This window comes from Mustela lutreola, chromosome X (assembly GCF_030435805.1).
Source record: "Mustela lutreola isolate mMusLut2 chromosome X, mMusLut2.pri, whole genome shotgun sequence".
Lineage (NCBI taxonomy): Eukaryota > Metazoa > Chordata > Mammalia > Carnivora > Mustelidae > Mustela > Mustela lutreola.
The window spans coordinates 46,115,998-46,176,945 of NC_081308.1; the positions used below are offsets into that span (position 1 = coordinate 46,115,998).

Here is a 60,948-nt window from a genome sequence, read left to right on the forward strand (position 1 = left end):
TAAAATTGTGGGGCGCCTGAGTGCCTCAGTCGTTAAGTGTCTGCCCTCGGCTCAGGTCATGATCCCAGGGTCCTGGGATAGAGCCCCATGTTGGGTTCCCTGCTTTGGCAGAAAGCCTGCTTTCCCTCTCCCACTTGCCCTGCTTGTGTTCCTGCTCTCACTGTCTCTCTCTCTCTCTCTCTCTCTGTCCAATAAATAAATAAAATCTTTTTAAAAATAAATAAAATAAAATTGCGGGGCGCCTGGCTAGCTCGGTCTTTAAGCGTCTGCCTTGGGCTCAGGTCATGATCCCCAAATCCTGGGATCAAGCCCCGTGGGGGTCTCCCTGCTCAATAGGAAGCCTGCCTCTCCCTCTCCCACACCCCCTGCTTGTCCCCCCACACACACCCCTGTCAAATAAATAAATAAAATCTTTTAAAAAAAATTTTTAAAATATTGTTAGATTCACTCTGTTCTTTTTACCATTTTTTTTTTCATGTAACACAGAAGTTATGTAAGTTACATCTTTGTTATCAGAGTCATGAGCATCTACTGTTCAGTGCTGCTAAAAGGAGCACAGGTGATTTTGCTTATTTTCTCAGTTGTTATTTCCCCCATTTTTTTTCTGCTTCCTCCCTCCCGCCCTCCATTTCTCCTTCTCTCCCTCCCTTCTTGCCTGCCAGCCTCCCTGCCTTCCTTCCTTCAGAATCTTTTTTCTTCTCTCTCTACTTTCTCTTTGTAATTCTCTCTCCCCAATTTCTCTTTCTTCCCCGTCTTTCTGTATTACTGGATTTTGATGTTAGCAACTAGCCACATGCTGATTTTTGATAGAAATTCATTCTGAATTATTTCCTCTAAAAATATGAAAAGATAATATTGGAATTATTTAATTAGGTCAATTCATTAGAGTGTGCTGGCTATAACCCTTTGCAGCTTCAAAAAAAATCTGTTACTGAAAATATATTCATACATGAGTATAAGTAACCTTTATTTTGATATTTAGAATTTTTCGAGTTTTCAATTAGGAAATTAATCAACAATTAATATTTCATTTACCACATGTGGAGTTTTTTAATTTTCAATGAAATTTATTTTAAAACATTCTAAATGCATCCTGATATTAAAAATCATTTTTGAGAATCTAACATACAAATAGGTGTAATTTATACAAATATTTATTTCTAAATCCGTATTAAGAGTTCTCCAGAGAAATAGAGCCTATATCCATGTATATGGAGAGGGAGGGAGAGAGAGAGAAAGGGAGAGAGAAAAAGGAAGGATAGATTTATTATAAGGAATTGGCGCAGGCAAATCAGGTAGGCTGAGAACCCCCAGATCTGTGGAGTAAGCCAGCAAGAAGAACCAGGAGAACTGATGGTGTATTTCCAGCCCAAAGGCTGGCAGGCTCAAGACCCACAAAGAACTGCTACTTCATTTTGAATCCGGAAAGGATTCAAAAGGCAGGAATAAGGTGATGTCCCAGTTCAAAGGCAGTCAGGCAGAAAGAATCTTCCTTTACCCTGGGGAAGGTCTGTCTTTTTGTTCTATACAGGCCTTCAGTGGATTTGGATGAGTCCAACTCACATTAGGGAGAGCAACCAGCTTTACTCAGACTACTAATATAAATGTCAGTACCATCCCTAAGCACCCTAATGGAAACACTCAGAATAATGTTTGGCCAAATAACCAACAGTCTGTGGCCCAGTAAAGTTGACACATTGAATTAACCATTACAAGTTTACCCCCATCAACTTGACACTTATATACATCTCCTTAAACCAGATTTTAATCACCAAATGAAGACAATAATGAGGTCAAGCTTCCACCTAATATGATACAGTTATCTGGCATACAACCAAAAATGCACTATCCACTTCCCCAGAATGGAAGATAAAATCCGTGAGAGATGTTAACTTTTCTTTTTGATATTTCATAACTTAAATCCTCTGGGGTAAAATTAACCATACTGAAATACCTTGATACAAAACCAATGCATCTTATGTTACATGATAAGGGGATAAAAGAGGGCAAAAGCAAAGATATAGATAGATAATAGATAGACGATAGATAGACGATAGATAGATAGAGGCTATGGGATAAACAGTACACACCCACATATATTCATATCAAAATAAGGAGAAAATAGTCACGACAATTATAGTCCTCCTTTCTGTAAATAGTAACATGGTCATAGTTATATTTATAGCCCCCTTTTTCCACTACCCACTCTATATTTCCTTTGCCTTTAACAAGCATCTCAGCTGGTTGTACTCCTTTACTGGTGGGGTAACTCAGACCTTCATTCCTGAAGGGTCTGGGCCATTAATAGTCCTGCCTGGATCAAATTGCTGTTTTCCACTGACCTTAATCCCAGGGCACAGTAACGCTAAGAGATGCCAGAAAGGGTCATCCATACGCGGACAGACTATTCCCTACTACCAATGTGGAGGAGCAGTCCAATTTCCCCTGGGTAGTCAGGATCGATCACACAGCCAGCACAGTAACTGTCTTCTTTGCCTGTTCAATCAGAGGCTTGGGCAGCCCAGAGTGTCGAAGTGGCAGACTCAGCTTCGGGTTCAATGGACTCATTGTTGTGTCTCCTGGTGGAAGCCTTCCTGCCTTTGGAACTAATGCCTCTAGGCCAGCGGAGAATAAGGTTGTTGGAATAGGAAGCAAACACTTTTGTGAACGGGTCACTGGGTGTCATAGTGAGAGGTGCCACTTTATTTCCAGCCCTTGATTCCTGGACCCATGGATTTTGGCCATGGGAGAAATAGCACCATGGGTTGATGCTGATTCAGAGCACATACAGCCTTCTGGAGAACCTTCCTCCAGCCCTGCAACTAGTCCCACTTACCTGGCCCCATAACTGAGCCTTCAAAAGGCCATTCCATTGTTCCATGAAGCCAGCTGCTTTCTGATGGTAGGGAATTCCGTGAGCATGGGCCCATTGTGGCATTTTTTTGAGTTCTTTGACGGACCCTATGCTGCGTAAAATAGTTTGATAGTGGGTAAGGCATGCTGTAAGTCCACAGATGGTGGTTTTGGCAGAAGAATTAACTACAGGGAAGGCAATACTGTATCCAGAGTAAGTGTCTTTTCCAGTAACAACAGAATCTTGCCCCTTTCATAATGGAAGGGAACCAATGTAATCAACCCTCCGCCAGGTTGCTGGCTGATCATGCTGGGGAATGGTGCCACACACGGGGGACTCAGTGTTGGTGTCTACTGCTTGCAGGTTGGGCACTCAGCAGTGGCCAGAGCCAGGTTGGCCTTGAGGAGGAGAAATTCATGCTGTGCACAACCTCCATCCTTGCTACAATGGCCATTTTGTTCCTGAGCCAATTGGGTGACAAGGTGAAGGAGTCGGAGAGCCATGGAACAGGTCATCTTATCCACTTGGCTATTAAAACTCTCCTCTGTCGAGGTCACCCTTTAGTGACCACTCACATGAAACACAAATATCTTCTACATGGTTTGCCCATTCAGAGAGGTCTGTTCACATATGTCTTCCCAAAATGTCCTTGTCACCAGTTCTCCAATCATGTTTCTTCTAAGTCTCTTGTCCATCCAGCCAAATGATGGGCCACAGTCTATGAACTGACAGATAAGCACACAGCTGGACGTTTCTCCTTCCCATCGAAGTGAATGATGAGGTGCACTACCTTAACTTCTCCCCACGGGGAAGATATCTTTTCACCACTGCCTTCAGGGATGTCCCAAGCTCTCGTGCGTGCTGCTGCCTGTTGTGGAGAACCATCTGTAAACCAGGACTGAGTCTTCTCTCCCTCTGTCAGCTGATCATAAGGAATCCCGCATGAGGCTCTAAGGGTGGGCTGGGAGAGCGAAGGCAGCGTAGCAGGAGTGAGGAGCACGGACACTGGGGCTACTTCTTCATGTAACTTACTTGTGCCCTCAGGGCTTGTCTGGGCCCCATCACACATACGTAAACACTGTTTCCATGGAATGTCGGAATGATGCTGTGTGCTGCCAACTTTATGGCATAGTGGGTCAGATAACACCCGGTCCATGATAGCCAGCTCACATCACATTGTGACTTGGTGGCCCATGGTTTTTTCGGTCTCTGCTGAGGTCCAGTAGCAGGCCAAGAGCTGTTTCTCCAAAGGAGAGTAGTTGCCCCCAGAGGATGGCGGGACTTTGTTCCAAAATCCTAAAGGCTCACACCGCACTTCATCTCTGGGAGCCTGCTGAAAGCTCCAGACGGCATCCTTGTCTGCCTCTGACACCCCAAGTCCCATTAGATCTGTAGGGTCATTTGGCCCAAGAAGCAGAGCAGATTGCATGGAAGCCTACATCAGTTGCAGAACCTTCTCTTGTTCTGAGCCCCACTCCAAACTAGCAACTTTTTTAAGGACGCTAGGGGAAGGAGGCAGGGTAACACACTGAATTAAGGAATATGCTGCCTCCAAAAGCGAAAGAGGCCCATGAAGCATTGTGCCCCATTTTTAGTTCTCTAAGAGGGGCCAGCTGCAACAACTTATCCTTCCCCTCGGAAGGGATATCTTAAGACACCCCCATACCACCAGATCCCCCCAAATTTCACTGAGGTAGAAAGTCCCTGAATTTTTGTTGCATTTATTACCCACTTTCTGATACCAGATGTCTTACCAATACATCTAGAGAAGGCTTGCTACTTCTTGCTCACTAGATCCAGTCAGCAAAATGTCATCAATGTAATGAAGCAGTGGGAGACCTCATGGAAGGGAAAGGTGACAAAGATACATGTGAACAAATTAGGACATTGGGCTGGAGAGATGATATACCCTTAAGGTTGGACAGCGAAGATGTGTTGCTGGCTTTGTGAGCTGAAAGCAAACCACTTTGGGTGGCCCTTATTATCAGGTATGGGAGGGGGAAGAAGTTTGTTGATCAACAGTTGCATACCAGGTACCAGGGGAAACCAGGGGATGTGTTAATTTGCTCAAGCAATGAGTCTGCATCTGGTACAGCAGCTGCAACTGGAGTCACCATCTGGTTAAGCTTACTATAATCCACAGTCATTCTCCAAGACCCATCTGTCTTCTGTATAAGCCAAATAAAAGAATTGAGTGGGGATGTGGTGGGAATCACCACCCTTGCATCTTTCCAGTCCTCGATGGTGGCATTAATCTCTGCCATCCTTCTAGGGAGGCAGTACGGCTTTAGATTTACTATTTACTCTATTCTTCAGTAGGTGCAGCTCTAGTGGCATCCATTTGGCCTTTCCCACCATAACAGCCCTCACTGCACAGGTTAGGGAAACAATCTGAGTATGTGCATTCCAATTATGTCCTTAGTGGCTGAGTATATAGATTGCAATTATGAATTCCAGGCTAAGGAAATAACCACAAGATGGATTTGGGGACCCATCAGGGACATTGTGAGATGGAACTGAGCTAGAACTCCATGGATCACCTGACTTCCAGAAGACCCTGCTCAGACTGGAGGTCGACAGTGAGGTTCAGGTGATCGTGGTATGTGACCTGCCAGGTAAATATCACAGTGACATTTTGGATCTCCTGGAGTCAGGGTCAGTTCAGAGCTAGAGTCCAGGAGTTTCCCCAAAGATCTGATCATTTCCTTTTACCCAATGCAGTTATCCTGGGGAAAGGCTGGAGGTCCCTTTGGGGGAAGGTTAAGAGAAAGATTAGCATTGTAAATCTGTGTGTTCCTCAAGGAGACCTGGCCTCACCATTCCAACTCTCAGGATCATATTCCTTCCCCCATCAATGTTTTCACTTTAACGGTAGGCACCCTGTGAGTGGCGAGTTCAACTTGTGTTATAATTCAGCCAGCTGTAGAGTGAGATTCTGTGTTTGATTTTCAGCCATCTCGGCCATGTGGCTACAGAAGATAAGGGTCTCTAGGGCAGACATAGAAGCTTTTAAGTCATTTATATGGCTCTTGCACTGGGAATTCAAATCCTTGGGCTCATCTTCCGGTCCCTGCCCCCAGCTCCATCCCTGGCTAACTTTGTCCAGTAACATTAGGAGCAATCAGCCAATCTCTTTACGTTTGTTAATTTGTTCAAAAGTAAATATAAGATCACCCAGATCCTTTCTTCTTATAAGTGGTTGATTAGGAGTATTACGTGGTGGTATTTTTTGTATCTCCTTAAGTCCCTGCCATGGACTATCAGTTCTCTCTTTATTCTTGGAATAGAGTCATTAGTGTTTTTAAATGTAATCAGATTAGAGATCCAGTTCCAGAAATCCCAGAACCAATTCAGAAAATTAATCCTTAAAATTCTGTTCCTCTAGAACCACTTTCAACACCCAAATCTGTATTGGTCAGGGTTCTCCAGGGAAAGACAATCGATAGGATGCAAAAATAGAGATAATGAGATTTATTATAAGGAATTGGTTTATACGATTATAGAGGTGGACAAGCCCGAAGACCTGCAGGCTGACTTGGAAAGTGGGAGACCCAGGAGAATTGACGGTGTAGTTCTAGTACAAAGGCCATCATAACCAGGAAGAGTCGTTGTTTCATTTGAGTCTGAAGCCAGGAAAATGCTGATATCTCAGTTCAAAGAGAGTCAGGCAGAAAGAATTCTACTTTATTCTGGGTAAAGTCAGCTTTTTTCTTCTATTCAGGCCTTCAACTGACTGGCTGAGGCCCACACACGTTCGGATCAATCTGCTTTCCCCGATCTACTGGTTTAAATGTTCATTTCAGCAAAGTGACCCCAAGAATAATATTTGACCAAATATCTGGGCAACCCATGGTCCAGCAAAGTTGACACATAAAATTAACCATCACAGTATCATAATGGACAACTTTTAGAGTAAAGCTGCAATGTCATCATATTTTCAAGACCAACTCCAGGTCCATGAATGATGAATCATGGGGATCATCACACGTTTGGATTTGGGTGCCTAACAAGCCCTTATTTCTTAGCTTAAATGTCTGATTTTCATGGAGAATTATTGAAAGAAGCAACAATGCCAAGCAAATGATTCCAAGTTAAAATATCCAAGCAAATATTTCATGAATTATCTTTTTTTAAGATTTTATTTATTTATTTGACAGAGACAGAGACAGCAAGAGAGGGAACACAAGCAGGGGGAGTGGGAGAGGGAGAAGCAGCCTTTATGCTTCTGATCAGGCAGCCCAACACCGGACTCGATCCATCTGAGCCAAAAGCAGACACTTAATGACTGAGCCACCCAGGCGCCCCATGATTATCTTTTATTTTGGAACAGCACAAAGTTAAAGAGAAGTTGAAAGAACAGTATAGAGAACTTCTTTTCCTGAAACACTTGAAAGCAAGTTGCAGACCCATCTCTTCTGAATATTTTAGTGGGCTTTTCTACAAATAAGGACATTCTCTTACATAATCATGATACAACCATCAATGTTAATATATCACTACAAGATAATCCTCATATTTCATTCAAATTTCACCAATTTTCCTGATAATGTCCTATAATTTATAGCCAATGGACCCAATCCAAGATCATGCATTGCATTTTTATGAATATTTTGAAACAAAGAAATTTGCGTAGACACAGTGCTAAGAAGATATAAAGGCTTTGCATCTAGAGTTTGTTATGAAAATTCCGAGATTCTGGTAATACATTGCTTTATTTATTTTTTTATACAGACAAACCCTTATCTGTTGTAAGAGTTTGACTTTTGATCTAATTTCCATGGGAAATTTTGTACTGATGGTATGATGACTCTAATTAAAATATAAGGCACTAAGGTCCCACCTGTTTTCATCTTTGTTTTAAGACAAAAGATCAGAACATCCCTCTTTGCTGTTTCATAAGTGTGTAAGCTGATCCAAAGGAAGAGTATTTTTTGAAGTTTGTAAGCAAAAGCCAAATTGAGTTTTTTGCCATGAACCATTCTCACCTGGTAGATTTGTTGAAAAAAGATTAGCTGACTTCTTTGGGTCCTTGAATATATTTTGTAGAAATTTGGAAGGACCATGTGAAAATACATTAATGTGCACTGACAAAGATTAGAGGGTTCAAAGCAAAAATTCAACTTTGGAAAAGTGAGCTTTAAAAAAAATCATACCTTGGTAGTATAGCTATTATAATTCAAATCAAAAAGAAAAAAAATTAAAAGAAGTAGGGTAACATTTGTGGATAACTTGAAGAAAGGAACCATTATTTAAAAACTATTAAAAGGTTCAACTGGATTGAAATGATTTCAAGAATGAAATAGATGGGTGCCTGGGTGGCTCAGTGGGTTAAGACTCTGCCTTCGGCTCAGGTCATGATCCCGGGGTCCTGGGATCAAGTTCCGCATTGGGCTCTCTGCTCAGCAGGGGACATGCTTCCCTCTCTCTCTCTCTCTCTCTGTTTGCCTCTCTGCTTACTTGTGATCTCTCTCTATGTCAAATAAATAAATAAATAAAATCTTTAAAAAAAATAAATAAAAACAGGCATCAATGTCTTTTTTTAAAAAAAAAGAATGAAATAGCAATTCTGGCTAATAGAGAAAGGCTGCTTTTCCATTTCCAAGTACCTGCACCTACTTGAGAGAAAAAAAAAAAAAAAAAAAGCTTTTCTCATTAATAGCAACAATCAAGATTTAAAGGTCATTAGCAAAAAGCCTGATCAGGAATTGTGTACATATTAGAGCATAAAACCTTGTGTAAAATGCATATTCACAGAAGAGGCTAGATTATATCATTAAGAATCTGAAAATACGGGGCGCCTGGGTAGATCAGTGGGTTAAGCCTCAGCCTTCGGCTCAGGTCATATAGTCTCAGGGTCCTGGGATCCAGCCCGGAGTCTGGCTCTCTCTGCTCAGTGAGGAGCCTGCTTCCCCCTCTCTCTCTTCCTGCCTCTCTGCCTACTCGTGATCTCTTTCTCTCTGTCAAATAAATAAATAAAATATTTTTTAAAAAAGAATGAAAATACTTAAATATTTGTATAAATTAAAGATTTACTATCTTCTCTAATACTGTGTATTTTCTTTTTTGTCATACGATATATATGTTTACTCATTTAAAGATTTATTTGTTCCTCTTTTTTAAAACTTACTTTATTTTAATTCAGTTAGTTAATATATAGTGTATGATCGGTTTCAGAGGTAGAGATCAGGGCCACCTGAGTGGCTTAGTCGGTTAAACATCTGCCTTCGGCTCAGGTCATGATCTCAGGTTCCTGGGATCGAGTCCCGCATTGGGCTCCCAGCTCAGCTTGGAGCTTGCTTCCCCCTCTGCCTGCTCCTCCCTCTGCCTGCTGCTCCCCGACTTATGTTCTATCTCTCTGACAAATAAGTAAATAAATATATTTTTTAAAAAAGTGGTAGAGTTCAGTTATTCATGGTTGCATATAACACCCAGTGCTCATTCCAACAAGTGTCCTTCTTAATGCCCATCCCCCAGTTACCCCATGCCCCCACCAGTTACTCCATCCTCCCACCTCCAGCAACCCTTAGTTTGTTTCTTATAGTTAAGAGTTTCTTACTGTTTGTCTCCCTCTCTAATTTAATCTTATTTCATTTTTCCTTTTTCTTCCCTATGATCTTGTTTTGTTTCTTAAATTCTACATGTGAGCAAAACCATATGATAATTGTCTTTCTCTGACTGACTTATTTTGCTCAGCATAATACCCTCCAGTTTCATTCACATCGATGATGTAAATGGTAAGATTTTATTCTTTTTGCTGACTGAGTAACATTCCATTTGATATACATATATAAAAATTCTACTTTATCCATTCATCTGTCGATGAACATCCAGGCTCTTTCCATAGTTTGGCTATGGTGGACATTGCTGCTATGAACACTGGGGTGCAGGTGCCCCTTTGAATCATTATATTTATCTTTGGGGTAAATACCTAGTAGTATAATTGCTAGGTCATAGGCTAGCTCTATTTTTAACTTCTTGAGGAACCCCCATACTGTTTTCCAGAGTTGCAGCACCAGCTTGCCTTCTCACCAACAATGTAAAAGGGTTCCTCTTTCTCCACATCTCACCAACATCTGTCATTTCCTGACTGGTTAATTTTAGCCATTCTGACTGGTGTGAGGTGGTATCTCACTGTGGTTTTGATTTGTATTTCCCTGATGCAGAGTGATGTTGAGCACTTTTTCATGGGTCTGTTGGCCATTTAGATATCTTCTTTGGAGAAATATCTATTCATGTTTTCTACCCTTTTTGTTTGTTTGTTTGTGTTTTGGGGGGTGTTGAGTTTGATAGGTCCTTTATAGATTTTGGATACTAGCCCTATATATAATAAGACATTTGCAAATATCTTCTCCCATTCTGTAGGTTGCCTTTTGGTTTTGTTGACTGTTTCCTTTCCTGCACAAAAGCTTTTTATCTTGATGAAGTCCCAATAGCTCATTGTTGCTTTTCCTTCCCTTTCCTTTGGAGACGTATCTAGCAGGAAGTTGCTGTGGCTGTGGTCAAAGAGGTTGCTGCTTGTGTTCTCCTCTAGGATTTTGATGGATTCCTGTCTCACATTTAGGTCTTTCATCCATTTTGAGTTTATCTTTGTGTATGGTGTAAGAAAATGGTCCAGTTTCATACTTCTGCATGTGGTTGTCTAATTTTCCCAAGACCGTTTGTTGAAGAGACTATCTTTTTTCCATTGGACATTCTTCACTGCTTTGTTGAAGATTAGTTGACTATGAAGTTGAGGGTTCAATTCCAGGTTCTCTATTCTATTCCATTGATCTGTGTGTCTATTTTTGTGCTAGTACCATACAGTCTTGAGACAGAAGAACGAGAAATTAAGGAACCAATCCCACTTACAATTGCACCAAAACCAAGAAGATACCTAGGAATAAACATAACCAAAGAGGGAAGCTTTGAAACTCTGAAAACTATAGAACACTTATGAAAGAAATTGAGGAAGACACACACAAAAAATGGAAAAACATTCCATGCTCATGGATTCAAAGAACAAATACCGTTAAAATGTCTGTACTACCCAAAGCAATCTACACGTTGAAGGCAATCCCTATCAAAATACTAATAACTTTTTTTTTTTACAGAAATGGAACAAATAACCCTAAAATTTATATGGAACAAGAAAAGACCCTAAAAGGCCAGAGGAATGTTGAAAAAGAAAACCAAAGCTGGTGGCATAATAATCCCTGACTTCAAGCTCTATTACAAAGCTGTAGTCATTTATTTATTTGAGAGAAAGAGAGCATGCGGCAGGGAGGGGTAGAAGGAGAGGAGAGAGAAACTTTAGCAGACTCAGAGCTGAATGACCCTGAGATCATGAACTGAGCCAATACCAAGAATCAGATGCTTAACCAACTGCGCCACCCAGGTGCCCCTTGTCACAACTATATAAAATAAATACAAAGGAGTACATGTTTTCATCAAGCCCACTCCCCATCCCTTTCTTAGTACCCCCTACCTCCTCTGAAGTAGAGCCATAGCCACAGCCAGGGTGATGTCTCGCTGCAGCTATGGGAGCCCAAGGACCAGGACTGTGGAAGAACATCAGATAATAATAATGACAGCTAACATTTACTGGGGACTTGATTTATGCCAGACACTAAATACATAGTCTCATTTCCTTCTCACAATAACCTTCTGTGATAGGTACTATTATTCTACTATTCCTCTTCATATAAATGTGGGAACTGAGACCATACGAGATTAAGCCATTTGCCAAGAAAATCACATAACCAGTAATCGATGGAGGCAAAATTTTCAGTCAGGCAGTTCAGCAGCTCCTGAGGGTGGGGTGGGGGAGGTGGTATGTGTGGCCCCTCCTCTGAGTACTCCATTATATGCCTGCTCTTCTGGGCCCCTTTATGCCCCCTTTGAGCCTCAACTTTTCATCTGCATGCTTGGTGGTGAGTGGAGCCTATATTGGGACTGTCCCAGGCCAAGCTACAGGTTGAACAGATGACCACATAAGCCACACAGCAGGGCAGGCTGAGCTGGGCACTCTGAGGTCTATAGTTAGGGGAAGCAAGGAGTAATGAGGCACCAGCCCCTAGTCCAACTGATCCTAATCCCTGGTCTAGAGGAAAGGTCTGGCCTTTTACGTATTCCCCTGTCTGGACCTGATCAAAGGACAGCAAAATGGATAACATTACCAGGGCGGGGCAGGGGGAAGTGCAGGCAGGAAGGTGCTAGAAGGGAGGTTCTTGGAAGAGAATGAGCCCTGAATACCAGGTAAAAGACAGGAAAGGGTTCAGTCCCAGCAGCACCTCAGGGCACTAGCTGAGGAGTTGACAGCACCATAGAGGACACCAGCCCAGAAGTCATCTTTGGAGCTTGAGCCCCTCTAGCCAGCTTTAGCTCCCAATCCCTCTAAACCTGGTCCTTCCTCTCAGAACAATGCAGACTCTTGGCCCCACCCAAGCCCCATCTAGCTCCGTTTCCCACATATTGCCACTACCGTGACCTCAGACCACCCCTTAACTCTCCCAGGTCTCTACATAATTCCTGCGAGATCTGGATCTAATCCTATAGTTAGATAGGAAACCTTCTAGTGTATAAATTAAATTTCATCTCTTGATAAACTGAATGAATGATTCCCCCTTTTCCCATTCACCATTCTCAGGGAGTCAAGCTAATATTTCAATGTAAAACCCTTTTTTAAAGATTTTATTTAGTTATTTGACAGACAGAGATCACAAGTAGGCAGAGAGACAGGCAGAGACAGGAAGGGAAGCAGGCTCCCGGCTAAGCAGAAAGGCCGATGTGGGGCTCGATCGCAGGACCGTGGGATCATGACCTGAGCCGAAGGCAGAGGCTTTAACCCACTGAGCCACCCAGGCGCCCCTCAATGTAAAACCTTTTGTTTGTGTGTGTCCTGGTAAAGTATACTGTTCTATTTGCATGTATTTGTAATGTATTGTGAAAATTAATAAAGGGAAGCCTCACTAAAGTGGAATTGGAAAGCTAGAAGGGGGAGCCATTCTATTCAACATCATTCATAAGAAGAACTGTCAATTACGGACCCCAACAGAAGAATTGTTAACAGAAAAAGAAACATCAGTTATAGGCTCCAATGGAAAAGATGTACATTGCATGTCCTGCAAGAAACTGACTACCCCTACAGCCCAGCCAATGAGAAACTGTCAGCACCTTGAACTCTTGTTTTTCTCCAGTGGCCTACCATTGAAAATGGCCCCTTCCACTGGAATGAAAAAAACAAGAACAAACATACAAACAAAAACAACGCCTTCTGACTTCTTCCTTCTTCTCCATAAAATAACTCCTCTATTGGACTTGCCTATGGTTTTCTGTAGCTTGCATGTCCCAAACGGCAATTCTGTTATTCCTGAATAAACCCATCTTGCAGGTAAAATAACTGGCTGTTTTCAGTAAACAGTCTCTAATGCTCTTATGTCATATATTTTATTCTGTTTCCTACTTGTTTACATAGTGATATGTGTCTTTTAATTTTTTAACTTTTTCTTTTGTAATAATTTCTGACATAAAAAGTTACAAAACTGGGGGCGCCTGGGTGGCTCAGTCGGTTAAGAGTCTAACTCGATTGTGGCTCAGGTCATGGGTGATCTCCGGGTTGTAAAATTGAGCCCCGTGTTGGGCTCCGTACTGGGCATGGAGACTGCTTAAGTTTCTTTCTCTCCCTTGTCCTCTGACCCCACTTTTTCTCTAAAAAAAATTTATTAAACTAGTGCAAAGAGTTCTCATATATCTTTTACCCAGCTTCCACAAATGTTACCATTTTACAGGATCACGGTAGAATTATTGAAACCAGGAAATTAACATTGATACAATACGATCAAATTAATCTCTTCAAATTTCACTTTTGGAGTTTATCAGTTTTCCCTCAATTGTCTTTTTTTCTATTCTAGGATTCCTCCCTTACAATTAGTTATCATGTCTCCTTAGTCTCCTCCTGTCTGTGACAGTTCCTCAGTCTTTCCTTATCTTTCATGACCTTAACACTTTTGAAGAGTATTGGTCAGTTGTTTTGAAGCTATCCCTCAGTTGGGTTTTTCTGATGTTCTTTCATGATTAGATAGAGGTTATGATTTTTTTTTTTCTTGAGAACACTTTTGGTAGGAATGCAAACTGGTGCAGCCACTCTGGAAAACAGTATGGAGGTTCCTCAAAAATTAAAAGTTGAACTATCCTATAAGCCAGCAACTGCACTACTAGGTATTTACCCAAAGGATACAAAAATACTAATTTGAAGGGGTACATGCACCCCAATGTTTATAGCAGCATTGTCAACAATAGCCAAACTATGGAGAGAGCCCAAGTGTCCATCGACTGATGAATGGACAAAAAAAGATACGGTGTGTGGTGTGGTGTGTGTGTGTGTGTGTGTGTGTGTATTAGTCTGTCATCAAAAAGAATGAAATCTTGCCATTTGCAACAACATGGAGTTAGAGAGTATTATGCTAAGCAAAGTAAGTCAAAGAAAGACACACACCATATGATTTCACTCATTTGTGGAATTCATGAAACAAAACAAATGAACATGGGGGGAAAAAGAAAGGAAAACCAAGAAACAGACTGTTAACTATAGAGAACAAACTGATGGTTCCCAGAGGGGGAGGTGGGGAGGGGACGGGCCAAGTGGGTCATAGGGATTGAGGAATACACTTGTTGTGATGAGCACCAGGTGTTGTATGTGGTGTTGAATCACTAAATTCTACACCTGAAACTAATATTACACTGTATCTTAACTAACTGGAATTTAAATAAGAACTTGGGGGAAAAAATGAATACCACAAAAGGGATTCACCCTTAGTCCATCAGAACAGGAGGTATATTACATCTATATGTCTTATTTTTGGTGATGTTAAACTTTAACACTTGGTTAAGGTGGTGTTCACCACTGTGAAGTAGTAATTAGTAACTAACAGGTGAGAAGACACTCAAATTATTTATGTAAATATCCTGTTTTTCATCAAGCTTTCACCCACTAATTTTAGCATCCACTGATGATCTGTGCCTGACACAATTGTTACTGTGGCATTTACCAGATAGGGAGTTTCTATTTCAATCATTCCTTCTACATTTATTAAGACTTTATGAGACTTCTACTGTGGTGAAGATGTTGGCTTCTCCCCTCTTTAATTATTTATTTATTTTTAATTTTTAATTTTTTATAAACATATATTTTTATCCCCAGGGGTACAGGTCTGTGAATCGCCAGGTTTACACACTTCACAGCACTCACCAAAGCACATACCCTCCCCAATGTCCATAACCCCACCCCCCTTCTCCCAACCCCCCTCCCCTCAGCAACCCTCAGTTTGTTTTGTGAGATTAAGAGTCACTTATGGTTTGTCTCCCTCCCAATCCCATCTTGTGTCATTTATTCTTCTCCTACCCACTTAAGCACCCATGTTTCATCACCACTTCCTCATATCAGGGAGATCATATGATAGTTGTCTTTCTCTACTTGACTTATTTCGCTAAGCATGATACACTCTAGTTCCATCCATGTTGTCGCAAATGGCAAGATTTCATTTCTTTTGATGGCTGCATAGTATTCCATTGTGTGTATATATACCACATCTTCTTTATCCATTCATCTGTTGATGGACATCTAGGTTCTTTCCATAGTTTGGCTATTGTGGACATTGCTGCTATAAACATTCGGGTGCACGTGCCCCTTCGGATCACTACGTTTGTATCTTTAGGGTAAATACCCAGTAGTGCAATTGCTGGGTCATAGGGCAGTTCTATTTTCAACATTTTGAGGAACCTCCATGCTGTTTTCCAGAGTGGCTGCACCAGCTTGCATTCCCACCAACAGTGTAGGAGGGTTCCCCTTTCTCCGCATGCTCGCCAGCATCTGTCATTTCCTGACTTGTTGATTTTAGCCATTCTGACTGGTGTGAGGTGATATCTCATTGTGGTTTTGATTTGTATTTCCCTGATGCCGAGTGATATGGAGCACTTTTTCATGTGTCTGTTGGCCATCTGGATGTCTTCTTTGCAGAAATGTCTGTTCATGTCCTCTGCCCATTTCTTGATTGGATTATTTGTTTTTTGGGTTGAGTTTGCCATTCATTCATTTATTTGGTCATTTGTTTGTTTCTCCCATTTTTAGGGAGGAAAAGGGGGGAGGGGAAGAGGGAGAGAATCGTAAGCACGCTCCGCCCCCAGCATGGAGAGAGCCTGACATGGAGCTCGATCTCACAACCTTGAGATTATGGCAAGAGTCAGATGCTCAACCAACTGAGCCACGCAGGCACCCCTATGTGTTTATTTTCATACAGACTCATGAAGTTTTATTTTATGGATTGTAATTCATTCATCCATTATTTATTTTGTTGCTCATATTGTCCCTGATTTGGACAATTAGGAGATCCTTTAAGTTGGCTTCTTTGTGCTTCTGATGTTTCTTTCATTTTTTTTAAACCCTTCTTTGTTCTCTAGTCCCAGCCCTGGAATCAACCATTTCTCCCAAGGGGCAATAATATGTTTAGATAGATAGATAGATGATATAGATATTTTATGTATTAGAAATATGTTTATATATGTATCACCTTTATTGGGATATAATTACCTCTAAAATGTACATGGTACATATAAAACCTTTACTGAAGTGTAATGCATACATCATTCAATTCACCCACTTAAAGTGTACGATTCAGTGTCTTTTAGCATATTCACAGCATTGTTTGACCATCCTCGCAATGTAAGTATAAAATATTTTCATCACCTCAGGAAGAGGTGTACCCATTAGTAGTCATTCCCTATTTCCCTCCAACCTCCACCCACTGCCTCCCAAGGCAACCACTAATCTCTTTTATATTTCTATAGATTTTCCTATTCTGGACATTTCATAAAGATGCAATATGTATCTTTTGTGCCTGGCTTCTCTCATTTAGCAAAATGTCTTCCAGGCTCATCCCATTATAGAGCATGGGTCAGTACTTCACACATTTTTATTGCCAAATAATATTCTATTGTATGGATAGACCCCATTTTATTTGTATATTCATCAGTTATGGACATTTGGGTTTTTTCCATTTTTTTTGCCTCTGATGAAAAATGTCGACAATATATTGGAAGATTTATTCGATAAGCTGTGTGTAGATTTTCTATCAACCTCAACTACCTCCTATGCCTGATTTTTCCTGTCTACTTGCCAGGGATGGACACCCAGATTGCTTCTACTTCTTTTCCATTATACAAGTCTTGTTGGGATCTGCGTTAATTTATAGAATTGTTGAATCATTATATTGTATGCCAAAAGCTAATGTAACACTATATGTTAGTTATATTTCAATTTAAAAAAAGAAAACAACTCAGCCATTTGACTTTGTTCTTCTTTTTCAAGATTGTTTTGGCTCTTCAGGACCCCTTGAATTTCATATTGATTTTATTAAAATTTTATTTAAAATTTAAAATTTTTATTAAATTTTTATTAAAATTATTAAAATTTTGGGGCACCTGGGTGGCTCAGTGGGTTAAAGCCTCTGCCTTCAGCTCATGTCATGATCCCAGGGTCCTGGGATGGAGCCTCACATCGGGCTCCCTGCTTGGCAGGGAGCCTGCTTCTCCCTCTCTCTTTCTGCCTGCCACTCTGCCTACTTGTGATCTCTGTCAAATAAATAAATAAAAACTTTTAAAAATTATTAAATTTTTATTTTAAATTTTATTTTATTTTTATTAATTTATTAAAATAATAAAATTTATTAAAATTGTATTAAAATTCCATATGAATTTTAAGATTGGCATTTCCACGTTTCTGCAAAAAGGCTGTTGGACTTTTGATAGCAATTGTGTTGAATCTGCACATTACTCTGGGTAGTACTGACATCTTAACAATATACAGCCTCCTAATCCATGAGCATAGAATGTCTCGCTTAAGTTCTTTCAACAATGTTTTCCGTTATACAAGTCTTTGTATACAAGTCTTATACAAGTGTTCCATATGTAAGTCTTTGGCCTCCTTGGTTACATTTATTTTTAGGTATTTCTTTTAGATGCTATTGTAAGTGGAATTGCTTTCTTAATTTCATTTTTGTATTGTTCATTGCTAATGTATAAAAGCACAACTGATTTTTATGTGTTGATCTTGTGCAGTGCAACTTTGCTGAATTTATTAGCCTTTTATGCATCAGTTGAGATGATCATGTAGGCTTTCCCCTTTGTTCTATTATTGTAATGTATAACATTAATCAGTTTTCTGATTTTGAATCAGTCTTGCATTCCTGGGATAAATCCCACTGATCATAGTGTATAATCTTTTTAATACACTGTTGGGTTGGTTTTGCCAGTATTTTGTAGAGGATTTTAGTGTCTATATTCATAAGGGAAAATGGCCTATAATTGTCTTTTCTCGTGATTGTCTTTTTTTTTTTAAGATTTTAATTATTTGACATACAGAGATCACAAGTAGGCAGAGAGGCAGGCGGCGGGGGGGTGGGGGGAGGCAGGCTCCCCGCTGAGCAGAGAGCCTGATGTGAGGCTCGATCCCAGGACCCTGAGATCATGACTTGAGCCGAAGGCAGAGGCTTTAACCCACTGAGCCACCCAGGCGCCCCTCTCATGATGTCTTTATCTAATTTTGGTAGGGTCGAACTTTTCTTTTTTTTTCCATTCCCCCACCCACTTCCCTTCTGGTAACCATCAGTCTGTTTCTGTAGTTAAGAGTGTGTTTCATGGTTTGCCTCTCTCTCTTTCTCCCCTTTATCCCCTTTTGCTTGTTTGTTTTGTTAAATTCCACGTATGAGTGAAACCATATGGTATTTGTCTTTTTCTGACTGACTTATTTCACTTAGCATTATACTCCCTAGCTCTATCCATGTTGTTGAAAATGGCAAGATTTCATTCCTTTTTATGGCTGAATAATGTTCCTGTGTGTGTGTGTGTGTGTGTTTCTCACTTCTCCATCTATTCGTCTATTGGTGGACACCACTTGGGCTGCTTCCATATCTTGGCTATTGTAAATAATGCTGCTATAAACATAGGGGTGCCTGTACCCCTTTGAGTTAATGTTTTTGTATTTTGGGGGTAAATATCCAGTACTGCGATTACTGGATCATAGGGTAGTTCTACTTTTAAATGTTGAAGAACCTCCATACTATTCTCCACAGCAGCTGCATCAGTTTGCATCCCCACTGACAGTGCAAGAGAATTCCTTTTTCTTGACATCCTTGCCAACACTTCTTTCTTGTGTGTGGTTTTTTTTTTTTTTTTTAAATTTTAGCCCTTTCCATAGGTTTTGTGGTTTTGATTTGCATTTTCTTGATGATAAGTGATGATGAACATCTTTTCATGTGTCTGTTGGCCACCTATATGTCTTCTTCGGAGAAATGTCTGCTCATGTCTTCAGCCCATTTTTTAATTGGAATATTCCAGATCGGGGGGTTGGTATTGAATTGTGAAAGTTCTTTATCTATTTTTGGATACTAACCCTTTATCCAGTATGTCATTTGCAAATATCATCTCCCATTCAGCACATTGGCTTTCAGTTTTTTCCATTGTTTCCTTTGCTGTGCAGAAGAATTTTATTTTGATATAGTCTCAATAGCTTGGTTTTGACTTTTTTTTTTTTAAAGATTTTATTTATTTATTTGACAGACAGAGACCACAAGTAAGCAGAGAGGCAGGCAGGGAGAGAGGAGGAAGCAGGCTCCCTGCTGAGCAGAGAGCCCAATGTGGGGCTCGATCCCAGGACGCTGGGATCATGACCCAAGCTGAAGGCAGAGGCTTTAACCCACTGAGCCACCCAGGCGCCCCGCTTGGTTTTGCTTTTATTTCCCTTACCCTAGAAGACGTATCTAGAAAAATGGTGCTCCTACTGATATTACAGAAATTACTCCCTGTGCTGTCTTCTAGGATTTTATGGTTTCCTTTCTCACATTTAGGTCTTTAATCCATTTTGAGTTTATTATTGTGTATGGTTTAAGAAAGTGATTTCACTTTTTTATAGATAACCGTCTAATTTTCCCAACACCATTTTTTTAAAAGATTTTATTTATTTATTTATTTGACAGAGAGAGAGATCACAAGTAGGCAGAGAGGGAGGCAGAGAAAGAGGGGGAAGCAGGCTCCCTGCTGAGCAGAGAGCCCGAGGCGGGTCTCGATCCCAGGACCCTGAAATCATGACCTGAGCCGAAGGCAGAGGCTTAACCCACTGAGCCACCCAGGCGCCCCCAACACCATTTGTTGAAGACAATTTTCCCCCACTGGATAGCCATTCCTCCTTTGTCACAGATGAATTATCCATATGATCATGGTTTATTTGTGGGTTTCCTCTCCTATTCCATTGATCTATGTGTCTATTTTTATGCTAGTATCATACTGTTTTAGTAACTACTGCTTTGTAATATAACTTGAACCCTGAAATTGTGATGCCTCCAGTTTGGTTTTTCTTTTTCAAGATTGTTTTGCCTATTTGAGGTCTTTTGTGGTTCCATACAAATTTTAAGATTGTTTGAGTTCTGTGAAAAATGCTGTAGGTATTTTGATAGGGATCACATTAAATCTGCAAGATTGCTTTAGGTAGTGTAGACATTTTAACAATATTTGTTTTTCCAACCCATGAGCACAGAATGTTTTTCCATTTCTTCGCATTGTCCTGAATTTCTTTCATCACTGTTTTATACTTTTCAGAGCACAGGTCTTTCACCTCTTCAGTTAAGTTTATTCCTAGGTATTTTATTGTTTTGGTGCAATTATACATGGGATTTTCTTAATTTCAATTTTTGCTGCTTCATTATTAGTGCATGTAAATGCAACAGATTTCTGGACATCGATTTTGCATTCCACGACTTTAGTGAATTCAGTAGTTACTTGGTGGAGTCTTTTACGGTTTTCTCTATATAGTATCATGTCATCTGCAAATAGTGAAAGTTTTACTTATTCCTTAGCAATTTGGCTGCCTTTTATTTTTTTATGTTGTTTAATGGCTGTGGCTCAGACTTCCAGTACTATGTTGAATAAAGGTGGTGAGAGTGGACATCCTTGTCTTGTTCCTGATCTTAGGGGAAAAACACTTAGATTTTCATCATTGAGTATGACGTTGGCTATGGATTTTTCATATAAAGCCTTTACTATGTTGAGATATGTTCCCTTTAGACCACCTTTGCAGAGGGTTTTCTTCATGAGTGGCTGCTGTACTTTGTCAAATGCTTTTTCTGCATCTATTGAAATGATCATATAGTTCTTATCCTTTCTTTTAATAATGTGGTTGTATCATGTTAATTGATTTGTGAATATTGAAACACCATTGCCTTCTGGGAATAAATCCCATTTGATCTTGGTGAATGATTTTTTTAATGTATATTTGGATTGGGTTTACTAATATTTTGTTGAGGATTTTTGCAACTATACTCATGAGAGATATTGGCCTGTGGTTCTCTTCTTTTGTGGTGTCCTTATCCAGTTTTGGTAACAGGATGATACTGGCCTCAGAGAATGAATTTAGAAGCTTTCTTTCCTCTTCTATTTTTGGGAACAATTTGAGAAGAATAGGTGTTAATTCTTCTTTTGTAGAATTTGCCTGTGAAACCCTCTGGCCCTGGACTTTTACTTTTGGGGAGCTTTTTTGATTGGTAGAGTCAAACTTTTCAATATAGATGCACTTATCAGCAATCCTGGATGTACCGTGTTAGTGGAAGCAGCTAGGAGCATTTGTAAGGTTTGTTCTATTGATTGACTGAAACCTGTACTCAATAGCAGTCTGTGTTAAATGAGGTTAAGATGCCAGATATACAATGTCGAGGGAGGAATCACTAAATGCCAGGTGTAATCCATTTAACTCACCCTCTGGCCACGTGGACAGTCCTTTCACAAGGGCTTTGAGAAATACATTATGAGGTGTGGCAGAGACTAGCTAGGTGGTCGTTAAGCCTGTTTCCTCTTCCTTTTCGGGACAAATTCAGACTACATTTTCCAATGTTCCTGGCAGTTGTGTATGACCTAATCAAGGAACTTCCATTTGCCCAGCTGGATTTCAGACTTGCTATAGACCAGAGACTCCTTTGTGTCTCCCACTTTCCCCCTTTTCGAACTGGAATGTCTGTAGTGGTTATCCTGCGCCTGTTCCACCTTTGCATGGTGGGTGTGTTGGGGACAGGTGACTTGTAAGTTTGACAGATCTACAGGCCGAGAAAAATAGTACTTAAGGAGCCATACTTCAGGAATACACCCAAGGGGCCACGTTCACACCTGGTCCTGATTTAGATGAGATTGTGGACTTGGAGGTGATGCCTAAATGGAGTGGGAATGGGTAAATGTATTCTGCAAGTGGAAGGGATATAAATCATTAATTAACTAGTCAGTTGCCAAGATGGCACCAATGATCTTCACCTCCTGGTATTTACGCCCTTTTGTTATCCCCTTCCCTCGAGTGTGACCTGAACCTTGTGACTTACTCCTACTGAGGAGAATATTGCGAAAGTGGTGGGATGTCACTTCAGAGATTGGGTCAAGAAGACTGACTTCCATCTTGCACTCATTCAATTCTCTCTCTCTCTCTCTCTCTCTCGGTCTCATCTCACTTGACTGGTCTGGTGAAGCAAGTGGCCATGTTATGAGCTGCCCTGTGGAGAAGCCCACATGACAAGGAACTTAGGACAACCAACAGCCAGTGAGGAACTGAGGCCCTAGGCCAACAACCCTCAAGGAATTGAATTCTGCCCACACTCGTGTGAGTGAGCTTGGAAGCAGATCCTTCCCCAGTTATGTGTTGAGATGACTGTAGCCTTACCTAACACCTTGACTGCAGCCTGTGAGACCCCAAAGTTGAAACCCAGCTAAGTCGTGCCCAGATTCCTGACCTACAGGACTTAGGAGATAAATATGTTTTTAAGCCCCTAAGTTTTTGGAGTAATTAATTACTCAACAGTAATGAATACAGGCATGTATAGGTTATGCACAAGTTCTGCAATATAGACTTCTACCCACCAAGGCCAATCTGGTTGTAGCATTGCTGAGTTCCCACCTGCCAGTGGCAGAGATCATTAATGAGCCCCCGCTATGAAATATTCTCTGGGTGAAGGCTAATTACTTCGGTCCCCTTCCATCATGCCTTACAGAGCTGTAGGTTCAGACTTGGTGCAAATCCCAGCTCTGCCAAGCTGATATGCCTAGACCAGGCCTATTTTTTGAGAGGTCTGCTTCCCACATGTCCAACAGGAACTTTGTGAAATGTCTCCCATAATCTCTGTCTGTCAAATGAAATGAATAAAATAAAAAAATAAAAAAAAAAAAAAGAAGAACTGCTCCCTTCCCTTTCCTAAGAGTGCCCCAGGGGCAGAGGACCTATCTGCCTTGATATCCCTCTTCTCCCATCACCACAATTTCAGGACTTCTGAGAAGCATGATCAGTGTCTGCTTCTTCAGACCCCCCCCCCGGTGACCATGGACCTGGGCCCCAGACCTCGCTTTCATAGGTTAACACCTTTACCAATGAGATTTATGTAGTGCAAAGGGAATAGAGTTCATATGCAGTGGGGCTCCAAATGCTGCTCCTGTCCTCCCTCCTTCTGAGCCCTGACTATGCAGGACCCTGACTAGAAGTAGGGACAGAGGATTTGGGTCTGGGCCTTGCCTTCCCTCCAGGAGCTCCCAGAATGGTGGGAGAAACAGACCCATTAATCCTAGAGTGTTTCAGACACCATGCAATGCACCGTGGAAACACTAGCAGGAGGGAAGCTGTCAGTTGGGCTCCAGAGAACGAGTTGGGGGTGGGACCTCGGTGGAGGTGCTCTCTTCCCATCCTTGCCACCTGCAGACTCAGGAGCCATCCTGAGCGACGTGGTAACCTCTGGGAGGATGCAGCTGCAGCAGCAAGGAGGTGTCTCTATAGAAAACGACTTCTAGGTGAAGATAGCCTTTTTTTTTTTTTTTTTTTTTTAAATTATGCTGTGTTAGTCACCATACAGTGCTTCATTAGGTTTTTTTTTTTTTTTTTTTTTTAAGATTTTATTTATTTGACAGAGTACAAGTAGGCAGAGCAGCAGGCAGAGAGAGAGGGAGAAGCAGGCTCTCCACCGAGCAGGGAGCCCAGTGCGGGTCTCGATCCCAGTACCCTGGGATCATGACCCGAGCCGAAGGCAGACGCTTAACTGACTGAGCCACCTAGGCGCCCCTAGTTATTGATGTGCTGTTACATGAGTAATTGTAACACCCAGTGCTCCATGCAATCTGTGCCCTCCTTAATACCCATCACCGGGCTCACTCCTCCCTTCAGCCCTCTCCCCTCTAAAACTCTGTTTCTCGGAGTCCACAGTCTCTCACGGTTCATCTCCCCCACTGATTTCCCCCCTTCATTTTTCCCTTCCTTCTCCTTATGTCCTCCATGCTATTCCTTATGTTCCTCAAATTAGTGAAACCATATGATAATTGACTTTTCTCTGCTTGACTTATTTCACTCAGTATAATTTCCTCCTGTCCTGTCCATGTTGATGCAAAAGGGGTATTCATCCTTTCTGATGGCTGAGTGATTTTCCATTGTATATATGGACCACATCTTTATCCATTCGTCTGTTGAAGTGCAATCCTGCTCCTTCCACAGTCTGGCTCTTGTGGACATGGTTGCAATTAACATTGGAGTGCATGTGCCCCTTCTTTTCACTTCTGTATCTTTGGGGTATATACCCAGTAGTGCAATTGCTGGGTCATAGGGTAGCCCAATTTTACCTTTTTAAGGAACCCCCCCCACACACACACTTTTTTCCAAAGTGGCTGTACCACCTTGCATTCCCACCAACAGGGTGGGTAAGAGGGTTCCCCTTTCTCCACAATCTCTCCGGTTGTTTCTTGCTTTGTCGATTTTTGGCATTCTAACTGGCATAAGGTGGTATCCCAATGTGGTTTTTATGTTTATTTCCCTAATGGCTAATGATGTTGGACATTTTCTCATGTGTCTTTTAGTCATTTGTATGTCTTCTTTGGAGAAGTGTCTGTTCAGGTCTTCTGCCCACTTTCTGACTTACTTTTTTGGGTGTTGAGTTTGCGTTCTTTATAGATCTTGGGTATCAGCCCTTTCTCTCTTCTTTAGGGTTCCTCTTTCTCCCCATCCCCCACTCATCTGCTCTCCCTGCCACCCCCCCACCCTGCCCCACTCACTGCCAGTCACTCCTCCTTTTCTAGGTGAGTACCTGGGAAGGGGGACATTTGTGCCACCAGAGCAAACTCTCTGGAAGAGGCCATGTTTGACCAGTCTTACAGGATCAGAGCTAGGGCCTCTCTTGCAGAACTCACAGGACGCACATCCACTGTGAGGAATGGGGCAGGACTGTGCCAAGATGGAAAAGGTTGTCTGCAAACTGCTGAGGGCTGGGCCATAGCCTGGAGGACCCCAGCCTAGGCCCAGCAGTTTGCTGGCCTGGGAGCTGCTGGAGGTCACAGGTGCCCCTTTTCCTCTCCTGTTGGTCTGCTTCCAAGGGGCAGACTGCCTTGAGTGGGAATGGTAGTGAAGTGCTGAGCCTAAGCCCCCTCCCGTCTGTCATAGCTCGCAAGCCCGTCTCTTCTAAGATGTCTCTTCCAACCCTCCTTTCATGATCAATTCTGAATAGGTGCACAGACATAAGGCCAGCCTTTTCCCCTCGATGGAGGGCTGGGGTTGAACTGGGTCCAACAGCTGGGTGTCCACTGGCTTCTGCTTCCCCTTAACTTGTATAGCCCAGGCCTTCTGACCAGAAGACTAGAGGCAGGGCTAAGCCAGTCCCTCCCACCAATCAAAGCTACCAGAAGAGGGTGGGCTTTCTCACTAGGTTCTTATCAACTGGAAATCTCGTAAGGGGGAGAAATGGAACCAAATGAACCCACTGAGAGATCACCCACGATGAGAAAGGGTGGACTAGTGACAGTCCCTGATCTCATCCAACACCCTCATTTTCATGACTCTGGGGGTGCTGGGTGGCTCAGTTGGTTGAGCATCCAACTCTTGGTTTCAGATCAGGTCACGCTCAGGGTCGTTAGATCAGGCCCCAGGTTGAGCTCTGCACTCAGTAAGGAGTCGGCTTGAGACTCTCTCCCTCTGTCCCTTTCTCCCGCTCACACACACACTCATTCTCTCTCTAAATAAATGAAATCTGAAAAGCAAAACAAAATTCTGGGGCCCAGAAAGGGGTGGGGGGACTCTGTCCAATATAAAGGAACCATTCATATCTACATTTAAAAGCAAACTCAGCTTGAAACCATCACGCTAAGTGAAAGAACACAGTCACAAAGGATCACAAATTGTATGATTCCATTTATATAAAATGTCCAAAATAGGCAAATCCATATAGATTAGTAGTAGCCTGGGGTTGAAGGGCCAGGGGGGTGGGGGCTGGGGGCTGGGGGGACAGGGGTAATGCCTAAGGAGTGTGGTTTCATTTTGGAATGATGAAAAAACATTCTAAAATATTTTGCAGTGACAGTTGCACAACTAGAATATACTAAAAGCCACTGAATTGTATACTTTAAGTGGGTAAACTGTACGATGTATAAATTATATCACAATAAAGCTGTAAAAGTGAACTTGGGCTGCAAATGACCACACATCTGAGCTTTAGTCTCCATTCACAGGGACAGAAGAAACCCTTTAGGGTAAAGAAAAGTCAGGGAAGCATCCCTGAACATGGCATATGGGTTGGACAGGAAAGCATTCCAGAAAGAATGAGATTATAAATATAACCTTGATCTTAAGGGCAATAAAGCATCATGGATGGTTTTAAGCAGTAACAGTGACATGATCAGATCTGTACTTTAGAAACATTGCTCTAAATCACTGGATTTTACATTTAAAACAGGTAAACTTTACGATGTATAAATTATATCTCAATAAAGCCAAAACCAAAAATGCCTCTGGGGGGCTTGAGGAAGATGGACTGGAGGGTGTAAGGTTGGAGGGGACTGTGGCAGAAGTTTAGGTGAGAGGTGTCAGGCCCACCTGTTGGGAGATGGGGAAAACTGGTCTGGGGATGGGGTAGGAGGGAGACTCAGGATGTCTTGCCCACAGGTAAGGAGAACCCGGTAGAACTTGTTTTCAGAACCCAGAGCTCCCAGACTTCAGCCCTAGTGCTCCCGCCAGCACTGCAGCTGCTCCGCTGACAGGTGATGGAGGCACTGTTCTCCCCCTTCAAAGAGAAATGCACTTCAGAAACATATTTCAAAAAAATGTTGCTAAGGGTTTTATTTCTAACAAGAGGAAAATAATAAAATAAAATTAAAATAGGCTTCAGTTGGAACCAAGTTTCTTGTTTTGCTTTTTTTTTTTTTTTTTGGAACAAATTAATTACACACCAACAATCTTCTTTTATTACAACATGAACCCAGGAGGAGGAAAGGAGACAGGGTAGGACAGGGAGAGAAGGTCAAGGTGATTGTGAGGACAAGCACCAAAAGCTTTCTTCAAATAACAGGGAGCCAGCTCAGCTCCCAACCAAATTCATTTAAAATAAAAACTGTGAGCACAGCTATGTGAAGTTTCCTCCTCCTGGGTAGAACAGTCAGGGGAAGCGGGGAGGGAAGGAGAGGAGAGGGAAGGGGAGAGAAAGTGGGTGGGGTGGGGAGGCAGGAAAGGGGAAGGAGGAGAAAGAGTGAGAGGGAGAGGGAGGTGAGGTTAGTGTAGCATGGCCTGGCCAGGGCCAGAACTGGGGAGTGAAGGGAGAGGAGTTTCCCCCAGTTTGCATACGCACTGGCCTTGTCTCTGGAATGGTACTGGCCCAGCCCCAGCCACCCCCCTGCCCACCTGCCCATCCATCTATCTGCCTCAGGTGTCTGGGAATGCTGGTTAGAGGCTACCAGGGAGGGGGACTCCAGGGGCCGGCCCCCAGGAGCTGAGGTCTGAACAATACCTTGGAGTCAGAATATAAAAGTCAAGGGACTCAGGGGTGGGCTTGGGGGGGGGGGGGTTGGCCATCCCCCCTTCTTGCCCACCTCCCAAGAAGCAGGCTTGATGGTCAGAAAGAGGATCCTTGAGGCCAAGGGGGGGTCTTTGTTGGGGGTCTGTGCTAGGCTCAGCCACTGTCACAACTGTTGCTGAGGTGGCTGCTGTGGGCAGGGCACATGCAGCCGAGGAGTCAGAGTAGAGAAAGGGGCCGAGGGGCCTGAAGTGGCCCCTAGTGCCGGCTCCAAGCCATTCTGGTTCTCCTGGGTGCTGGGGCTGCCAGTGGTGGGCAGGGGTTGGGGGGGGCCCTCACCCCCAGTCTCCTCCTCCAGCTCCTCCTCCTCCTGGGCCTCCTCGGCCTCTGGCCCTGAGCTCCGTACCCTCTTTGGCTCTAGCTCCTCTCGGGCTGGGTCATCGCCCTCCCCACCCCGATCCACCTTCCGCCGTCGCCGCCTCTCCAATGCCCGGCCCCGTGCCCGGCTCCCATGGCGCTCTGCCTTCTCCAGCTGTGTATCAGACAGGCAGAAAGAGGCGCGGGCCAGTGGTCAGGCCGGGGATCTCTGCCTCCTTGGCCTGACCTCCTGGCCCTGTCCACGATCCCTGTCCTCACCTCCAGAAGCGTGCGGATCCGCTCTACATCTGGAGGCTGCCCAGCCCGCAGTAGCTGCCAGATGCTGTGGTTTTCATCCAGGGTCACCTCAAGCAGGTCCCCTTCTAACATGAGCTCCTCCAGAGGGGCCCGGGTTGCTTCAGGCAGCTCTAATGCAGGGCCAGTCAACTGTGGCAACAGTGAGGACAGCAGCTCCAGGTCTGGTGGGTTGCAGGGACAGGCTGGGTTAGAGGCTGCTCCTGGTTGTATCCCCACCACCACCACCACCACCACAGAGCTGAGGGTCACTGGGGATATGCAAAAAAACAGCCTACCCACACCTAGACCTACCTCTCTTACCTGAGCCCTCCCCAGGGGCTACCTTCTCAGGACTGGTCACATTGTCTCCGTTCTCCAGCAAGCCCGGGACCTGCCAAGGAGAGCAAGGATGGATGGTGGTAATTGGGAGAACGAGGTCCTATTCCCCACCGAACCCAGATTTGGGAAGCTGCGCCTCCTGGAGGAGGAGAGCAGACAAAGACTGCGGCAGGGAGCAGTCTGGGGATCTGGACAGCATGTAGAATGGGGCAGGGAGGCCAGGCCAAGAGAGATCAAAGTCAGAGAACAGAGACAGGGCTGGAGCCTACACGGGGGCAGGGGCTAGGAGATAGGAATGTGAGGGCAAGAGCTGGGTCGGGCAGCTCACCTTGGGCATATCCTTGCCACTGCCTTCTCTGAGAGGGTCAGAGGCAGGGGCTGAAGGGTAGGTAGGGGGCTCCTCAGGCTTGGGTTCAGCCTGCAGCCGCTGGCGAAGCTCAGCCAGCCGTCCCAACAGAGCAGTCACATCCTCAGAGGCCAAAGCCTGCCTGGCGCGGCCTTGCCAGCTGATGGCCCTCTCTGTGAGACACTGTAGGGCCTCGCCCTCAGGCAGTCGCACAGGCAGTCTCTGCAGGGCCACCAGCAGTGCCAGGATGGTCTCCAGGCGCGGGCGCCGTGAGCGCATGCACAGCGGACACAAGAATTTGGTGTCCCACTCCCACCAGGCCAGCAGTGGGGAGGTGGTGAGACTGGGCCTTGGGGAGCTGAGGAGGCGGGGTACCGACACACATCGCCCATGGAACCAGTCCTGGCACAGGTCACACTGCAGAGCTCCCACCCCAGCTGGCACCTGCCCACACACACAGACAGAGGTTGCAGAGGAAGCCGTGGCCGATGACGCCAGTGGACTGGGCTTGGCGGAGTTGGTGCGACGCAGCTGCAGGATACCCTCCTTCTCCTTCTGTTCCCCCTCCTTGAAGGCCACGATCTGGCATGCCCAGGACAGCAGGAGAAGAGATCAGCAGCCTATCCCCCCTGCTCTGACACCATTAACATCCTACTCCCAAACTAGGAGAAGCAAGGCCCAGGGAGCAAGCAGTCTGCCCAGAGTTGCTCCCCTCAGACACTTATCACTGCCAGGCTCTCCTCTCACTGTGGGCCCCAGCTCCTTACCACAGAGCCTGGGTCCCTGAGGTCCTGTGCAGACAGTCCCAGCAGCTCTGTGTCAGATTTGTACAAGCCCAGCTCCTTCTCCATCCATCGGCTGCGCTTGGTGCTGTCGGAGCCGGCGTCTGCACACGGGCAGAGCACCTAAGGCAGGCAGACAGGGTGCAGATGAGTAGGCTTCCCCTACCTCCCACTCCCAGTACCTCCCGACCCAACATCCTCCTCTGAGCCATCTCACAACAGCAGGACTGGAGGCAGGAGAGGCTGGGGATCAGGGTCCAGGCCTCACCTCCAGCAGTGTGTAGCAAGAATTCTTCTTGAGGAAGGTCTTGGAGGCCTTCTCCCTCCAGGAGTGCGCTGTCAGTACCTGCAGCTCTAGCTGTCTCAGCTCCTCCAACCCCACGGGTAGGTCCCGGCCCACAGCCACCAGGCCCTCTAAGTCATCCAAGCAGGGGTAGTGGTCACCATTCTGGGACAGGGACAAAAGAAAGTTCAAGTCAACTTGCTATCATCTACCGAAGTTTCTCTGTGCCCGGTCCTGAGCTGGGAAGAGGCACTAGACTTGCAGTCTTCGGGCAGAACAGAAGAGGGATCATGCTAAGGGAAGCACCCCTACAACTCCCGCACCCACTGGGTCAGCCTGCAGATAATCCAGTGAGTCCCCATGACCATCACACTCATCACTGTTGTGGTCTGCCCCTTACACCCTCCCCTGCCTCTACCATTCTGACCCTTTCTGCAACTTCTCCACCCTCAGGCTGGCCTTGTGAGCCCGCATCACATGGCTTACCACCAAGCATTTTCCCTCCTCTCAATGTACTGTGCCTGCTTCTCAAGGCAACCCAACCCAGCACAACCCAACATATGCCAGCTCTCCTGGCTGGACTGAAGCTCTAGGGTGGAGGGCCAGGGGGCAACAAGGTCCTTACCTGGATCTCGTCCACATCGGCAATCCAGGCCCGGGCCTTAGCGAGAGCCTCCTTGAGAGCCTGGATGTTGGGCAGGTGAACAGGGATGTTTTCTGCTTCGTGGATTATGGCCTCAAGCGTGGCTGGTGGATGCTTCTGCCTAAAGACAGGGGGAAATAGAGGCCTCAGTCTCGAGTGACCTGCCTAACAAGCAGCCTGGCCTGACCACCGGATGTATCAGCAGGGGCCCCTGGAACTGCCACTTAGGCCTGCTTGCTAGCTAGTACTCTGCCTACAGGGGTCTGCCAGTCCTGCCCGTTCCAGACCGCACGCACCCACCCAACTTCCACCATAGCCTCTACTTGTCTGCCAGTCTGCCAGCCTGTTCGCACTGCGTACACGACTGGTGATATTCATCTGGTGTTGTAGTCTGTCAGGTTGCCCCGTGTGTGGCTTTTCCTGACATCTGTCCATCTGCCTGTTAGTTCTTTTGCTCCTGTGCGTGTGCCCACATTAGCCTGTGGAGCTAGTCCTCTATGCATCTCTGTATCTGTCCATCTCTGCCTCCTCATAAGCCTATTTCTGCCTTTAGGTATACATGGAGATTAAAAAAAAAAAAAAAAAAAAAAAGCTAGGGAACAAAAAAAGGGAAGAAAGTCAATACACCAACACCAGAGACCAGAGTCTGGTACTTAAGGCCACCTATGGGAATCACTGTTGGCTTTTCCACTAAACTGTGAAGGTTGGGGCATAGGTGGAAGGGTGGTTAACCTACCTGGCCTCCAGGCAGAGGTGGGCTTTCTCCTCCCAGCGTTCAGCAATGGTCAGCAGCTCCTGCAGCTCAGCCCGGGCCTTATCGACAGCAGGGCTAGGGGCCACGCTAGCACCCGCGACCAACAGTCCACGCATGACAGCCAGGGTGCCCCTTCGGGCTGAAGGGGCCAATGTGCGTTTCACCTCATCCAGCCATCGCGCCTGTTCCACCTGCCGCTGGAGCTGCTGGGCCTCAGGAACCTCCACCCCCAGCTGCTGCCCCCTCTCCAACAGGGACTGCAGGAGCCCTGGACTGGAGGGCAATGAGGCCAGGGCCTCACGGACCTCAGCCTGGTAGGCCTCCACCTGTTCCAGAATACCCTACCAGGATACAGAGGAAGAACAAACTCCTCAGCTGGGCCCATCAGAGGTCCTACCACCAAATACCTTGCCCCACCTACCTACTTACCCTCCAGTATTTGGGAAGAGAGCCTAACATGGACTGTGCTCTCCTCTGCCATGCCCTAAGGTTCCCTTCCCGTTAGAATACCGTGGGGGAACTTGTTAAAACACAGATTCCTGGGCCCCACCTCTAGAGAGTCTTAATAGAGTTTGGTCAGAAGTCTATGCTTTAAATTCCCAGAGCATTCTGATGTATACACCAGGAGACCCTCTGCCCTAAAGACACTCTGCTATGCGTGGCCTCCTCACAAACCCCTACGCTCACACTGGTGTCTACTGCCCTTTGTCCCACCTCTCCTCTCCCTTCCTCAACTTGACTCAGCTTTCCAGGCCCACAAACAACCTTGTTCCTTTCTCCTCTTACATCTCTACCTCTTGATTCCACATCCCATACTTACATCACCTGCCCCTTATGCCTTCCTTGTCTCCCAGCTCCCGTTACTCTCACAGGGGCATCCTGTCTTGCCCTAACATTTAACATTTAAGGAAGACAAGAGTGGCCTGCTGCTCAGGTCTCCCAATCCCCCTGAACCCTCATCAGCACTCTGAGTGCACTCCTCCTCACCTTGACATCCCCAATCTGGTGCATGGCACAAGGCAGGTTGTTCATCTGGTCCAGAAAGGCCCGGAGCTCAGCCAGGGTCATCTGTAGACCAGCCGCCCTGTGGGGCCTATGGAGTTTCACATGTGGGGTTTCAGGTCCAAACCCAGTCCCCTCCCTCCATCTCTGTGCTCAGACTCAATGCTTTTCCTCATACCTGCCCACCTTGATCTTTCCTACTCCACAGTGCCCATCAATTGTCCAGATTGGGGGGGGGGGTGTGTAAGAAACCAACACATTCATATGATGAAAGCAAAGAATGAGAAGAGGGGAATACAGGATATATTGGGTGGGGGGTAGCTTAGAAATTAAATGACGGTAACAGAAGCTGGACTTTTCAACTCATCCTCTACTCTGAACTCTCTGATCAGGCTGATGCTTCTCTTCTTGTCCCTAAGCTTTCCACAACTCCTCTTTGCCCACAAAATCCCTAAGCCTGCTGGAAATCTCCAGGTACTGATAAAAAGAACCTTTTCTAGCTTTTTTAGCACTCTTCTCTATTCTAGTTGCCTGATCTCCTTGCCCTCCCAATACCTCTTAGGCCACCTTGCACCACTGTACTTGTCAGCTTCCTGCTGACGTCATCTGCCTAGTGGCACTCAGAGTCCACTTCCCCTAGATGCTGGCTCCTCAGCAGGCAGAATCTGAGCCTGCCACTTCCCACTGCCATACCCAGCTTCTTGGCCGCTGACGAGTCCCAGAGCCCGGGACACGCAAGCTTCTGCCTCGCTCAGGCAGTTCTTCAGTCGCTGCAATAGCTCACTGTTCGGGAACCTCCGTTCACGGGCCTCGGACTCTAGCGCCCTCAGCTCTTCAAGGCCTGGAGAGAGAATGAAAGCAGCAAGGAGTAGGCAGTATTGAGTAATAGCCAAGGAAGGGGGTGGGGGAGTACAGAAGAAAAGGGAAGAGAACTTGCCTGTGGAGTCCCTCCGTCCCCCCATCACTCACTGCGCTTCCGCCCATCCTCCACCTCCAGGGCCACTCGAACTTTGTTGGCCCAGGTGTCAAAGGACTCAGCCCGAACCTTCAGCTTATGCAGCATGGCAGGGAGCTCATCCAAGGTGTATCGATACCTGGAAGAAGATGGCAGGGAAGCACACGTCTGGCCCAGCTCCGCAGCCCCCTGCTCAGACCACTTCCCTCAGTAGGTCCCCTGCTCACCGCAGGTACTGCCGGCTACTGGAGCACTTGCAGAGGTCATTGATGTGGGAAAGGCAGACAAGGCCGTCTGGGCAGTCATAGCAGGCCAGGGCTGATAGGAAGCACGTGGTCTTGCACTTGATGCACTGGCGCTCATCATCTGGGAGCAGCTCAAAAGCCTCTCGCTCAGCTTCCGTGATGCCCTGGGGGCATTCAACCCATGCGCATTATATTGAACCAGAACAGGGCTGCAGATAGGCCCTATCTCTACCACGATGGAGCCCCACTTTAGTCAGACTCCAATCTGTGCTGAGAGTTCTGGAGAGCAAACTCCACAGAATATACTGCCTCTGTGAAGTTCAAGCTCTTGAAACGGGGAAATCAGATGAACCAGGGCAAGATCAGTGTGGGCTGAGAGGAAAAAAAAAAATCAGGCACGATTCAGATCAACAGAAAAGGCCTGTAGGGTGAGAGAAGATGTGGAAAGTGGTGGGCCAAGGCACCAGAGAGGTGGCACTGTGTGGGAGTGGCCAAGGGAAAGGCTGTGAACAAGGCTGTGCTGGCTTGTAGTCACTCAGCACCCACTGTGTTCCAGGCACCGCGGTGGCAGCTTGGCAGGCAGGACACACTGCAAAGCACATATAGAACTCACAGAAATAAAATTCTGTGCTTGTGTCCAGTGTTTAAAGATACTGTTTTTTTTTTTTTCAACAACACGGCTTCCAAACCTATGCCAATGACTTCATCTGTTACTCAGATGAAGAAAAAGAATCCTATTCCAAAAATGGAGGAAAAGACAGCTATACTGAAGTAACTGAAAGACAATATGAAGGTGGGTCAAAAACCACCAAGGAAAGCGATGCTCTGGCACAGGCATGATTTGCCTGGGATCTCTCTCCAGGCCTTGAAGAGCTGATATTTAGTGCTCATATTTAGGGATTTTTAAAGGGAAATTCTTGACTAACAGTTTTTGTTTTATACTGACTATAACACCTAACCTCTGCATTAGATAGGAGTCTGTTGTACATTACAAATCCCACTCTGCCACTTACTAGCTGTGTGACATGGAGTAAATTAAATTTATACCTCTCTAGGTTTCTATTTCCCCATCTTATAAAATGGGAGATAATGGCACCATCTTCATTGTGTTGTCATGAAGATTAACAAAGGTACAGCAACTAAGAACTTAGAAAAGTATCGTAACATTTAGAATAAGTGGAATCACCAAAGACCCATAACAGCCAAAACAATCTTGAGAAAGAAGAATAAAGCTGGAGGTATCATGCTTTCTGATTTCAAACTACACTACAAAGCTGTAAAAATTAAAATAGTATGGGACTTGCATAAAAAATGACACAGACCAGTGGAACAGAATTAAGCCCCAGAAATAAACCCTTGCATATACAGTCAGCTAACACTTGGTAAGAGAGCCAAAAATACTCAACAAGGAAAGGATAGTCTTTTCAATAAGTGGCACTGAGAAAACTGAGTAACAATGAGCAGAAGAACAAATGTGGGTCCTTATACCACTCACGAAAATGAACTTGAAATTGATTAAAGATTTAAACATGATACCTAAAACTGCAAAGCTCCTAAAAGAAAACATAGTGGTAAAGTTCCTTGACATTGGTTGGCAATGACTTCTTGGATAGGATATCTAAAGCACAAGCAACAAAAGCAGAAATAAGTGGGACTACATTAAGCTATAAAGCATCTGCACAGCAAAAGAAATCATCAACAAAATGAAAAGGAAACCTATGGAATGGGAGAACTATTTGTAAACCATCTTTTTGATAAAGAGATATATAAGGAACTCATCCAACGTCAATAGCAAAAAACGCCCACAAACAATCTGATCAAAAATAGGCAGAGAACGTCAACAGACATTTTCCGAAGAGATACAAATGGCCAAGAAGTACATGAAAAGATGCTCAATGTGACAATCATTATCATCAGGGAAATGCAAATCAAAGTATCACCTTACACTTGTCAGAATGGCTATTACTAAAAAGACAAGAGATAATAACTGTTAGCAAGGGATATGAAGCAAAAGGAACCCTCATGCACTGTTGGTGGGAATGTAAATTGATAATACTACCTGGAAAACATGATGGAGGTTCCTCAAAAAAATTCGAAACAGAACTACCCTATAATCTAGCAATCTTACTTCTGGATATATATCCAAAGGAAATGAAATCAGAATCTCAAAAGAGGTACTTGCACTCCCATGGTCACTGCAGCATTTTTCACAACAGCCAAGATACAGAAACAACCTAAAAGTCCATCAGTGGATGAACAGATCAAGAAGACACAGTATAGACATACAACGGACTATTATCCAGCCATGAGAAAGGAGGAAATACTACCAATTTTAACAACGTGGATGGACCCTGAGAGCATTATACTAAGTAAGTCAGACACAGAAAGACAAAAGACTATAAAATGTCACTTATATGTGGAATCTAAAAAAGCCAAACTCACAGAAACAAGAGTAGCATGGTAGTTTTCAAGGGCTGGGGAGTGTGGGAAATGAAGAGATGTTGGTCAAGGCCATATTCCAGTTAGAAGTTCGGGGAAACCAAATATTTACTATTATTAGCTCTAATTTTCATATTAAGGATACCTATTTCATAGGCCTATCCCATTTTACTAAGGAGGAAACTAAGTCTCAGAGAGAGGGTCTGTAACCTGCTCAAAATAAGAATCTGACTACAGTGTATTTTGACTTTAAAGCCAGAGAATGCTCTAAGTTCAGATGCAGCCTCTAGGCATTTTTGGATCAGATTCCTCTGAGAACTGGATGTGAGCTAGGAGCACTCTCCCTATAAAATTATTCAAATACACACACACACACACACACACACACACACCCCTCTTTTACAGATTTTTAAGACTGTGAGGGGTGGGTCCAGAACCCTTCTCTAAAGTAAGAGCCAAGTATAAATACTTCTCAATGTCAGGATGAGAATACCTAGTCTTCCCACCTTGCTTTGACTCCCTTCTTATAGTCTGGAACAACCCCAGGGTCATTTAATAACAGTATTGAAGAGAGAGAGAAAATGATGCCTGGGAAAGCCCAGGGGGTTACCAACTAACAACATAAACTTCCAACATTACCACAGTTGAAGTTCTCCTTATAGCCCATACTCACGGGAAAGTTATAAAAGAGCTTTAAAATAAGAAAGTGTTACCCTAAATGGGCATCAAGGGGTCCCTCAGGACCAGCATTCCTTTGTAATACTAAAGAGGACTCTTACCAAGTTACTTCCTAATTGGGCAAGTGTGCGGCTTTAGGAAGGCAGCTGAACTATACGAGTAGCAGTCCCACTCAACTATAAACACAACTGACCACACGCTTATGAGAGAATAAAGGAGGACTACCTTAAAAAAATAAAATACGGGCGCCTGGGTGGCTCAGTGAGTTAAAGCCTCTGCCTTCGGGTCAGGTCATGATCCCAGGGTCCTGGGACTGAGCCCCGCATCAGGCTCTCTGCTCGGCAGGGAGCCTGCTTCCTCCTCTCTCTCTGCCTGCTTCTCTGCCTACCTGTGATCTCTTGTCAAATAAATAAATAAAAAAAGTAAAGGAGGACTGCCTTGTATTTGGAAGTATCACCCCAGTATGAACTACTAAATCATCTGAATGTAATATAACGGGCACTTCCTAAGAAATGTTCCATATTTCAATCATTTTCTTCATGTATTAATATTACCAATAATAGCAGCTATTAAAATGCAAGGCCAATTAGTAAATGCATTGACATAAATCACCTTCCTCAAGCTTTATAATTCCCTTGCAAGTTAGGTATTTATTCTCATTTTACAGAGTGGGAAAGTGAGACTATCAGAGGTTAAATAACCTGAAATTAAGCCACCCAGCTAAATCAGCAGTTATAGTTTCATATGCCAGCCTGTCCTGTTGGGTTAATTAAACAATGACAAATAGCAGTGACAACAGCACTTGCTATGTGTCAATTACTTAATAAACATAATCTTTAATCTATCAACTGTCCCAAAAGACAAACATCATAATCCCCATTTTTCAGAGGTGGATACTGACAGTGAAGTAAATTAACTTGCTCATAGCTGTTGATAAATGACAGAGCAGAGAATGGAATGTGATTTTTTTTTTTTTAAAGATTTTACTTATTTGAGAGAGAGAGCGTGAGCCAGAAAGAGCACAAGCAGGGGGAGGAACAGAGGGAAAGAGACGAGCACACTCCCTGCTGAGCAGGGAATGCAATGTGGGACTTGATCCCAGCCTGGGATCATGACCTGGGCTCAAGTCAGACCCTTAACCAGCTGAGCCACCCAGGAGCCCTGGAATGTGATTTCCAATCCAGATGGATCCAGTTTTTTTTACTATACCCCAAGAATAGAAGCTACGTCTACTTTTTCCTTCCCCCACTTTTACCAGGATAGCATGCCTAATTCAGGGCCCTCTTCTTCCACCCTACCTTCTCAAGCAGGGCCTTTCGTAGACGCCGTTCCTCCTGCACCATGATGAACATTTCCTTATGCACAGCTGCTGCCAGGTTCAGGTCCAGCTTCTCTGGGCAGGCGGCCATCTTACAGATGAGCTCCTCATGGGAGAAGACGCAGTATCTTCGGAGCCGGCGATAGTGCTCAATGCACTGGCGCCCAGCTGGCAACTGTGGACAGATTCAAGGCTGAGTGTGGCCAAGTCTGAAGGCTGTGGTGCCTCAGCTTCTCCACAAGCCTCCTGCTTTTCCCTGCCAGCCCACCACACCCCCGACTCACCCAGTCAGCAGTGCAGAAGTTGACAGCCTCTGCAAAGTTGTAGCCTTGGTTGAAGCCACTGTGGTAAGCACGAGGGAAGGTAATGACGAATTCTCCTGCACACTGGTTTGTGCGGACAACCTGAGGAAGAAGAAGGCCAAGGTCTCTGAGATAGGTTTTCCAGAGTCAGGAGAAACTTGATTTAAGAGCAGGATCCTTAAGGAAACAAAGGAGAGAGGAGAGCCTGAAGGAACAGTGTGACAACAGATTCTCAGTTCCTCCAAAAAGAAAGGACCACTGGCCTCGGCTCTCAAAGTTGAGATTTATGTTGCCAGCAACAGGAAGATTTGAGTCAAAAGTAGGAAATGTACATACCAAAACATCTCAACTTTTCTACTTTTATATAAAATTTAAAATACCACTTTTCATTAAGCTGGCAATGGCTTTTTCATTAATAATTACTTTTATCAGTCACATAGACAGTTCTAAGAGCCAAATGGTCCCTGCCATTCTCCACTCCCCAGAGCCAATCACTTTTACCTCTTCTGATTATTCTGGCATTTACCTTAACAGCCCAAATAACCTGCCTCTAGACTTTAAAGATAACCTTCTATAATTTCTCAGTTTGCATAGTTTTCTGTACATGTCTTAGCAATTTAATCCCAACCTTTAAGACAAGTGTCCAACCCTGCTCTTGCCTGTCAGTTTTCACCTTTCTGCAGCAGAGCCCTATGATCTGTTCCAACCTGAACCAGCTGTCTTCCCCAGACCGTCCCTCTCCCGTGATGATCTCTCCTGCTCCCTAGAACCCAGGTCTTCCTCTTTCTTGGTGTTTACTCTTTGGCTATACTTGAGCACATTCTCCAATAGCTTCCCAGGAAGTGGTATAAAGAACTTTTTTTTTTTTTTTTCAATTGTCTCTACTCTTGTACTTCATAATTTGACCATGTAGAATTCTAAACTGAAAACCATTTTGAAGGCATGGTGCTAGTCTTCTAGATTCTGGTGCTGCTTTTGAAAAGTCTTAAGCCATTCTGGTTTCTAATGCTTTGAATTAAAAATTCACCAGCTACACCCTGGTGTGCATCTATTTTCATTCATGTACTAGATAGGCCCTTTGACTCTGAAAACTCAGTCTTTTGGTTCAGGGAAATTTTCTTAAATAATTTCATTAATAATTTCTTTGTTTTCATCTATTCTCTTTTCAGAACTCATTATTTGCACATTGAACCTTCTGAGCAAAATCTCCTTTCAACTTTACCACTTTCCCATCTTTATTTTTTATTCTATTTTCTGAGGGATTTCCTTAAATATTTATCTTCTAAACTTTTTTCTTCCCCTTTTACTATCACAGTTTTAATTTCCAAGAGCTCTTTTTTGTTCTCAGAATGTTTTCAAATAGTATCCTGTTCTTTCTTCAGTTGGCACTATATACTATCTCTGAAGAGCTTCATGAGGTTTCTTTCCCTTTTTGAAGTTTATTTCTCTGCCTGCCTAACACCTGTTTATCCAAGTTGCTTTGTTTGATTGTTCTAGTTTCCTCAGCTGTAAATCTGTGACTGTCAACTTTAAGAGTTAGAAATGGAAAAGCTGAATGGAAGTTCCGAGTATACTGGTGAAGTGTGTCAACTGTGAGCTTCACTGTAAGGTAATCTGGAAGTGCCACTGGGTTTTTCTTTTTGGGCCACTCATATTCTCCAGAGAAAACTCTCTCATTTTTGGCCTGAAGGAAGATCTGTCTGCCAGTGTTCTAAGAGCCAAGTGGAAGAAGACAGCTGGGAACCTTGGCATCCACTACATACACAATGATGAATCCTACTTTTGTCACTATTACCTCCACCCTCAACTGTACCTAGAAGACCTCAGTCCAGAGATCTTTTATTGTAATCTCTTCAAAAGTAAAGTCTTTTTCTTTAGTGTGGGATGGTCACACTTCCAGCTGCCCAGTGTGGAAGGGGACCTCATAGCTTCCTATATAGACATGAACCAATCCTTATTTTCATCTATCTTTCTTCCCAGAATGCCTGGTGTCACTGACTACTGAATCTTTAGAGGATTTCTGAGGTATAAATCAGGTTGGTTGGTTCTCAGATGTCTCAATACTGGCCTAAGACTCAGTTACCTCATTTATTTTCTAGCTTCAAGAATTTTATCACTGTATCCTCTCGTTTTCTCCATTTTATTCATTTTTTAAACCTTAAAATAACAAACAAACGAACAAAAAACCCCAAAAAACCTCGTGCCATTTGAGCAGAGTTTCAGAAAGGAATGGAAGCAGCCACATGCATGTTTAATTTGCAGTCTATAGGAGGAATCCCACAAAGGTTTTTAGGATGAACATTTGGTGCTGATGAATACACAGTGAAATAGGTATACTGCTGGTAATCGTACCAGTAACTTCTACTCTCTGGAAAACCAAATTGTTGATACAGATCAAGAACCTAAAATGTTTATACCCTTCAACCCAACAATTCCTCTGTGAGGATTCTAGATTACTATGGAGAGAATTAACATCCTCACAATACTGAATCTGCCCATTCATGAATACATCTCCACATTTATTCAGGTCATACATCAGTTCCCACCTCCAATACATTTTCTTCTTTGCAAATCTATCCCTACTTAGGGGCAGGCAACACCAGCATTTCTGCTCGGATTATTGAACTGGTTCCCATTACTAAGCACTACAATGATCTTCCAAAAAACGCAAATCTGACCAGCAAGCCCATGGCTGAGAACCCCTTACTTGAAACCCCATGTCCACATGATGTAGCCAAGGCTCCAAGGCTCCAACAGGCAAACTTTTATCTTCCCTCAAGGATCACCACTTCTACAGATGCTTTCCTGACCCCCTGGTTTCTAATGACCCAGTCTGTTGTCCTTTTGAAGAACCTGTAACATTTACTCACCTTTATTCTCCACTCAACTGCACATACCCAAAGGCAGGGACCAGTTTATTTGTCTTCAAGGTGTTGGCCAGAGGCTTTGTACACAGAGGGGGAGTTGTAGCAATACTTGCTGAACTATCTAGACCCAGTTAATTTTATAGATGCGAAAGCTGAGTCTCAGAGAAGCTTTAAGCAGCAGAGCCAGAAATAGAATTTAAGGCTCCTAACTCTTCCACCCTCACTTTGGCCATGTCCCTTTACTATTTCCTATGCAGTTATCTAAAAAGGCTCTCCTTACATTCTGCAGTCATTAAAAATGACCCAATGTCCATCGAGTGGTGAATGGATAAACAAAATGTGGTACTTCCATAAAATGTAGTATTCAATCATAAATTTAGGAACAAAGTTCTGACACATGCTACAACATGGATGAACCTCGAAAACATATGCGAACTGAAGTAAGTTTGATGCGAAAGACTACATATTATCCTGTGTATGTGAACTGTCTAGAAAAGGAAAATCTCTAGAGACAGAAGGCAGATGAGTGGTTGCCTGGGACTAGGGTTTGGAATGGAGACTGACTACAAAAGGGCACAAAGGATCTTTCTGGGGTGACAAATGTTCTAAAACTGGATTGTGGTGATGGTAGCACAACTCTATAAATTCAATGAACTATGTGCACTTAAAATGGGTGAATTTTATGGTATGTAAATTATATTGCAATAAAGTTGCAGTGTTGTTTCTTTTTTTAAAGACGGTTATAGAGTTCACAGTAAGGAAGCAAAAATCATTCTAGACCAGCATGATCCAATAGAAATATAACGCCAGCCATATATATATTTTAAATACTCTAGTAGCCACATTAAAAAAGTAGAAACAGGTGAAACTAACTTCAATGTATTTTAATATATCTACAATATTACCATTTCAATGTGTAAATGGTATATAAAAGTACTAATAGATATTTTCATACTAAGCCTTGACATCCAACATGTGTTTTATACTTTCAGCACACTTCAGACGAGATTAGCCATGTTTCAAGTGCTCAGCAGCCACATGTGGCTAGTGGCTACCAAATTGGACAGTGCTGTTCTAGATCATTTAGACTTAAAAAGAAATGACAATATCCATACACTGATTATTGTTATGTCAAAATTCATGTAGAAAAATAACAGAAACATAATGAAGTATGGAGGAAATAGGGATGACCACTCTAAATTTCCATTTTCTGGAAAGGGAACAGATTTCTTTTATAATGAAAATCATACTTACTCTATATAGCTATAAAAAGAAATGGCTGCCTTCCACCCTAGGGGAAGTGGGAAGGGAGTGGACTAAAGATAGCTCCTTGGGGAGCTTCAGCTGGCCCAACTACAGCCTGCCAGCATGAGAATATGAAAATCAAATGCCTTGGATTGAAGGGATACTGCCAAGTCCAGAGAGCCTGGAGCTGGTGGGAACCACCTACAGGAGGGGCAAGGCCGGGGGTGGGGGTGGGGGGTGAAGCAGCAGCTGGCCAGAAAAGCTGGTGAGCCATGAGCAGGACAAATGCTGTGGAGGTGGAAGCAAAGAGCACATGTTTAAAAAATCTGTATTAAAGTTTTCTTAAAAAGAGGAAGAATTAAACAGCTATATATCTGAGCTGCCTAAATCCTTAAGGATCCTCTTCCACTCTTGTAATTTTTCTTGACACTGTAGGCAAGGACTACGGCTGTGCTGTGGGTCAGGAAGAAAGGAATGTGAGGAAAACTCAGACCCAACACCTACTTATGAAGAGCATAAGTGGAAGGGCCCTTGATCACCTCTACGTCTCGAGTCCAGTCGTTCTTAAATGGAGTGAGGCAGTGAGGGAAAAGGATACCCTAGCCCCCACTGCCTCCAGTAGAGGAAGGCTGCCTGAACTGCTGTGGGATACACTTCCTCTAATTCCCTAGATCCCTCAATGATGGGTTAAGTATCACTAAAGTATACAATAAAAAATACTGTAGGGTATGTAGTATATCAAAACAAGTTGAAGACAAGAAGAAGTGTGGTTGAGAACTACTGACCTAGTCCAAAGCTCTACTGTACAGATGACTGGGGATCTCAAGGAGATATTAATTCAGTATGTAGTGACTGCCTGCCATATTGTGTCCATTAGACTAAATGACAGGGCAGCCAAGGTGGTAGCGGCGGGGGGACACGTGGGGAGGGGAGTTGAAGGAAGTGGGGAGGAGGAGCAGCACACAATAAGACTCAAAACACAGGTGGAGGATGTACTAACTACTGTTCCTAAAGAACTGATCAGGCTGTCTTAAGATCCACACCAGAAAACTGGCTGATCAGCTAATGCCAGAAATTCCCTTATAGGCAAGCCAGACTGTATGGCAACGAAACATTTTATGGAGTGGGAGAGGAGTCCACAGAGGAGGAGAATAGGTTCAGTCTAGGACTCTGGGTTCAACTTTATTTATTTATTTTTATTTATTTAAAGATTTTATTTATTTGACAGAGGGAGACACAGTGAGAGAGGGAATACAAGCATGGGGAGAGGGAGAAGCAGGCTTCCTGCTGAGCTAGGAACCTGATGTGGGGCTTGATCCCAGGGTCCTGGGATTATGACCTGAGCCAAAGGCAGATGCTTAACGACTGCACCACCCAGGCACCCCTCAACTTTTAAAATTTTAAATGTTGATGGATATTAGCACTTTTTAAAAAGAGATTATGTACCTCCTCCAACTTGAAATATGACATACAACTATGTAAGTGTATAACATGTTGACTTGATACACTTACATACTGCAGAAGAATTACTACCATAGAACTTACCATCTGTTACATAAGTAAAAAACCTACCCATCGCTCCCAGAAGGGCTACTATATAGAACAAGTCAGACTGGGCTAATTACCCATTATTCCTTCTCACCCTCTTTCATAACAGTATGAATTTGCAACTGGTACATTACCATCCAGGGTAAGAATCACATTTTCCAGTCTTCTCTGCAGCTGGATGTGGCCTTGTGACTAACAGGAGATGAATGGAAACGATGTAGGTCTTTAAAAATAAGGAGACTTGTCTTGCCCTGTCCTTCTCCCATTTCCCTCTTCCACTGGGTAGAATACAGACATGAAAAGAAGCCATCCTGAGGTGTCACCCTCAAATGCATGGCCTAGTGGGCTCACCATCACATTGCGTATCTAACCACTATTAGAGTCTCTATTACAGTTGTCAAAATAAAATGGAACAGGAATGAGAAAGAGGCAGGAATAGATTCCACATGATGACCACCATGACAATGACCATGACCACCACAACCACCGGCACAAAGGACATGCTACATCATTCCTACCCTTTGTCCCTATTTCCTGAGCACTCACCGGCACACCATGGGACATGAGGGTGTTGGGATTCATGAGGGTGACAAGTTGGTGCAGGAGGTCAGGCTGGCTATCAAAGAGTTCAGGTGTCAACTTCTTCATCACCTCTTCCAAATGTTCTGCCGCAAGGGAGGGTACCCCATACCAGGTCTTCGGCTCACCCCTGGCCACGTGGAAAGGGGACATACAGAGTGGTCACACATGTGGTCCTGAGGGAGCCTACCCTGCCTCCCTGGCTTCCCAGGGCCCCGCTCACCAATGGAGGTAGTTAATGGAGTAACTCCAGTGATCCTCAATATGCCAGCAAAAGGCTGAGAACACCATGCCCACATACAGCCAGGGCACCTTCATGCCAGAAATATCCGCATTGATATGGCACAGTACAGACTGCTCCAACACTGGCATCACATTCAGGTTCCAACCACTGGTGGCATACTCCTGTCAGGTTGGGTATTTGTGGAAAGGGGATGAAGGTTATGTTAAGAAGCTGAGATCTTTAGCCCAGGGAACCTTAATTTTGAGGTCCCAGACCTTTCACACATCTGAGAAATATTACAGATGTTCTCCACCTCCTACCCACCCCCACCCACCAAATGCATACACACAAAATTCCAATTCCCTTCAATTTTAGGGAGTTTTACAGATATACTCAACTCACCAAAATACCTGCAAGCTATAAGCCCTGCTCTGGACCAAAATGCCCCCTTCTCTGGAGGTAGGCCTGGACCCTCATTTTTTCCTGCACATACAATACTAGTCTACTTCTTATGAATAAACCAGGCTCCCTGGCAAGTATTTCATACACCTACTCATTTAACGCTTAACAACAAATTTGTAAGGTAGATACTAACCCTACCCTACAAAGAAATAGCCAATCTCGTGGCTAGAGATGCCATGCCAGATACCAGACCGTGTTTTTTTTACATATACCATCTTATCTAAATCTCAGAGCAGCTGTGGGAAGAGGGCATAATTACCCCAACCCAATAGAGATACTAAATGACCTGCCAAAGTGCACACAGCTGACATATAGCCACGAATCATCCACTCACCTCCTCCTCGGGGGTTAGGTGCCGCTTACTGTCACTGACAGGGAAACCACTGCCAAATTCTTTAGAATGGATGTCAGCCCCATATTCAACAGTCACATCTTCCTCAATGCTGTTCACCAGCCGCCAGAACTCCTTCTCCACGAGTTCTGTAGGCACCATCTGAGGAACAGGGGTAGCAGATGACCGTGGCCCATCACATCCTGGCTCCAGTGACCCAGAAGAGCTAAGCCCATTAGGCACCAACACCTACGACCCTAGCCCTGATGCTACCCCAGCCCTCCATCACCTACGTGCACGGGCATGTTGAAGTAATCAGCTTTAAAGGAGTCAGCCATCTCGCCAAAGCTCTGCAGAGTGTATTCCCGGGTAGCCTGCTCAAAGCCAAAGGCTTCAGGGGGCCGCTTACACTCCTGAAACCCAAAGGAGAACAAATCACCAAGACAGAGGGCACAGAGGTGGAGAATCCTTAAAAACAAAGCTGGAATATGGGGAAGCGGGGAGGAAGAACAGCCCAAGGTCTGCACTCAAGGCCCTGGAAGCAGGCCTCACTATAGCTCCACCTTTTTCTCCCAGCGCTTCAGCTTAATTAGTCTTTTCATTCCCCACATGCACTGCTGCCATTCTTTTGCTCTTCTCTTCCTTTAGGACTTTACTATCAAAACCGTGACCTCTGACTTAAATATGCTATGCTATGCTCTTCTGCCACTGTTGTTTCCTCTTGAGCTAAAACAGGGAGTTTACACTGCCTACGGAATGTTTTCTTATGCCCCAAAAAGTTTAAAATGCCTAAGGAAGTTTTCTTATGCCCAGACTGCAACTACAAGCCTGGGGAAATGGCACTGAATATTCTAATAGCTCAGAGAATGGTAGTCAAAGGCATCAGCTTCTACACTGTTAAATCCTACACTATTCCTGTTCTTTAGATGGTCTCGGAAGGCAGAATGTGAGACTACACTGAGGTTCATGGTTTTAGAGGAGAGCTTTATGTATCCCAGAGTTAGACAGACTCACTCATGTCTGAATAAAATCAATGTCGATCTGGTTCACTGGCCCTCAACCACTTACAGAGAGCCAAGTACAGCTGACAGCCTTCACTGTCTATCATACTGTTAGTGTCCACACTCCTCCCTGAAGGGATTTCCACCACTTCCAAGGCCATTATGCACCACCCTGATCTCTTTCCTCAGCCGTGTGTGTGTGTGTGTGTGTGTGCATTCATGTGCACACAGCTGGTCTCTAGGACCACAGATGAGTCCCTAACATAAGACAAGAGACCATCAACATCTGTTCTCCAGAGAAATGCAAATGAGCACCAGAATTTGGATGAAGGAGGGAAGGAAGCTCATGAATCGGACCTGGCAGACTTACGGAGCCTCTTATCCCTCGCTGTTGTTGCAACTTCAGATGCTCTCCCGACTGCCCCTCTTGCCCTAAGTATGTCCTCCCAAAATACCCCTGCTCCAACATGCCCCATCCCCAAGGTTACAAGGTCTGCCCACTCTTCTAGTTAAAGCCTGCACCACTGCAAACTTAATCAAATAATCAAAACAAAAGGAAAACAAAGTATTATACTCGTATGATAGTCCCCCCCCAAGAAAAACGAATCACTACCCATGAATAAATGCAATGATAGACAAAAATAATTATAAAATAGCAAATGAAAATACACAGTAAAAGCCTAAACTGGTTAAAGATTGTTATATATATGCAACAACAAAAAGATGAGAGGAAAATACACCAGACTATTAACAACAGTTGTCTCTAGGTGATGAAATGATAGGTGATTTGTCTCTTTTCCAAGCTTTCTAAATAAAACAAAGAATAAAAAACTTGGAAATCAAAAGAACGATTTTTCTCCCTATTCCAATCCTCCAAATCTCATTCCTGACACCTTCCCTGATTACTACCCTTAATCATTTTCCTCTCCTCTGAACTTCTATGCCTCAGAATTTCTAACACATAATTTAGCATCTGACTACACGTCGGCATACAATCTGTTCAATAATGACTCTCACCTCCCCAGGTAATCTGGGGTCTCCCAGGGGACATAAATAAAGGCTATGTCTCCTATTCTTTCTCCCTAAACTCTGCCTAGCCTAGCCCCACTCCAGGGACCCAAAACATAAACCAGGCTGAGCTGTCAGTAAGGCCTCATGGAGGCAGGCAAGAATATCCTCTGAGGTAGCCATGAACTAGGGCTGGGAAGGGCTTACCGCCATGACACACTTCGGGCACCGCCAGACACCCTTGGGAATCTCAGGCAAAGGAGGCAGCAGGCAGAAGATGTGGTAGTTATCATCACAGCCATCACACAGCAGAAGCTTGTCATCTTCATCCCCTCGGGAACACATCCGGCACACATATGACTCGATCTGCCAGGAAAAGGAGGCAACAGTTCATCAACTGAAGCTCTGTCCAGCCTTCAAACTGTCCTCCAAGCAGTACCCTAGTCCACAGAGCTTTCTGTCAGAAACCCATCAAGCTTGCTGGCTAGATCATTCACAGCCCCATTATGGGTGAGTCGTGCTTGTTCGGGAGCTTAACTGTATGCATGTACCATCTCTCCAAATAAACTGGTAGAGCTGTGAGAGCAGTCTTTATCATGCAGTCATGAAATCTCCCATTTTTATTCATTCAATAAACACTGAGCACTTATGTGTTCAACGCTATGCTAGACTCTAAAGTACGCATCTGCCTTCAAAAAGCACAAAGTACTCCAGAGATACATATTCATAAAAATTAAAAGATAACATGGAAACTGCCAATACCAGCTCGCAGAGGGTACTAGGGAGCCTAGAGAAGAGAGCACTCAAATCAGCTGGAGATAAGGAGGGACAGCCTTGAGGAAGAACTTCACTGAAAATTTGACACTTGACAATGACATCTGAAACTGACTGGAATCTGAAGGCCAACTGAGTTTGGCAATGGGGCAGAGCACTGGGAAAAGTCTTCCAGGTAGAAGAAACAGAGGGTGCAAAGGGACTGGGGAAAGAAAGAGCATGGCGCATCTCAGGGGAAAAAATGAACATACCTACAAGTAGTTCAGTGTGGCTATAGCAGAGGAGTGAGGTGGGCAGTGCTGGGGAATGAGGCTAGAGGTCAGCAGGGACTGGATCATGCATGGTAATGAGGAGCTTAGCCTTTATCCTGAAGCAATGGAGGGAGCCTCCTTCTCTGGACCCTTCCAGCACTTCTGTTGACAGCACTTGATCACCCTTTCTTGTCCTTTGTTCCATTTTCCTTGTGAGTTGGCCTTGTTTCCCCAATTAAGTGAGCTACCTGAGGGCAGGGCCCAGCAGGCCCACTTTTCTGCTTAATGCAACCTGGTCCAGAGCCATGCTGGGGAAATGCTCGCTGAAGGGATGAGAAGCAGAGCATTAAGAAGTCAGGGCTGGGTCCTTACAAACTGGGCATTGCTGTGGTTCCTCCGCAGTCTCATGGTCATCTTGGTGCAGGGCTCTGGGCTGTGACTCAGCTCCTCCTTGCTCTCCAGGAAGGTCTTAGGTGAGGTTGACTCCACCTTCACATCCCCGCCTGACTCCTCCTTCACCACTACGGTGGGGGGACACTCAGGCCCTTCCTTATCTGGGAGAGGGAAGAGGGGCTCTAAAGCACAGGTCTAGAACAGTCAGGGCCCCGCCTCCTCTCCCCAGGTGAGGCCATCCTTCACACTGCTCCAGCCTGTCAGGCCTTACCTTTCTTCCGCAGGGTCTTATCCTTGGCCATGAGGCCCAGGCCCATCATCTTGGGGCCTGCCCCATAGATCTGCAGCTTCTTCAGCTCTGGATTCTTTTCAATGTCTTCCTCTGTGGGTTCCGGCTGGGAGGGAAAAAGGAAATGAATCAAATCTGCTATCTGATGCAAACTGCCCCATCTTAAAAGAACAATAGCTTGGACTATATACCACTTGGGCTCATGCCAGGAGGCAGAGGCAGGCCTGGGCAAGAATTCAGAGCTCCTTTTGGAGATTAGGGTTAAGTGAGCTCCCCCATTAGCCCTCTTGGAAAGAAATTAAGGTGGAATTTCAGTTTTCCCAACTGTAACACAAGAATATTAACTCCTACCTTACAAAGTTTACAGAGCATATAACATATAGAAAGAAATCTAATAGTGTGTGGCACTACCAATAAATGGCAGTGACTAATACGATCTACTAAATGACATACTTTGGTGAGCCCAGGGACAATGTCTATCTTGTTCTCTGTTGCATCCCCAGTGCCTAGAACAATGCCTCGCACATAAGCTTCTACCTGAAGTTAGGATATAGGTATAGGGAGAAAGAGGTCTACCCCAGAAGCAGAGTGAGTCCAGAAAGAACAAGAAAGGCAAAAAAGGGCAGACACACAAAAGATACTGTATGAGCAGATCAAGATCCAACTCAGAAACTCAGCTGAGGGTGAAGGAAAGAGCAAGAGTGAAGCAAGAGAGGGCACACTACTGCTCAGAACTCAGAGAACAGAAGGGAGAGTGAAACAGGGTCAGACCTTCGTGGACTCCCACCCTCAAAGCTCTGAGTTAGAAGTACTCACATCAGGCTGCAGCCTCTTTGCCCGCCGGCCATAGCTATTGAACTTGGAAGGCTGCACGGACTGTCGAAGGGGGATACTGTGGGGTTTGTATTCCTTGTCCTTTTCCTCATTATCAAATGGACGCGTGTTGCACTGCTGGAGACAAGTGAGGAGTAAGGCTCAGGATATGGGGCCACAGCCCCCAACGATGCCATCCCTCTATCCCTAACCAATGGCAAAAAAAGCTGTGGCTGCACTCACCTGACCCACAACAAGAGGCCCTGTTCCACTGGTCATTACCAGGGATACCAGCACACACTTTGAGAATTCTTCTTGCCTTTGCTTATGTCATTCCACCTTCAAACCACCTCCTCCCAAGCATCTTCATAACTAAATCAGACGCCATCTCTTTCCAGACCTCTCTAGCCCAGAATGTCTCTCCCTCCTTGGAATTCCTTTATCAGTTATGACCTTGTCACATACTAGATAGTAGGCTGGCCCTGCAGGTAACTCTAGGACCTCTGACCCTGGGCAGCATGGAAAGAGAATAAGCACTACTAGAAAAGGATAGAGTCTAGCTCCCAGGTCTCCAGCCCACTGAACCAGTTCCATTAAGAGCAAGTATGAGAAATCTGCATCTGGTCTGGGGGAAAGCCTTCTTCCACCCCAGCCTGGCATCCTTACCACCAGGTTGGCTCCAGACTGGTACATCTCATAGGGGTAAACGATGCGTTCATAGTGGGAGCGTAGCAGGGAGCCAATGTTTTTGCCTGGTGGGTAGTTGAGGCGCTGGGCTACCCGGGCCCACCGACGGTCTTTGCAGATGGCTTCATAGCCACCTTCCTCCACCACAATCTGCAGGGACAAGGAGGAAGGGATGTGGATGTGCTGTGTGTATGTACATAAGGGTGAAGGCCCGAGGAAAGGGTGATGAGGACAATTCCAGCCCCTCACCTCACTGGAGGCTATCCCCTCCTCCTACCACCACCACTGCAGTAAGAGATGCCAAGAAGTTCCGATGACATCTCATGTGTTATGAGGCTGTGTGTGCCCCTTCCACTGCAGTGTAGAGCTCTAATATCCAAACCAAGGGAGCCCCCAGAGTACAAAACACATTAAGGGGTGGGGAGGGGCTTGAGAAAAGCCTTTTCTTACTTTGCTGAGGCTGTAGAGATCTAAGATCCGTCGTTCTACATTGGGAATCTTTAAGGAGGAGCCCTGGATTTCCCAGAATTTGGCAATCTGGTCCAAGTAGTTCAGCTTCACTCTTGTCTGGGCCTGGAAAAGAAATGGCTCAAAGATGCCGGCCTCCCCCTCCATGTAACCCTTGTCTTCTGGCCTATTCTTAGGAGAGAAGAAAGGGTACAGAGCAGCCCACCATCCAGGGCCTCTCCCAGTGAAACGGGTCCCAAACTCTAGACAGTGCTTAGCCTGCCTACCTCTCATCTCTGCCACCTTCTAGTCAACAGTATAAGCCCAAGGTCCCAACACAGAGAATGTTGGGACCTTACATGCACACCCTCTCAAACTCTCTGACAGGGCTGTATGAGTATCATCATCTCTTTTACAGAGAGCCTCTGCTTTCTTAAGTCACAGAGCAGATACCAAGAGATCTGAATGTCAAATAACTTAAGTTTTGGCTATTTCCTACTACTGATTTGCTGTACAGCCTCTGGACCTCCATCTTCTGATTATAAAAGGGAAATGAAATAACTGCTTACTCCAGAAGGGTGAACTTACAAGAGAGACAGTGAAGGTCCTCTGGAACCTCCAAAACTGCATCTAAGCTCTAGGCATGTTTCAGAGATTGAAGGTCCAAAAAAGCACATTTACCTCTTCTTACGCACCACGAAACTTGTCCCATGGTAGCTGAAGGCTGAGTGCCTACTAAAGAACTAAGAGATAAGTGTACCAGAGCAGCACTAGCACCTGGCCAACCCAGGATCCAATGTGGGCCGAGGATCCTGGGAACAAGGCATGTATCATGCTTCCCTGAAACTTCACTGACCCAAGAAAGGCTCTCCAAGGTCCCAAGTCTAGAACCACCTTGCACGGGTCAGAGGGCCTGATTCTAGGAGAACGAGAGGAAGTCATTACCGTTCACTACCTTGCTCAGATCCTATGAGAGGAACAGAAACAATTTTAGATCATAGATTGGGAAAACTAAGGTCTGTATGTAGGAAAAACAACCTATGGCTATTTAGCTGTCAGAACCTGGAAGAGGCCAAGAACCCTACTCCCTCTACTTTAACCCCTTAGCTTTCCAATCTCAGCCTCATCCCTGCTCTTCCCCATCATTAGCCAGCACAGTATCTCTAGAAAACCTGTTCTTGTCCCATGCTAGGTGACATCTTGCACTGGCTGTAACCCCACAGATCTGGTCAGATCCATTTCTTTAAGAAACTTATACCCTCTTCATGAGATTTTTGCTCTGACCAGGGCAGCACATAGACTGACTCTAAAACAGTGGTTCTCAATGAGGGGAACAATTGTGTCCACCCCACCCCACCCCCACGGGGGCATTTAGCAATGCCTGAGACATTTTTGGTTGCCATTACTGGGAAAAGGTATTACGGGCATCAAATAGGTGGAAGGAAGCCAGGGATACTGATACACATCCTAAAATGCACAGGACAGCCCCTCCATGACAAAGAATTATCTGGGCCAAAATGTCAATAGTATCAAGGCTGAGGAACAGTGGTCTAGAAACAAGTAAGCCTCTAGGTCATGGGTTTCCAGTTTGGCTTAATATGCCCCCTCCCCAGGACATCTGGTAGGGTTCATGGATATGTAACAATAAGGCAGAAAGGTGGAAGCAAACTTCTAAACTACATCTTCTGTAGGAAACTCCAGGATCTTCCCTGGAATTGGCTTCAAAAGACCCACTCTTATGACCCTAGGGCATTCTCAGGCCTTTAGTGGAGAACCTCATTTATCCATGCGAAGGGCCAGGACTTCCTGTACAGAACAAAAGGGAGAGGGAAAAGCCTACCTGCCTGACCCCGGTTCAAATTTATAACCATTTTAGCCTCCATACAGACCAGTTCTTGTGCTGTTCCTGCCCATCCACCTCACATCCCACCTTATCAAGCCGCATAGAAGGAAGGTAGGAAGCACAGGGCTGTGGATGAAATGGATCATGAGGCCACATTCAGCTGGCCAAGAAAGGCCTAGCCAACCTGTTTCCCTTTGTTGACTCAGGTACAGTAGGTTACCTGGCAGGAGAGCTTCAGAAGTAACAAACCTTTAGGGAAACGGACATGCCCAGTCTTTGAGCTATCAAACTGGAGATGCTAAATGCTCCTGCTCTTGGGTTATATTCAGAGCTCTAAAGCTTCCTCTATGACCTCCATGCAACTTCACAGAAGAGAGAATAAAGATCGGTTGGGTAAAGTACCTTAGCCGGAGAAGGAATGGGGAAGTGGGATCAGAGCTCAGGTATCCATTCACCCAACCCCGCCACCAGCTGCTAGTCTTCTCACCTCTAGTTCATTCAGCCTCTGGATTCGGGGAGTAAACCTGAAGTTGTCCACTTCTACAGCAAATGGTGGCTGCCAGTCCTGGGAGGTTACAGAGGGGAGAGGGAGTTGGGTTATTCCAGCACAGTGTAAGACCCGAGGGCACCACAAGCAGCTCAGCATCCCATCAGACCATGAGACCTCTGGTCACCTCAGACCCTTTAACCTGGCAAACACCCAACGCACTACCCACTCCCCAGAACTCACAACAGGGCACTACCCACCCCTCAAGTCCACACTCAATGCCACAAGCACGTGTCCTGGGAAATTTCTCCCAAGTCCCTCCCAACAGTACAGTGCCAGGATTTCAAGAAAGAGAGGTATGGAGCCCAAAACAGTTGGCTCCAAACTCTCCCTACATTCACATTAATTCCTTGTCCCCCAGGCATGTGCTGGAAAGGATCTGGAGTCAGAAGACTTTGGTTTGCGGCGGCTGGGTGGTTCAGTGGGTTAAAGCCTCCGCCTTCAGCGCGGGTCATGATCTCAGGGTCCTGGGATTGAGCCCCGCATCGGGCTCTCTGCTCAGCAGGGAGCCTGCCTCCCCCCGTCTCTCTGCCTACTTGTGATTTGTCTGTCAAATAAATAAATAAAACCTTTAAAAAAAAAAAAAAAGAAGACTTTGGTTCATGTTCCAGCTCTGCTACTTATGAGCTATGGGATTTTTACCCTTCTAAGCTTGTTCTCTCATCTGTAAGGTGGGAATATGAACACCTGTTGTAGCTTCCTCATAAGACTGAGATGAAAAATTAAACTCGTTTTCAAATGGAAATGCTATCCAAAGGAGTTGTCCTTAAGACTTGGTATCTTAAGCTGACTCCGCACACACTGGGTGGCTCTGATTTCAGCAAGATTTAAAGGCTTGAGCCTTTAATGTCTGTTCTCTCAGTTTAAAGGGCCTGAGATAAACACTGCAGGGAAAAGCAAGAATCTGCATCACTCACCCAGTCTGGAAGGCTTCCTGTGGTTCCTCTCTCAAATACCTGCCCAGTACAGGAAGAGGTGGGGGTGGGTGGGGGTAGGGTTAGTGATGGAACAGCCAACTGTAGTGGCAAAGAATGGGAGAATGTGGGGAGGAGGAAGGAAGTCAGGGAAAAATAATGGAAGTGGGGGGGGGGTGACTCTGCTCTGCCAGGTTGGCGCTTGTTGTGTCCTACCCAAAGGGTGGCTGTGGGGAGCCCCTCACTGATGCCCTTTCCCCCAGAACCTCCTATGCAGTCCCCTCCTCCTCAGAGCCCCAGCTCCTGCTGGAGTGGTAAAAAGAACCTAGAGTAACCCAGACCAATGCCCTCATTTTACGAATGGGGAAAGTGAGGCCCAAAGAAATGTGATTTCTCTAAAATCACATGCTGATTTAGTGGCACAGCCAAGAACCAATGTCTTCTGACCTCCAGTCCAAAGCTCTTTGCACAACACATACACACACATGCATACATATGGAAGCAGGCAGTAATAAAAGAAAAGAAAAAGCTGTTGGCCTCTTCTGCACACACACTTTTAGAAAAGGGCCAGAGGATTCATACTTGCATGCACACATACTCCCCGCTAACCCCCAGCTGAAGCAGGTTTGCAACAAACACCTGAGGCTCAGTGGAGCACGGGTAAATTAAAAAAAGGAGAGAGAGAGAGAGAGAGAGAGAGAAAAGACTAAAATGGTATGGCTCAAGCTCAGACAAGCTCCCTGTGCCCTCTTGCCACCCAGGAGTAGCGCACACCCCTTAGTGCAGGTGGAAAGGTACTCAAACCCAAAATTCCAGGCACCCTTCTTTCCTGCTGAATCAAGTTCTAGATAAGTATATCATCAAGCAATGTGACAAGAAACAATAAAACCTAGAGCAGGAGCTGTGGGTGCAACAGATAGCTGGGGAAGGTCCAGCACACCTCCCCAGGACCTGCGAGCTCTCTCATCCTGCCTTCGGTCTCATACACCTGTGTGCCAAATACACCAGTATTATCAGGATGGTGATTTTAAAAAGTTGGCTACCTGATGCCTGAAGCAAGGCCCTTCCAAGATCCCCTGGGTCTCCTCCAGGGTACCAACACTCTCCTCCCACCCATTTTCTCCAAGACTAGCAGTAAACCGTCTAACAACTCAAAACCCAAATCGACCTTCCTCAGGCAAACCTCCAATTTCCAAGCACCCACCCATACACACACTTTCCCATTCTGGGCCCAAGGATCATTTGGGCAAGTGCTTCAAATTCCAGCTAGAAGGCCTGGCTGCCTAAAGGTGGCGTAGGAGCAGCCCTACAGGAGGAAAAAAACAACAAAACCAGAGACCAGCTCTCCTGTATTGGAGGGAAGCACACTATTGAGGTAGAGACAAGAAGCACAACAAAAGATGGCCCCCTGCAGGTCTCTCTCTCTCTCTAACACTAACACACACACACACACTCATGTGCTTGGGACATGTCACTGTTCCCCTTCTTGGTCCCACAAGGAAGGGTAACAACACCTACACAAAGCCTACCCATTAAGTCCAAGACAGAAACATGGAAATACAGGCCTCAGCGACCCCCTATGTCAGATACACTTCTGTTCCAGAGGCCTCCTAGACCACTCCAGGGAGTACCTCCTTGAGGCTACCCAGGACTCCAGCCTCTCCTTTCTGCTAGCCTTCTTGACTTCTCACTACCTAATTTCACTCCTTCATTATGAACAATGTTACCTCAGAAATCTGTGGCCAGGCTCCAACTAGGAAAAAATGAGCTTACCCAACACCTCTGAGGAGATCCATTTGAAACTAGCCTACATCTGTGACTGAACACCGGAAAACACCAAGCTGGATAAGGAGGCCTGCGGTGCCCTCCTCAGGTGGCAGTAAGGCCTCCCATCCCTTTTCAGACAGGAGACACCCACTCAAAAACACCCTGTTTCAAACTCAATTCCTGCCTTTGGAACCCCAAGTGGTGACTGAACAACGCATATCATCATTTCTCCTCCATGCCAGCAAGGTGGCAGCCTATCCTAGCCCTTGGGGGGAGTTCCTGCGGCCTGAAGCCAGGCATAGGAACAAAGATATGCCCTTTGTCATTGACCTCTGGGAATCAAGTGTTCTAAAGGAGACAGACTTCCATAGCTCCATTCTGTTTCTGGGAGTCCAAGAACCCCTATCCTCCAGGACCGGCTACATCCTGGGACAGAACACAGTACAAATCTTCTGAGTAGGACTCATACCCCGCTGACAAGCTGACTGGCTTAAGCCTATCCACAGAAGTCAAGTCTGAGGGGTGATTTGTAGGGAAAGATATTGCCTTCAACTAGGAAAAGAAGGGGACAATTCCCTAAACCTATCTCAGGGGAGCCAGATAGAGCATTCCCTGTGAGCCTGATTTCCTGACTGATCTGCCATGACATTATCATAGGTGGATTGTTCTGGCAGGGTGTGAGTAAATATGAGTCAACCCACAGAGAAGCAAACCAATGACCACATCAAACACCTTCGCAGTCACAATAATTACCACTTACCTAGCGCCTACCACACACAGACTCTACCTAGTTTAATCCAATTCTCAAAATAACCATTCATGGGACTCATTTCACAGGCTCGGAAAGATTAAGTTACTGGTCCAAGGTCACACAAGTGGTAAGCTGCACAGTGGAATTTTGAACTCAAGTCCTGTCTCCTTTTACAGCTATGATCTTTCCACTACACCACATGGCCTGCCTTAAGGAAAGTGATGACAATAAACGGAAAAATGGCCTTATTCAGTGCAGCCTTGACCTGGGTGGTCCGGGGTAACTAGGAGATGTGCAGGTACCTCTCTAAACTCAACCAGACCCACTAGGCATCCCTGTTTTGAACCTTACCAGGGATGAATCTAAAAGGCGGAATGGAAGTGAAGGTGGGTCTTTGACCCCCAAGTGCCTAGGGGGCCTTACACCACGCGAAGGCCCCTGGCCCCATCATCCTTTCTACGACCCCGCACCACATCCACCGCGGTCCCAGCCACCCCATTTCCCCACACCTCGAGATGCCCTCCGCCCCAGAGCTCTCAGCCAGCTACCCTACTTCTTCATCCCCAGCCTCGCGGGGGAGACCACAAACCCCGGGCCTTACCGCGGGTGGGCGGATCTTGCAAATGCCCGACTTCTCAGCGATGGGTCTGATTTTCGCAATGTAGCCTAGAGGGTCTCGAAACTCGGCCCAGCTAGGCTCGAACACCGGGCACTCCGGCGGCGGCAGGAAGTCGTCTGACCCCGGCTCCATGGTGGGCCCTAGGACTGGAGGGCTCGGACCACCCTTAAGGACTCATGGCGGACGCCACTGTGTGAAGCCGAGGCACTGCTCGGGGACTAGGCCCTAAGCGGGGCGGCCGCCGCTCGCCGAGGGCCTGGGGGGCGTGTAGCTGTCGCGCTCTGGAAGGCTCAGGCTGGCGCTACTGCTACCGCCTCTTCGTCCTGCTCCGTTTCTTCCAAACTCTGCCGCTGCCTTCCAGCTACCGCAGCCTCCACCACCAGTTACCTCCCAGCTGCCGCGGCCTTCATTGCCGCCGCCGCCATCTTGGTTTGTCAGCGTCTCTCCCCCCCCCTCCCCTCACCACAACAAACCGAATCCCTCCGCGGCGTGTCCCTCCGAGCGTCGTATACCTTGCGAGAGGCCAAGCCCTAGGAAACTTTCATCCCGTAGGGAGAGCTGAATCTGCAAGTGTAGGCTCCCTATTTGAAAGCGGGAACTCAAAAGCACCTCCCAGACTGAGAGCAAATAGTCCGCTTCGGCGGCGGAGGAGCAAAATTGTAATTAAACTGCCGGATCCTCTTTCCGGATGGACCGGCGGCGCACGTTTAAAGGCCAGTGGTGCGCATGCGCGTTATGAAGACAGACCGGAAGAGGAGCTGGCGTTGGTGGGTGGTGGGCCCAAACTGGCTCCCCCCACTATGACCTCAGCTCTGGTGCGGGCCCCGCCCCAACATTTTCTTCTTCAGGGTCTTTCCGGTGTGGGATGCAAAAAATGGCTTTGGATGCCTGATTGCTAGGGACCTCTTATGCTGGCAAGCATGTTGGGAAAGACTTAGGGAGCTCCCAGCTCTAGGTGCTGACACCTCTGGGGCTTTGAAAGGAGGAAAGCAAGATGCTGCCCCACCCCTGGGGATTATGGATTTTTAGAATTCTGGGTCCCAAGGAGAAGAAGGAAATACATATTTCATCCAAGGTTATGTGTAGAGGCCTCTCAGAGGTCGGGCTTCCATTCATACTCCGCAAAGAGTCATTGTCAGCATTTTAAAAAAATGAACACTTTGAATTCTTCTGTATGAAGCTTTTATTGTGGGCACATTTGTAGAACGGACTCCTATAAAACAGGCCTGAGTGTATATATATTTTGATTGTTGGATGTTTTAACAACAGCATATTTACCTATTGCCTACTAGTGCCTACTGTATGAAACACGTACCATTTGTGAGCCTATAGCATACTTACAAAACGTATATGTACATGAGCTGTATTTATTGTGCATAACCCCTGTCATATGCATTTGAGTACCTACTATGTGTACATCTATTCCTATTGTGTGTATGGTCATTGAGCAGTTTCTGAATAGTTTTATTGCAACTACTTTGAGTATCAGACCAGTACTTTGCCCACACAGACATCAGGCATCTGAAGCATTTGACGAAGATGTTATTCCTTGGTTGTGGGCCCATTGCATACAATTTGAACACCTACTGTGCACATATTAGAGTACATGTATACATGCTGGTTAAATGCTTTTGTGTGCATCAGACTGAATTCCTTAAGGGCAGGGACCATGTGGCTTTATACATCCCTTGCATTTGTCACCATAAGCAGTAAATGTTGAGTAAACAAAAGAAAAAATGAATGTATATTTTTGAGCATCTTTAGTATATAGTGACTGAAAATACACTATATGATTTTGCAAATACTTCCTGTATATATTAAGCATCTGTGACAAGCTTGAGTGCATTTGAATTAGGAACAGATAACTGTACCTACATGTCCCAGTTAGGTCCATCATTCCGCCTACTTTGGGATGGAGCTAAAGACATCTTATCTGATAGAGCAGTACACACCAGTAGGAGCCCACATCTTAGTGTCAGATAGGCCTAATTACTTTAATCCTTATTAATCTTTGCAATTTCCCTTAACCTTTGTCTTAGGAAAGATGTAGGTTAACTTACCCATTCTGTAGGCAAGGAACTATATTATAGAAAGATTAAACAACTTCCCTACTGTTACACAGGAAGTTGCTACCTCTAGGTCAAATGCTCTTCCTGTCATTTGCTCTCACCAGGAATAGGAGCAGGCAGAAGGGTGAGGAGAATGCAGAAAGTGGGAGATATGCCAAATACTAGGCTGAAGGCAGCTCAGCATCTCCATCAAATGCAGCTCAGTGAAGAGCAAAGAATCAGGAGTCAGAAGACCAGGTTTGGGGGCTCAGGTCAGCCCACACATCCCATAACCTTCTCTGATGGCCTTAGCCCAGACACCAGCCCCACCATCTTGGAAGCGCAAATGTAAATTGCACGGAGTCTTTGAAGCCAGTCAGATCTAATTCATTCACTCACAAATATTTATTAAACTCCTCTTATGCACCAGGCACTTTTCTGAGCCCTGGAATATGATGGCGACCAAGACAGATATGGTCCCCACTTTCCTGAAGCTGACATTCACCAACAGAGATCTGCCAAGTACCTCTTCTTCCTTAGCCTTGATTTTCTCATTTATCCAAAGAGGCTCTGTAATCCCTTTCTTACAGGGTAGTTATGAAGATTAGAGATAACCATAACTGCCACTCATCAAGGACCAAGAGCTATGAAATAGGTATGGTTATCCCTCTTTTACACATAAGGGGACTGAAGCTCAGAGAAGTATGAACCTACCATGTCATATGGCTAGTAAGGGGCAGAGCTGGAGTTCAAACCCAGGTCTGTCTGACTGCTACGCAATTCTGCCTGTAAAAGTCTCAGATGGTGCTTCCCGCTCCCACCCCCCAACCCCAGTGCGGTGCTCAGGGAACGGGCTCCTTTCCCAACCCTTGGGTCTTGCTGAAGATCAACCTAGATCCGGGCACTGCTGAGTTAAGAATTGGAAAGCACCAGGGAGCTCACCATGGGCTGGGGGCTAGGTTGGCTTCACCCACCCACCTGGGAGAGTGAGTCTGGCATGGAGCCGAGGCAAAACAGTGACTGGAAGCTTCAGCTGGCCTCTCCACAACATTCACCCCATCCATGTCTTCTGAACGGGCAGGATGAGAGTGACTCTGTACCTTACTTTTTGATTTGCAAAATAGGGTCCCCTCTAGTT

At 45.1% G+C, this 60,948-nt stretch overlaps 1 protein-coding gene across 5 annotated transcripts; it reads right to left on the reverse strand.

Moving 5' to 3' along the window:
• Nucleotides 1-26,049: 26,049 nt before the first annotated feature.
• KDM5C (lysine demethylase 5C) lies at nucleotides 26,050-58,225 on the reverse strand. 5 transcript variants are annotated; one of them, XM_059158396.1, is made up of 27 exons: nucleotides 57,745-58,225; nucleotides 53,652-53,729; nucleotides 51,325-51,447; nucleotides 50,854-51,024; nucleotides 50,191-50,325; nucleotides 49,357-49,480; nucleotides 49,065-49,246; nucleotides 47,875-48,033; nucleotides 45,952-46,071; nucleotides 45,662-45,820; nucleotides 44,866-45,047; nucleotides 44,610-44,772; nucleotides 38,386-38,505; nucleotides 38,082-38,276; nucleotides 33,649-33,830; nucleotides 33,436-33,560; nucleotides 33,160-33,307; nucleotides 32,452-32,557; nucleotides 31,447-31,805; nucleotides 30,693-30,831; nucleotides 30,053-30,232; nucleotides 29,770-29,907; nucleotides 28,985-29,584; nucleotides 28,630-28,708; nucleotides 28,300-28,499; nucleotides 28,070-28,195; nucleotides 26,050-26,937 (listed from the first exon to the last, which is right to left on the reverse strand). In XM_059158396.1, exons 1-27 carry the CDS (start codon nucleotides 57,892-57,894, stop codon nucleotides 26,800-26,802), a joined length of 4,581 nt encoding a protein of 1,526 aa, XP_059014379.1. In that variant the 5' UTR covers nucleotides 57,895-58,225; the 3' UTR covers nucleotides 26,050-26,799. The 5 variants fall into 5 exon arrangements, with proteins under 5 accessions (XP_059014379.1, XP_059014376.1, XP_059014378.1 ...); XM_059158393.1 differs by lacking the exon at nucleotides 26,050-26,937 and having other exon boundaries at nucleotides 26,968-28,195; nucleotides 50,191-50,322; XM_059158395.1 differs by lacking the exon at nucleotides 26,050-26,937 and having other exon boundaries at nucleotides 26,968-28,195; nucleotides 28,639-28,708; nucleotides 50,191-50,322; nucleotides 57,745-58,224.
• Between the last annotated feature and the right edge of the window lie 2,723 nt (nucleotides 58,226-60,948).

Excerpts from the sequence above, each read along its gene's own strand:
- KDM5C (XM_059158392.1), bottom strand. The coding sequence starts at position 57,894 with ATGGAGCCGGGGTCAGACGACTTCCTGCCGCCGCCGGAGTGCCCGGTG. Across the intron at positions 51,025-51,324 it reads ATCTCTACAGCCTCAGCAAA|ATTGTGGTGGAGGAAGGTGG; the intron begins GTAAGAAAAGGC and ends TTGTCCCTGCAG. Across the intron at positions 45,048-45,661 it reads ACCTAACCCCCGAGGAGGAG|GAGTATGCCACCAGTGGTTG; the intron begins GTGAGTGGATGA and ends CCAACCTGACAG.